The sequence below is a fragment of the Borostomias antarcticus genome (genome assembly GCF_949987555.1).
Source record: "Borostomias antarcticus genome assembly, chromosome: 8".
Classification (NCBI taxonomy): Eukaryota; Metazoa; Chordata; class Actinopteri; order Stomiiformes; family Stomiidae; genus Borostomias; species Borostomias antarcticus.
In genome coordinates, this window is record NC_140241.1 from 10,291,207 (window position 1) to 10,363,295 (window position 72,089).

At 46.3% G+C, this 72,089-nt stretch overlaps 3 protein-coding genes across 3 annotated transcripts in view; 2 read left to right on the top strand and 1 right to left on the bottom strand.

The window, feature by feature from the left end:
- Positions 1-2,269: 2,269 nt before the first annotated feature.
- Positions 2,270-4,690, top strand: has1 (hyaluronan synthase 1; the record flags this gene model as incomplete). The annotated part of the gene is made up of 4 exons (XM_084442371.1): positions 2,270-2,956; positions 3,184-3,409; positions 3,497-3,629; positions 4,015-4,690. The coding sequence occupies 4 exons, from the start codon at positions 2,270-2,272 to the stop codon at positions 4,688-4,690; spliced, it is 1,722 nt and encodes a 573-aa protein (XP_084298497.1).
- An 18,746-nt stretch (positions 4,691-23,436) lies between these two features.
- On the bottom strand, positions 23,437-52,214 carry spaca6 (sperm acrosome associated 6; the record flags this gene model as incomplete). The annotated part of the gene is made up of 17 exons (XM_084442452.1): positions 23,437-23,624; positions 25,634-25,790; positions 25,974-26,077; positions 26,539-26,616; positions 27,842-27,865; positions 28,232-28,303; positions 28,920-29,006; positions 29,194-29,410; positions 31,613-31,675; positions 32,045-32,153; positions 35,045-35,163; positions 43,872-43,937; positions 44,216-44,246; positions 44,418-44,474; positions 45,846-45,924; positions 49,119-49,183; positions 52,102-52,214. 17 exons carry the CDS (start codon positions 52,212-52,214, stop codon positions 23,437-23,439), a joined length of 1,629 nt encoding a protein of 542 aa, XP_084298578.1.
- A 16,369-nt stretch (positions 52,215-68,583) lies between these two features.
- LOC311311936 (uncharacterized protein) overlaps positions 68,584-72,089 on the top strand; it is a 6,550-nt gene continuing 3,044 nt past the window's right edge. Inside the window, exons 1-2 of the mRNA XM_084441755.1 lie at positions 68,584-68,703; positions 71,899-72,076. Of these exons, the coding sequence (XP_084297881.1) occupies positions 71,904-72,076 (173 nt within the window). The 5' untranslated portion in view covers positions 68,584-68,703; positions 71,899-71,903. The remainder of the gene's footprint in view (positions 68,704-71,898; positions 72,077-72,089) is intronic.

Here is a 72,089-nt window from a genome sequence, read left to right on the forward strand (position 1 = left end):
GGCCATTCCGGCTTGGTGGCTTCTATTTGGGTCTGACCGAAGCCTGTGGATCATTCACAACTGTGGCCATGGGTGTGGGCCCTCAATGAGCAGTCAACAGACTTCCAAGTCCCAAGAGATACTATACGTAATCAGGGTCGATTGAGACCTGTTGACAATTTAATAAACTAGGGTGGACAGTTAGGTCTTCTGTAGTCTCGCATAGGCAGACCTGTCTCCAGACTTTGTTTACGCTGTGCCAGTGCTGGAGAAAGGGTCTGCTGCACTCATTACTGTTGGGGGGGGGGGGGCTGTATTTATTTAGCTCTTTTAAACCAATCACTATCGTCTTGGGCGGAGCGGTTGCTAGGTTGTTGTTTCACGTAGTCTGGATTGAATCTGATTGGGCGGGAAAATCTTCAGTTGCCACTAACAGGGCAGTAATAAATGAATGACGAAGCTTGTCCCCAAAACCTACATCCTGTGAGTCAGACTAGTGCTTCTGTGATCAGCCATACTACTGAACCAGACATCATAGGGTGGGTCAGTGGTTTCCAAATGCTTTAGCCCAGTGACCCTCAAAGAGCTTCCTGGTGGTGTAGTATTGTGACTTGGCTCAGGAAGTAGAGTGGGTTGTCCAATGACCACAGGATCAGTGGTTCGATTCCCAGCTTCTCCTGTCCACATGTCGAAGTGTCCTTGAGCAAGACACTGAAGCTCAAATAGCTTCCAATGGCCAGCACCTTGCATGGCAGCTTGTCGCCATTGGTGTGTGAATGTGTGGATGAATGAGAGGCCATTATGAATGATTCCATTGTAAAGCACTTTGTAGAAAGGTGCTATATAAGTGCAGTCCATTTACCATTTGAAATAGGCAAAGTAAATGTTCAGAGAAGGGTCCTCTTAACTTTCTGCACTGTACTTATCGTTACTGTAAATCAGTTTAAGCAATTTAATTTGTTGTGGGGAAAACCCATAGTGTATAATGCGCCATGTCAATGATGATTACTATCAGACTATTAGAGGCTATGCAATTATTCATTGTTGTAGCTGTGCAGTTATTCATCGCCACCAGAGGGCAGCAAACATCTGTTTTGACCATCTACTGTGAAACATGCTTATCAAAGGATGATAGCCTACAGGCAGACTAATGTTTTACGTTAAAAAAAAAAGAAAAAAAAAGGGCCACACAGAGTGACAGCTGTCTGTCTGACGAATAGTTTCTACTTGTCAGATCCGTCGGCTGAGATCGTGTGACATTGTGATTCATAATCCCAGTTCATTTGACAATCAAGTCAACACCAGAACATAGAAATATAACCTCTATAGATTAAATGCAGGATAGCAGAGGATGCTAGTTGCTAGGCACACAACTCTTACCCCTGCCCTACACATTTGATTCTTACTCACTGGGCGGGTAATCGCTGTGTGCTCATGCTTATAAAATGATCAACTTCGAGTTGCCAGACCAGAGAGTGAGTTCACGGAGAGGCGGGTCCCTCGAAAAATTAAAGAGCGAAGAACTTTACCTAAGGTAAGACACGCGCACCATTCAGGCAAAACATTACTTTCACCCAAAACGATTTATTATTTGAATATGATTTATTTTTATTCAGTTAGGCTACTATTTATTAATTGAATCAGATTGTATAATAATAATAATAATAATAATTATTATTATTATTAAAATGTAATATTTGTGAATAATTTAGCCTACGTCATAAAGAGAGCAATCGTGATATCTTTTGAAAATTGATGGCTCAAATAAAAACATGTTTTGGTAGCTACTCTGCTTTTGTGGTAGGATTTATATTTTGTTATCTGAAAGTAACACAACTAGCCACACACATCTAGCTTTCCTAGTGCTGATCTAAATTGGTTGATAACTAAACCTGCTCTAGTTTCATAATTAATAGTATAGCATTAATAGCCTTTACTGTTTAGACATCTGAAATGTTCTTTCTGTTATGTGATTCTGACTGCATCAGTAATATTATTATGTCATTTTGATGGTCTTATTGATCAGATGCCATGTAATTTCAGTAGCCTAGCTATTTTAAAAGTAGCCTAATAGTGCTTGTTGTAGTTGAATAAACCTTGTAGCCTACATTATCCTCATGAAGCACAAGCAGTATATTATGCATATACGATTCTTGTATTATAGCCAACATACTGTACTTCTCACTACATCTTCTCACAATCACAGTCATCCTTTCAAAAAGCCCTGCCAAGACGTCAGAAGATAACACTATCCACTCTTCCTTTGACTGACAGACAAAAGAGAAAAACAATGGAGCTGAAACCATTACTAAGGAAAGTGGGCTGGACGGTCCGTGCCTTCTTCACGTTCCTCTTCGCTCTGGCCGTGCTGGGGGTGATGGTGTGGGCCTACGTCAAGGGCTTCCAGCTGGCCACGTCTCCGTACGGAATCATCTCCTTCGGCTTCTACGGGCTGCTGCTGTCCCTCCACGTGCTGGTCCAGAGCATGTTCGCCTTCGTGGAGCACCGGCGCATGAGAGCCCACAAGAAGCCCTGCACCTTCACCAAGACCATCGGCCTCACCATCTCCGCCTACCAGGAGGACCCGGCCTACCTGCGCGAGTGCCTCAACTCCGTCCGGGCGCTCCAGTACCCCCCGGAGCTGCTGCGGATCATCATGGTGGTGGACGGGAACACAGAGGACGACCTGTACATGCTGGAGATGTTCAGGGAGGTGTTTGCGGACCAGGACCCCGGCTGTTACGTGTGGAAGAACAACTACCACACGTGGGACCCCACCAACGAGGAGGGGATGGCCGGGACGATGGGTCCGGCGGGAGATGCCGGCTACAGGCTGGGAGAGGACCCTCAGAGGCGCGAGGTGGAGGACCTGATCAACGGCAGGAGGTGTGTGTGCATCATGCAGAAGTGGGGCGGGAAGAGGGAGGTCATGTACACGGCGTTCAAGGCACTCGGACCCTCGGTTGACTACGTACAGGTAAGCTTTGGTTTCTGATCATCCTATGTTGTTCTTATAGTTTCCTATGATACTAATCCGATGTGATGTCAAATAGATAAATAAATTAAGTTAAATAGATTAATAAATGTCAGATAAATTATTTCAGAAGAATGAGAGTGATCACAATACAATCTAAACCAAAAATCCATGCAAGCGCAAAGAAGCTTGCCTCAAAGACTTTCCCACATTGCCCCCCTCCCCCCCAGGTGTGCGACTCAGACACCAAGTTGGACCCTCTGGCTACGGTGGAGCTGTGTAAGGTGTTGGAGAGCAACCACAAGTACGGGGCCGTGGGAGGAGACGTGATGATCCTTAACCGGAAGGAGTCTTACATCAGCTTCATGAGCAGCCTGAGGTACTGGATGGCCTTCAACATCGAGAGGTCCTGCCAGTCCTTCTTCGACTGTGTCTCCTGCATCAGCGGCCCTCTCGGTAAGGAAGAGATGATGACAGTAATACACATTAGTTATTGAGCCGTGTTGTATAACTCATAGATGATTTCCGGGTTTCCGGCCTCAGGCCTGTACAAGAACGACCTTCTCCAGCAGTTCCTGGAGTCGTGGTACAACCAGAAGTTTTTGGGGACTCACTGCACTTTTGGGGATGACAGGCATCTCACCAACCGTATGTTGAGCATGGGCTACGCCACAAAGTGAGTACTTGTCGTCCTGTACACTCCATCCTTGTATCCTCTTTGTGCAGTTATGTTTTTTTTTTTCACCAGATAGCTTTCAAACTTTAAAGAAAGAATGTGAGTTGAAGATTGACACTGTGGCTATTATCTTTGTACTTTGCACTGTTCATTTGCACTGTCCTGTTATTGAACTGTCCCGACTTGTCCTTGCCGACTGTCTAATGTGGTCTGCCCATCTGTGTTGTGCACCAACTGACCAAAGCAAATTCCTAGTATGTGTAAAAATGTGGCTAAATGAAGACAAAGTCATAGATGACGATAGAGTTCTTGTGTCATATCATTATCATCGGTGCGAAGTGAGGATTCAACGCTGATTGGTTATTCCTCCACGCCCCCCCATCAGGTACACTGCTCGCTCCAAGTGCTACACGGAGACACCTGGCCAGTTCTTACGTTGGCTCAACCAGCAGACGCGCTGGACCAAGTCCTACTTCCGCGAGTGGCTCTTCAATGCCATGTGGTGGCACAAGCACCACCTCTGGATGACCTACGAGTCCATCGTCTCCGGCATCTTCCCTTTCTTCGTCACCGCCACCATCATCCAGGTATTCTGGACAGGCAGCCTGTGGGACATCCTCTGGGTCCTGTGCTGCATCCAGCTGATCGGCCTGGTGAAGGCGGCCTACGCCTGCATCCTGCGCCAGGACCTGGTCATGGTGTTCATGTCCCTCTACTCCGCCCTCTATATGACCAGTCTGCTACCTGCCAAGTACTTTGCCATTATCACCATGAACAAGAGCAGCTGGGGGACATCAGGTAGGCGCAAGATGGTGGGGAACTACATCCCCTTGCTCCCCCTGTCGGTGTGGGCGGCCATCTTGTTGGGCGGGCTGGGCTATACAATCTTCAAGGAGAGCAAGTCGGACTGGTACAGTGAAGCTAAGGAACTAGAGACCAGGTTTTTGATATATGGCTGTGTGGCCTACGTGTGCTACTGGCTCCTGATGATCTTCCTCTACTGGGCGTGGTTTCGCAGGGCCTGTAGGAAACGCTCCCAAAGTTACAATGTGAGTGTATAGTTATAGAGTTCTCTGGAAGGGAAAATCAGACTGGACATGATTAATTTATTTCTTTGATGTCAAGGACTGCGTTTATTTATTTTGTCTTTTGGAACAGTAACTTATTGGACAAAAGAAGAGCTTCTGTACTAGATAAGCTTTTTTACAGCTGCTAGATCATTGTAACCACATGTTGATACCACCAACAGGACTCACAGGACAACATCTACCTACTAGACTCTTAGATAATGATACTGTCTCTTTGTGTGATGTATCTATAGTTGTTATGAGTGCTACTGAACCTGTAGAAATATAGAACACTGTTAAGGCTTCTTAACATTGTAGCACATGTAAATGAAATGTACAGGAGACATCATAGCTTATGCACCTCTCAGGAGACCATTGAGCATAACGGTGTTCGCACAGTTTTTAAAATAAACAAAGTTAGATTAACGTTACCACAGACTCTGATGGAGATAGTGCTCTCTAAGCATACCACGTATGTCTGGGAAATGCTGGATGGAAACATGCTTGATACGTTATAAATATTGTGTTACAAGTACAGCATAATCTATGCACTGAAGTGTTGCACATGCATTAAGTGTCCTTGTGTCTAAACCTACTTCTCACCAAATTGCACTGGAAACTGGACTTCCAGTTTTTTTTCTGAACCTTAAAAACTCCCATGGAGACAAATGGAATGGTAACAGTTTCCCTGTGTGGTTCACAACATGACTAAGGATACGTGGATCTGATGACTAAGGATATGTGGTGAAATGAAGTGTAGAGAATAGAAGATCTAGATAGATAGATAGATAGATAGATAGATACTGTAAATATATATCAACTTTATTGATCCCAGAGGAGAAATAATGGCATGGTCCTCAGTTTAGCTGAATATTCACTGCTGTTTGTCAATCAACAACCTCAGAAATAAGACAATTAGACGATACAGTGCGTTCAGAAAGTATTCAGACCCCTTCACATTTTGTTATTCTAAAATTGATTCAATTCATTTTTTTCTCATCGATATCCCAAAGCAAAAACATTTTTGAAGCAGATTTATAAAAATAAAAAGTCACATTGTCATTATGGGATATTGTGTGTAGATTGATGAGAAAAATGAATTTAATCAATTTTAGAATAAGGCTGTAATGTAACAAAATGTGTAAAAGGTGAAGGGGTCTTTAATACTTTCTGAATGCACTGTGTACAGCATATTAAGTTTAGACTTAGTAATATGAAGCACTGTGTTTGAAAAGCAAACATTCTCTTGATATGTGAATTATGGACACAAAAGATGCTCTCCATAGCAGATTATGAAAGTTCATATCTATCACTGAGTAGTTTTTAAGTCAAATGAAATAGTCGAATTGTTTATGCACATAATTTATATGTAATCTTCTTATCTCAAGAATATAATTTAGAAAATGTGAATTAATTAATGTTTTGCAACTTGTATCAAATGATGAAAAAATAAAATATTTTCTGAAGTTTATAAATAACAGAATCTTTGATTTTATTCACTGTATGCATTTACAGTGTCAGTTGATTTTGACCTAGGGTACTTCTGTAGACACTGTGTTAGCTTTCTGTGATGAGGCTTACTGATACCCCACACAGAAAAGGTCCAAACAGGAGCAGTATCCTCATCCTCCACTCTCCCATGCACCTTTACACATCTGTTCTCATAATTGGTGGGAGGGGCTTGCAATTAACTGAGTCTACCCTTAACAGACAAACAAAACACTCAACGACTGAACACAACTACACTGGGTGTAAATTACTGAAATACATGTTTGTTATGGTACAATTACTGGAGGTAGAAATTATAAAACAGGCCCTTACACACACACATTCATAAAAAAACAAACAAACAATAAACAAATACACACAATTTGATAAAAAAGGGATCCAAGACGTTCTCTTATACTGTACCAATCAAATTGGCTGCCCGTGATGTGGTGATAAGCAACACTGGCACCCCCCAAGGAACCATACTGTCACCTTTCCTGTCCACCCACTATTACACCTCCAACTTCAGCCACAACTATGCAGCGGCCACCTCCAGAGGTTCTCTGATGACTCGGATTGTGGGCGGCCTCAGTGACAACGTGGAGGAGGACAGGGATGTGGTCGGGGGATTCGTTAGATGGTCTGAAGAGAGCTAGCTCCAACTCAACATCAGCAAGACCAAGGAGCTGGTGGTGGACTTCAGAGGAAACAAGAGGCCCCCAGCCCCCATCACCATCCAGGAAGAGGAAATTGAGATGTGGGACTTTTACAGGTTCCTGGCAATGCACTTGAACAGCAAAACTGGACTGGACGGACTACACTGAGGTCCTCTATATGAAAGGACAGAGCAGAGTGTTCTTTCTCAGGTTCAGGTCCTTTGATGTGTGTCGCAGGCTGCAGAGGCCCATAACCACAGCCACTAGAGGTGACTGCTGGGGAAAGTTTTCTTTTCAAAAGCGCCACAATTCGTTTAAGTTAAGTAAACAGTCTTGAACCATCAGTTTGTGAGCATAAGCTATTTTGCATGCACTTGATCTGAGTGATGAAGGGACTGACTGTGTTTGGTCCTGTACAGTATCACGCACATGCCTTTATGACAGCTCTGTGGGCGGGTTGTTGGTTTACAGTACCTTTAGGCGGAATGCTGCAAAATGCGATTAATTATATGACAACACCCATCCTGTTATATAACTCTAGAACACTACTAGAGTTCCAAACACTATCTTAGCCCCTGTGCTACTCTATGACAAGAATAGGACTAGCTATAGGTAGCTACAATAATATTAATTAATTATTGATTAGTGTGCTTGCTGTAAGCAAGATCTTGCATACTTAAATTATGCATTCCTCTTTCTCTCCCTTAAGAGAACTCTCCCATGAACGAATTTGGATTTTTACCAGCTGCCCAGGACGAAGTCCGAGGGAGGAGGTTGTGTTTTCTGTGGCGTGTATCTGTCTGCCCATTAGTCATGGGCATGGCCATATCTATGAACGAAGATTGAGAACAGCACTCCAAGTTGATATTTTTAATGCCATGAAAGCAAACGTTTTGGGACTACGCCCTTCTTCAGTATATGGCAAACAATGATTGCTTGTTGACCACACACCCAGCGCATGGACTGTTCGAGAGCTTACAGTCAGGCAGGCGGTTCCGCAGCCTCGCGACCACGAAACAGACCAGATTCCACGACAGCTACTTTCCCCAAGCTGTTAGAATACTGAATGGACATTAAACACGGACATAAACACTACCTCCAGCCCTGCGCCGTGGGCTGAACTGCCTCCCCCCCAGATTAATGCACCTTATAGTTTTTATTGCATACCTGCACTTTATAATGTTACCTCAATGTGACCTAAATGTTGTCGTAAATGTTGCACTGTCCTAACTGTCGTATAATTGTTGTGTTAGATGTTGCACTGTTAGAATCGAAGTGCAATCTCGTTCCTCTATGTACCTGTATGTGGTTGAATGACGATAAAAGCAAATCAACTCAACTCAAGGGCGTAGTCCCGAAACGTTTGCTTTCATGCCATTAAAAATATCAACTTGGAGTGCTGTTCTCAATCTTCATTCATATACCATTTAGAAATTAGCACCCAGTTGTTTTCAGTAATAGTCAATGAGTTGAGCGCATTCTTTTTCTTTTCAATTCCATGGTCATATCTAGCCAGCTAGCTAGGTAGCTGAGATCAGAGAGCAGAGCTGGAGACGACCTGTTCAGCTGACCCCAGCTCTGTCCAACCCAGCTGCTCATCAACTGCAATGGCACCAGCAGTATATTTTTTGATATTTGTCTCAGTACCCTAATGTCACTGCACATGCTGACGATGTGCATTCATGGGTGGAGGTCTGTGCTCTTGGAGTGCCCTTCTAGTACTAGTACTGTATGTGTATCTCTCAAGGTCAAACTATCAGGTCAAACGATATTTACTCAAAAGTCTCTTTTGTCAGTCTCTCATGTTTCAGAGCTAAGGCGTGATGAATCCAGCTCCCCATCTAATCAAAACCACTCACTCATATTGTGTAATGATTAACGGTGTCCTTCCCTCCGAGTCCCACACCTTCAATCAGAATGCCAGGAGAGGTCTTGATATATACATTGAAGGTGGAGGAGACTGGGAGCAAAAGACAGGTGAATGAAACTCAATGTTAATCATTACATGCGTGTTGTTTGTAGTACTTCAACTCAAACACGTGAAATTATATACTGTACATGAAAATGGAAACACCAAATATGACCCTTTGGTGATCTGTTGTATATGAATGCAGCTGCCCATTCCCTGCACACACGTTAGATGCATATCACAGTGCACGGAGATTTGTGACAAAATTGTAAAGCACTAACCCATCACTGTGCACTGTAGCCTACTCCAGGCCTGGTGGGCCATCGCTGACCTTGCGGAGGCTCAGTCACTGGTACCAGTTAATTTATAAAGCTTTAAACTTCCGGCCCACATCTGCTCTCTGATTGCACAGAGACCTGTCGGTAGTTAGAGTCTGAGACCACACGATGTGATCCTGTTGTCTGTGCCCAGTGCGACCTGACCTACTGTACCTGGACCAGGCGTTGCACTATGGCCACCAGCAGCACAGTTTGTCTGAGTTTCTAAAAAATAAAAAAAGACACGAAAAAAAAAGGCTCCTATAGATGATTTGAATAGTGTTTGTGATTTTATGGGTCTATATGTGTTTTTAATGTGTGTTGTAAATTGCCTCCTTGAGGACATTAAGTCCAAGTCTGGAATAGCCTTGAGAAAGACTTGAAACTACGGCCTGGAAATCGCTAACTCAGAGCGGGGAGAGCCATCTGTTCGTGGACTACAAGAACGCGTCATTGATACCTTTGACTGCGCATGTCAAAGGTATCAGTTTTTTTCAAAGATGGCCCGGTTCAATTCGCCTTATTCACCTGGCAGCCATATTGGTCAGTCTGGGGTGCAGATGCGGAAGTGCCTGTTGACTTCAATGTTAAAAGTTCGCTGTAAAAACACCACTTCAAGAACCGAAATAGTCAAAATAACGCGTCATTGATACCTTTGACTGCGCATGTCAAAGGTATCAGTTTTTTTCAAAGATGGCCCGGTTCAATTCGCCTTATTCACCTGGCAGCCATATTGGTCAGTCTGGGGTGCAGATGCGGAAGTGCCCGTTGACTTCAATGTTAAAAGTTCGCTGTAAAAACACCACTTCAAGAACCGAAATAGTCAAAATAACAGGCTGAACACTGATTGTTTTTCACTGCCGTTGTTTTCGCGTTTGGAAATACATCGGAGTGAATGCAGCTGACGGCTAACTATGGCTCATTCACCTCCATGTATTTCCAAATGCGAAAACAACGGCAGTGAAAAACAATCAGAGTCTGGTAATGATGAGTTTGTAACCCAGATAGTGTATTCAGCCTGTTATTTTGACTATTTCGGTTCTTGAAGTGGTGTTTTTACAGCCAATTTTTAACATTGAAGTCAACGGGCACTTCCGCATCCCCACCCCAGACTGACCAATATGGCTGCCAGGTGAATAAGGCGAATAGGACTTCACTTTAGATTTCGAATGCTGGGGGCCTGGTCCAGACACCCTATTGTACTTCCGGTCCAGTGGAGCTCTAAGGGGGGGGGAAGTTAGAATGATTCCAGGGGCCCCAAAAATATTTTAACATTCTCTAAATTATTCACATCATAAATTGATATAATCTTCAGTATAATAACAAATCAATAATACTAAGAGTTCCTTTTATTTTCTTGTTTTGGGCAAAAAGTAAACATCCAAAAAGCCCCCCACCCCCTCTATTTACATGAAATGGATGGTCCTGACTCCAGCTTCTAAAGACGCAGGGCGCGTGAGGTGAGAACGATCACCCGGCGTTATGTCTCAGCGCAAATATAAATCAGGTTCTCAGAAAAGGAAGGAGCAGAAAAGTAAACATGATCTACAAAAACAAGGTCAACAGTATATGACAACGTTTTTCACCAAAGAAGGTGGGTATAGTCTCTAAGTGGTGGTCTAGAAATGAAGCTGTTTAGCTAAGCTACTCCAAGCTAGCAATGACGGCTAATAGAAGTGCGCATGGCGCAGTGCAGAGCTCACTTCACAGAAAAAAGTGTTTAGCAACATTTTGCTCCTTCTTAAGCCAACATTCATCAATGCAGGCAACCCTTTAGCAAGCTATTTATACTAAATAAGTTGTTGTCCCTGCCCCTGCCTGTCAGGCCAAAGAACAGCCCTCTCTCACCCCCCCTACTCCCTGATGAACCAGCCCTACTCCCAACTGAAGGTGAGGCGTGTTGACATTATTGTCAAAAGTTAATTTAAGTCAACAAAATGTTAGGAACAGACATTTTGGTTATGATGGCTATTACTAATTATATTATAGGATATTATCATATGAAGCCTACACTCTACAGAGCCAGGGCCCTCTGTTAGGAACAGTCCAAACAGACATTTTGGTTATGATGTCTATTACAAATTGTATTATAGTAGCATATATTATCATATGTCATGTACACTACAGTGCCAGGGCCCTCTTCAAGTGCAACTGTTTTGGCAGGGAGCAGTGAAGTAGAGGAGATAGGCAGTGCTGGCAGTAGGCTACAGATGATGAGGATGGAGCAATAAAATATTTTTTAAAAGATGGCCTTTAGCGTGTTTCTTAGAGGGTATCAAGTCTTGCATCAATAGTGAATTCCAATACTGTATGCAGAAATATAAGCAGTGTTTCAACTTCCTGGAAAAAAGTGCATGTGTGCTTCATAGGGGCCCCTGGTGATATCTTTTCATGGGGCCCAGAATTCCTGGGAGCGCCCCTGTTCCAGTCATCGATGCACAGATGGGGCTTGGCATCCCGTGCGGCATGCGAGTGTGGTGCCGAAGAACAAACCACAGACCACATCATCCAGGACTGTCCGATATATCGGACACCCAATGGAATGCGTGGCCTGACGGCCGTGGATGACGAGACGGTGACGTGGCTTCTGGAGGTGTGCCCGGATATATAGCCCGAGTGACCCCTCACCCAGGCTTGGGGTGGTAAAAGGATAGCCCCTCGACCCCAAGCCTGGGGTAGAGGACCGCACCAACTTACAGGTGTAAGTTTGTTTGTTTGGCGACTCCATAGCCCGGGAATATAATCTAAATCTAAATCCCGTCCTTTCTCTCCGCGGAGTCAGAAATTCTTATCACTGTACGGATTAATATTTCACTGCTCGTTGATCCACTCTCCTCCTCCTCGCTGCCTGGGATTACCGTCCTACCCGTTTGCCTCCCTGCCTGCTGCCCTGCTCCTCCCGCCTGCTGCCCAGCTCCTCCCTGCCTGCTGCCCTGCTCCTCCCTGCCTGCTGCCCTGCTCCTCCCTGCCTGCTGCCCTGCTCCTCCCTGCCTGCTGCTCCTCCCTGCCTGCTGCCCTGCTCCTCCCTGCCTGCTGCCCTGCTCCTCCCTGCCTGCTGCCATGCTCCTCCCTGCCTGCTGCCTTGCTCCTCCCGCCTGCCTGATGTCAGCACACCTCAGTCAGGTTCCTCTTTCCCCCTGGCCTCTCGCTCTCCATAAAGCTGAGGATACACTACAAGATATTATACCCGATTTTATACACGATTCACAATCCTACCGAGTCTGTCCTAGTCGGCAGCACTCTGCACTAGTTGTAGTGGCAATTTGGCCCAGAAATTTGTACTGTAAGTGTATGAGGGGTACAGCAGAAGCCAGTTGTCTAGTGTATACTCCCAGTCATTTCATAATTTGTTAAGATTGTTAAAGTCTTCTAGTGTATCCGAGGCTTAACTGACACCCACGCACACACACACACTCGCACAAACAAGCTACCCTATAAACTGAATCGATCTATCACATTTCAAACTGCATTCTGACTATGATTCTCGCGTTCGTGCTGCTTGTTGCGTTCTCGCTCGGGGACTATGAGCAGGCCGACCTTCGTTGCGGGTCTGAGCCGGGGAAGGTGTACTTCTCCCCGGTCTCGTCCATTGCGTTTGCCGGCACTCTATCTGAACTGCATGAGCGCGTTGGCAATGTCGACTGCGGAACAAACTTGATTTGCGTCCACCTGCATAATGATGCTGAGTCCCTTTTTACTACAAGGGTTTTCGGTGTGAACCAAAACTCTCTCTCGCCACCGCTATTATCATGTTACATCTTGAGGCTGTTGTTCAACATGATTGAATTACCATCTGCTCTAAAATCTGTTGTTAAAAAACGCCATTATGGCGCTCTCACTATTATCAGTCGAGCATTGATTGTTTTAATGCTTATTATCTCAGGTAATGTACATGTCCACCCTGGCCCTCCTGCAAATGCTGTTTACCTTAATACTGGTTTGACTGCAAATTATCTTTGTTTTGACGATTTCTGTTCCCGAAAACTCTGGGTTTCCTGCAAGGAGTTTAGCACCTAAAATTGATTAGCTGACAGTCTGGGTTAAAGGCTCTAATCCTGAGGTTTTAGTCATCACTGATTCATGGTTAAAGAAGTCCATCTCCTACCCTGACGCCCACCTGCCAGGTTACAACCTGTTCAGGCAGGATAGGTCCTTTAAGGCTGGTGGGGTGGCAATCTTTACCAAAGAACATCTTCAGTGCTCTATTGCCCTTGCAAAATCCATCCCCAAACAGTTTGATTTATTAGTTCTTAACATCAAGCTATCAAATAGCTACTCACTGTCAGTAGCTCGCTGTTATCGTCCCCCATCAGCACCAGCCTGTACCCTAGAAGCCTTAAGCAGCGCCCTGGCCCCTCTCACCAGATCTGAGTTGGTTCTACTAGGCGACCTCAACTGGGACATGCTTAAGCCACATGACAAAGTAGTACAGGAACTCGACTCCTTAAACCTTCATCAAATCATATCCCGTCCTACCAGGTATGACTCCAAAAACCCTGAAAAGGCCACATTGATTGATGTTATTCTCACAAACTCGCCACATATGTATCAGTCTGGTATCTTTTGTAATGATATTAGCGACCACTGTTTCATTGCTTGTGTCCAGGCTAACTGTTCTGTCAAACAACCTGTTCTGATTAGTTGCAAGAGAATGCTAAAAAAATTTAAAATTGTAGAATGCGTTTCTACATGACCTGGCCAGTGTGAAATGGTTTAGAGTCAGCCTGATCCCCTCTGTAAATGACGCATGGACTTTGTTTTACGATCTTTTCAGTGCTATTGTTAACCGGCATGCCCGTATCAAGAAAATAAGAACAAAAAATTGACATAGTCCCTGGTTCGACCGCGAGCTCACTACGCTCCTTCAACAAAAAAACGCTGCCTGGTGCAAGGCACGGCTAACTAAATCCCCTATAGACTGGCTGGCATTTGGGAATAAGAAAATTAAAATAAAATTAGGAATAAGGCCTGTCCGACAAACCAAAGTCAGCTATTTTAAAGAAAAATTCTCACTCTGTGGTTCTGATATCGCCTGCTCTGCTATAGACTCATCTATCCATCTCTACGCTGATGACACAGTACTCTATGCCGTTGGCCCCTCCCCAGATCTGGTACTCGCATCACTTCAAGATAGTTTCAGTAAGATCCAGCAGGCTTTTTCCTCCTTAAACCTCCTGCTTAACACTGGCAAGACCAAGGTCATGTGGTTTGGGAGGAAGGGCTCTGCTACACCCCCCCTAGGCCAAAATATCACCACTCTCGATGGGGCTGTTCTAGACCAGGTCACTGAATATAAATACCCGGGTATCTGGCTAGATAACACCCTATCCTTCTCACTCCACATTAACAGACTACAATCTAAGATAAAATCAAAACTTGGTTTCTTGTACAGATTGCGCTCTACCCTTACACCCTCTGCCAAATTAACCATTGTCCAAATAACAATACTACCCATGCTAGACTATGGTGACGTCATTTACAGGTCAGCATGCAAGGCGCACTTCAAAAGCTTGATGTCCTCTACCACTCCGCCATTCGGTTTGCCACAAATGCCGCTTTCAAAACACCACTGCACACTTTACTCCTCTGTCAACTGGCCCTCCTTGCACACCCGTCGTAATACCCACTGGCTCATGCTCATTTATAAAACCCTCATTGGTCTGTCCCCTCTCTACCTATGTCACTTGCTACAAATCTCATCAGCTGCCTACAACACCCGGTCAGCTCACCACGATCTCCTGAAAGCCCCCAAAACAAACACTAATAGGTAAGTCATCATTCAGGGCTGCTGCAGCCAATGACTGGAACAATTTACAAAAAACACTTAAACTGGACACTTTCATTTCCAAATCAGCCTTTAGGGTCTCCGTCACGGACATCCTCATGTAACTGTTTCTCGTCTCACTAATTTCTCACTGCTAGCTGTTACTGTCTTGCCTATGTCTATATTTTTCCTGTGTCAGTCTCTGTTTTGGTTGTGGTTGTTGTTGCTGTTGTTGTAAATAATCATTGTATCCTGTGCGTTTAACATGCTTGACCCCTCTGACCCCCCCCATGCTGCTGCTGCTGCACTGCTTGTTTTACCTGCCTGTCATAATGTTTGTTTTACTACTCCTGTTCTATGTTGTGCCTGATGTGTGATGTATGGAACCTGCCTGTCTGTGTTGTGCTTGATATGTGTGCTGCAAGTAGTGCATATGGTTTTATGTTTGGATGTCTGCTGTTGTCTTTCTATGCTGCCTGTCTGTACTGTTGTGGTTGTGGCCGTTGTCCTTTAACTTGATTTTTTCTTTCACAGCCACCCCCCCCTCCCTCAAGAAGCTTGTGCTTTTTGCTAGGCCATCACTGTAAATAGAATTTGTTCTTAATGATTTTGCCTGGTTAAATAAAGGTTAAATAAAAATAAATAAAATACAGTACCCAAAAGACGAAGAATAAGAAGTGTAATCCAGGCCTAAGGGAAATGGCCTCTCTGCCTGGCTTTAAAGGACAGGTTCTGAATTTAGTATTATAAGCCATTTTCTATGGTTATTTCCAAACATATACAACGGCCCATATCAAAGTTTTTCTCAAACAGTGCACTCAGATATAGCCCGTCGCCGCTAACACACTCAATCCATAGGTGCATAAACAAAATCCCTCAAAAACACCATAGACTGATGTTCTGACAAAACAATCGCCCTAAAGTATGCTTCCATTCGATTTTTATTTATAATTTAGCATAGAACTATTTTCACTCGGGGGTCTTGACTGAGTTTGGAGGTTGCCAATAGAAGAAGAAGAGCCACTTCCGGGTCACAGGTCTACGTAACAACAAGTTGAGAAGCCTAGGATTGCTTTGCAGCTGGTATTTCATTGACAGTGTTAGGTAGAAGTGTTTGTTGATCAAAACAAATATGGGACACAGATGATCTCTGGCTTTGTTGTCAATACAAATCAATGGATATAATATGATCAATAAAACCCGATCGGAAGCATACTTTGTACAGATTTTTTTCCAGAACATCAACGGACACCAGTGACCACTCTGTCTTTGAAAACAAATGTTTGGGGTGTTTTTGAGGGATTTTGTCTATGCACCTATGGATCCATTGAGTATGTTAGTGGCGATGGGCTATATCTTAAGAGTGCACCGTTTGATGAATCTTTGATAACGGCTGTTGTATACGATCGTAAATAACCTTATAACAAGGCTTATGATGTTACATTTCGAACCTGTCCTTTAAAGCTCGTATGAGTACAATGATTATGATTCGGTTGGTACTTCTCAATGTTTATAGGTATTTTAATTGTACCGTCTGACATTTCAAATGCATTTCCTTGTTGTCTCCTGTCCTGTCACAGAATCTCTGAAGCTGAAATTAGCTATTTTCAATGTCAGATCGTTATCTAACAAATCCTTTTTGATTAATAATCTGATAACTGATTTTTTTTTACATTGCATGTTTTTAGTCGAGACCTGGCTAAACAACTCTACTGGTGTAGCAACACTGTTAGAGGCTTGTCCTCCAAACTATAATCTTTATCAGTCGTCGTTGCTCTTGAGCTCAAAGCAGAATTATCAGTGCTCATCATTACATGATATAGGCCACCAAGATATTATTATTATTATTATTATTAATTATAACAATAATAATTTGGGACCTCAGGGATCTTTTATTTGCCACACAGTGATCGACACACAAATACACATCTGGGGTCGCTGATGGAAATTGTTCCCTGCATTTAACCCATCCCAGCCATCCTCTTCCAGGGGCAGCCAGGAGCAATGGGCAGCCAGGGGCACCTGGGGACCAAGTCCAAGTGCTCAGTCCTGGTCTTGGTCAAGGACCGGACTGAAGAGCCTCTGTTCTTCTGCATGTTTTTCATATTGCACTCTTTGGGAGGAAACCCTTGCGAACACGGGGAAAACATGCAAACTCCGCACAGAAAGGCCCAAAGAAGGCCCTTCTTGCTGTGCGGCGACAGTACTAGGTACTGCGCCACCGTGCTGTACGTGAGCAATTTTGGGGTTCAGCGTCTTGCTCAAGGACACTTCGGCACACTTGAGGAGCTGGGATCGAACCGGGGACTTTGCGATCCCCAGCCAGCCGCTCTACTTCCTAAGGTACGCGCCGCCCCCCATCAATATTCCTACAGGAATTCTCTGAGCTGATTTCAATTGGTATCACTAGATATGATAGATTAATATTGAATGGAGAACTGCATGTTCATAATAAGAAGAAGGATGAGTCCAAAGCTATGGAGCTTATGAATCTACTGGACAGCTTTGAACTTACCCAACATATAAATGAAGCCACTCATCAGAATGGTAACACTCCGGACTTAGTTATAACAAGAGGGCTAACATTGATAATGTATCAGTGCTCGAATTACCTGTTTCTGACCATCACTGTGTGTTTTTTGATACCAGCCTAATCTTAACAAAGACCAAAGAGAAACCTTGGTTCAAAAGAGATTCCTAGACGGCAAGGAATGAAAGCAAGAAAATTGAGGAAAACTAGGCTCATAGTTCACGGTAAAATATAAGAAGCCATGACTGCCAACAACAAAGCAACACGCCTTGCAAGGAACGATTACTTTTCCAAGATTATTACAGAGAATGCTGGAAACTCTAGAGTATTATTCTCCGTTATTGACCAGTTAATCAACTCTTCTACCCTCCTCCGCAACTCTCAGCACCAACATGTGAAAAACTTGCACCGTTCTTCGATAATACAATAGCATAAATTAGAGCCAGATATAAACATAGACGACCTTGGCAAACCCTGTAAAAAAGATGTAACCATGGGGAGATTCACATGTATCGCACTACCAGTGCTTTGTAAGATTGTCACTGTGTAACTCCTCTACCTCATGTCTTGACCCTGTATCTACAGAATTCTTTAAGCTGGTGTTCAAGTCATGTCCTGAAGACCATAAACATGTCTCTTCAAACAGGCATCTTCCCAGATGCCTTCAAAACAGCTGTTGTAAAACCGCTACTAAAGAAACTCAACCTAGATGCTAATACACTGAACAACTACAGGTTGATATCCAACCTTAAATTTAATAGTAAGATACTTGAAAAGATAGTTTCAGTACAAATAAACTCCTTTCTCAAAGAAAATAACATCCTGGAGGAACTTCAATCAGGCTTTAGGACACACCACAGCACTGAAACTGCTCTTACTAAAATAATCAGCGACCTTAGACTAAACTGATGTAAATAAGGTCTCAATTCTTGTACTATTAGATCTAAGTGCAGCGTTTGATATGATCGACCATGATATCCTAATCAATCGTCTTGAAAGGCTGGTTGGTGCCTCTGGCTGTGTGTTAAACTGGTTCAGAACATACATCAAAGGGAGAAAGTTCTGCATCAGGTTTGGAAATCATGTGTCTGAGAAACATGACACCTGCTTTGGGGTTGCACAAGGGAGCTGCCTTGGTCCATTACTATTCTCACTATACATGCTGCCACTCAGGGATATCATTAGAGAGCACAATGTATGTTTCCATAGTTATGTGGATTACAAGCAACTGTACATATCTGCTGAACCAAATGATGCTGCAGCTATAAACTCCATTACTACCTGTCTTCTAGTAATAAATAAATGGATGAGCAATAACTTCTTAAAGCTAAATGAGGACAAAACTGAAATCATACTGATCGTCCCTAAAACAAAAAATGAAATGCTGTTTAAAAATCTGGGGAAAATGACATCCTGGATTAAATCTGAAGTTACAAGTCTTGGTGTTGTCCTAGATTGAGATCTAAGCTTCAAGTCCCATATTAAGGTGACGAAAACCAACATTTTCCACCTTAGAAACATAGCTAAAGATGACCATTTCTAAATCAAACAGATGCAGAAAAATTGATTCACGCTTTTATTTCAAGCCGACTCGACTTCTGTAATAGACTCTTCACTGGCCTCCCCCCAAAAATCCACTGAGAGACTTCAGCTCATTAAAAACTTTGCAGCTCAACTATTAACCAGAATCAAGAAGAGGAAGCACATTAGTCCAGTCTTAGCTGCTCTGCAATGGCTTCTGGTAACAATTAGAGTTGATTTTAAGGTCCTCCTCCATATATACAAAGACCTTAATGGGTGAGGACCAAGCTACATTGCTGAGTCCCTTTTCAACTACGTGCCTTCAAGAACACTGTGATCATCCACTGCTGGTTTACTAGAAGTTCCCAGCAACAGTCAGAGGAAGATCGGGAGTGCAGCCTTAGTGAATTATGGCCCAAAGCTATGGAACACAACACCTATAGATATGAGGGAAGCCAGCTTGCTACATACTTTTAAAAGAAAGCTAAAAACATATATCTTCACCTTAGCTTTGAACTAGCTCCTTTTGCACTTGCGTGCTACTGCACTTTTTTGCATTCATCAAATAATTAATTATCAAACAATTCATTGGAATAGGTTAAATATTCTTATTACAATACCGATGGGAAGGTGCAGACTGGGTCACACCTAACCAAGGCTTTACCAAGTTTTAGAAGAAATCTGGACACATATCAACAAGTAGGCTATTGTGTTAAATGTTCTAGAAGTCCAGGACGAATTCTACTTTTTATTAAGGTTTGGAACCATTGACAATTGTATTATTGCGTAACCTGTGGGAACACACGATGAGACTACAAATGTGTGGGATTTTGGTGCTTTGAGATATTGAATTGGTAAGATGTTTTACTTGATTTCTTATCTTTATCTTATTTTATGTCTATTTTTATGTGAAGCACTCACATACATGTACATAGATGTACATGCTCTGTTGTAAAGCACCTTGAGCTGCATTTATTTGTATGAAAGGTGCTATACAAATTAAGTTGTATTATTATTATTATTATTATTAAAATGGTCATTACATCCACAAGCGTACTTGTGTACGTAGACCATACTGTATGTATTTGATAGCAACTATGTAGTTCAATTATATAATTACTTTGTAATTAACTTGTAAGTACACTTGAGCATGTATTATATCCGAACTGTATGAACATATCACTAATCATAAGAGGAATTCCTTATATACATTAGAAAAGACACCCAGTCTTCAAAGTATCAGAGGCTGGATAACCCCAGGTTCTTAACCCTAACCTCCAGCCCAATCCCAAACCTTACTTCCTAAGAAGAAGGCTGTTCCTCCCTTGCTGGCAGCCAGCACCAATACAAATTGCCCATGTAACTACTCCCACGACTCCAGCCTGTCAGACGAAGCTCTGCTTTCTCACATTCATGAGTTCATGAGATTGGATGGTTGGGAGATGGCGTCACTGTTACTCAGCAGGTCTGGGAAGTGTACGCTGCTGGCCAATAGACCCCAGGTGGCTCAGCCACATCTGACGTACTTTCGGGGAACGTACAGCTACGTTCAAACGGGGAGGAGATGAACTCTTTCTGATGTGGTGACGTGAGGTATTTTACTGTGCAGCGTGGATCTATTTATCGTAATCTTCACTCGACTTTTTTCCACAAAAACTGTTCTATTCTACTTTTTTGTTGTTCTTCCATGTTTCCCACAATTTAGTCTATGCCAAAACACTGGAATCCATGAGTTCCTCCATCAGTGATGTGATAGGGTTTGGAAAGTAGTATCACCAGACGGCTCTGTGACGAAGCCAGAGATCATTTCCTCCCCCATCTGTTTCCTGTTAGGCCAGTGGGCTCCCCCGCCCAGTCTGCACCACCCGAGCCTGCGTTAAGACCTGGGAGGAACTCTTTAAGATGGCAGACTGGGAGTCATGCTGCTTCAATTAAATAAAGGAAGCAGAATAATGTGACTAAATAGTAGATCATAAATTAGAAGGGTAGATCCCATCCCCACTCCCACCTACTGTAGCACACAGTGGTCTCATACTCACGCTCACCCCATCTCTGATCTCTAAATCACTGGATGGGCTGAATTTTTAAGGTATTTGAGGCCTTGTTGGCAACATGCAACGATGATTAAGATATCTGTAATTTCAGCCACAACAACATCATAATCTGATGGGATTCCATGAAGCTTACAGATGATCCATCATATGACGAAAGACAAATTAAGGAAGAGATCCAGCATATGAAGAAAGACAAATTAAGGAAGAATGGAAAGAGCACACTCGAATGCATCTTACAGTAGCCTGTCTGTACAGGTATCTGCTGAAATCAAACAATACAAAATCAAAACAATAACTTGGAACAATCACCCCAATGGAATGTTATACATCTTCCCTAATTAAAGGGTGTTGTACGCGCAAAGGTTTCTCAGGGCTGAGAAACATGGCAGAATGGAATATCCAATTAGATCACTGATTTTTCTTTTATTAATTATTGTGATTTTTGGTGTACAACTACAGTACAATGCCTTAGCCTTGACCTTGAATACAACCACTCCATCAAGTGAAACAGATCGTTCTGTGTCCTACATCTTGCAGTACAATACCGGAGACATTGAAATATCAAAAGACCAGGTTACAGACTAACCTGTATTACATAACACACATTACACATGTTCTTTTGAGAGGTAAAGAGAGGGTGGTGTTCTGACCTCACCAGCAGGTTGACGGATGGCCCTGTGGATGTCCAGACACCTTAGAAGTGGCCAGCTCTGACGCACATCAGATTCCTGTGTTGTTCTTGCTGTGTTTGTTGCAGTGTTTACCACTCATACATAATAGATCAAGCCCTCTCCTCTCATCTGCTCAGTGATGGAATGCGTCACAGCAACACACTATGCAAATTGTAATGGTTCATGTAAGTTTAAATGTAAAAAGAAAATCACCATTAAAAAACATATTGTTTCATTTCCACAACTGTAACTTGAATTCAATAGAAATGGATGTGACAACAACACAGATTACATGAACAGTTACATGTTTTGAGAAATAATTATATCGCCTCTCTTTTACACCACAAGAAGGCTACACCTAAACTCTAGGTTATTAGTTTACCACACACTTCCGTGTTTCATAGTGGAAACTCTCATTTCTTGCAGGGTAAAACAATGGTACCATATGAGGCCACCTCATGAATGATCAGTTGCCTGGACAACCAAATAAACCATTGGAAAAAGTACCCCATTTCAGCATGGGTTAGGTGATGAGTCATGTCTGAATATATTTAGATACTCCACGAGGGCTTTATAGCTCCAGAGGAACTCCGCCTGTCCTCAGAGCTCTCCTCACTCCGGCTCGCTCACCAAGCCAGTACTGTACATGAGTTTTCATCCATCTTATTCAATGGAATATTCCCTGATGATGATAATAATAATAATAATAATAATAATAATAAAACAACAGGTGACAGAGCACAATGACGCAATCCTCATTCTAATGTTACTACTCCCATCACAATAAATGAGGGGGTTAACATGAAGATATCAGTGATATAATTAATCTAGATAATCAGTGTAGAAAGAAAGTAGCCAAGTAAATAATTTTCAATTCATCAGATTCTACAATGAGAAAATAAAATAATAATAACTAAATACTATCAGATACAAGAGGTTCCCTGACAAATGCACCTTTACGGTGTCAAAAAGAGTGCACTGGTCTCTTGTCTATGGGGTGATATAGAGCAAGCCCATAGGCAATGTATTCAGAACATCTTGATTTTATGACAAGTATTCTGTCTATCCCTGTCTGTCTGTCCTTTTACCGTTCATCACACTCACACAACACAAAAGAAAAACAACAGTAACAAACAACAAGCAAAGTGTGTGTGCTGTGTGTGTGTGCTGTGTGTGTTGCCTCGTGAAGTACCTACTACTGTGGTCCATCCAGATTTCTGTTAGTGTTTCAGAATGTACCTACTGCCCCCCGGTGGTGGACGTAGACAAGTACTCCCTGCTCTGTCGGTAGAGAGCCAACATGCTAGAATGGTTTTATTGCAGGATATATATCTCTCTCACTAGGCACCTTGAATCTGGCTCGCCATCAGTCCTGTCCCTCTGCATCGACCACCAGTACAGACCCCTGCAGCACACAGAAACACACACAGAAACACACACACAGAAACACACACAGCAAGGGAAGAATCAGTGTGCAGCTCCTTTCTGATGTATGCAATGCTTCATCTACCGTCTATGAATGCACAGGGACGTATTGTGTTGCTGGGAAAATATGCATAATCTCTTTCCTGCAGTAGAAACGTTGTGCAAAATTACATAAATAAAAAGATGAGTGCTAAGGTAAATTTCGAGACTCAAGCTTCTCGTAACTACGGGACTCGATTTTGAACTACGGGGACTGGCGGTGCGAAAACAGCCGTTGAGAACGCCGAGGCGAGCCGCAGCTACGGCGAGTGAGGGCTGCGTGAAGGTTATGCAGTATCTCCGGATCTCTGCGGCCCGAGCGAGGAGACAGACGTGGTGTTATCTCTCCGGTGTGGTCCGGCCCGGTTACCCCAGGGAGATGAAGAGCAGCAGCAGCAGGGCGGTCAGACAGGCGGCCAGCAGCTCCGGAGGGGGGAGGAGCAGGAGGGTGAGGGGGGGGCCGCCGGGCGCGGGGACGATCCGGCCCCCCGGGAGCAGAGACAGGTCAAAGGTCTCCTGCAGCTCGGTGTGGCCCACCACAGCCTGGGGACTCACTGGGGGAGAGGGAGGTGGGGGGAGAGAGGGAGAGAGAGAGAGAAGGAGGGAGAGAGAGAGGGAGGGGGAGAGGGAGGGAGAGAGAGAGAGAGAGGGGAGAGAGAAAGAGAGGGAGAGAGAGAGAGGGAAGGAGAGGGAGGGAGGGAGAGAGAGAGGGGGGGACAGAGAGAGAGAGAAACAAGGATGAGATGGGGGAAATACTGTGACAGACAAAGAGTACATACACTATAATTTGCCTCAATTGTTGTAAAAAGTCTGGCCTGGCTTCAACTGGGTCACAGAGTTATATGGAACATATGGAACATATATGGAATATCCAGTTGCTAATCTTGGTCTAGAGACTGAAGTCACCAGCTCAGTGGCCCTGAGATTGGGAGGTTGGGGGTTCGATCCCCAGCTGAGTCATACCAAATACTTTTTCTTTTTTTTTTCTTTTTTTTTTATAGCAAAGCATAATCATAATTTAAAAAACAAAACAATTAAAAATGGCAAATCATAATAAAGCATACAATAACTGAACTGCTTACAGAGTGAGATGGACATGAGACAAAAGGCACAGTAAAGGCAGGAGAAATAGAGGAGATCAAGGGGGATAGACAATCACTCAGACATTACTATAAAAAGCCTTCCTGTAAAGGTACGCTTTAACGCGTGATATAAAAGAAGGCACTGAGTCTGCTAACCCAAGCTCCTCAGGTAGGGAGTTCCACAGCAGTGGGGCTCGAACGGAAAAGGCTCCTTTTGTGACGAGGCGAGCAGAGGGAACAGTAAGGAGAGTCCTACCTGAGGAACGTAGGCAGCGAATAGGCTCATAGGGTGTAAGTAGGTCTGTGATATAGGTGGGAGCAAGGCCATGTAGGGCCTTAAAAATAGTGAGTAGGAGTATAAAATCAATTCTAATTCTAACTGGTAGCCAGTGAAGTGATACAAGAATGGGGGGGTGATATGGTCTTGTCTCCTGGCATTTGTTAGGAGTCTGGTGGCTGAGTTTTGGACGAGCTGGAGGCGAGAGATGGATTTTTGACTGAGCCTTGAATAGTTAAGAGCCGTATCCTTTATGCCCACATGGTTTTCCAGGCGATTTAAAAGGATGCTATGGTCGACTGTATCGAAAGCGGAAGTCTAGCAGGATTAAAATGGAGCATGCACCAGAGTCAGCGGAATCCTGGTGCAGAATCCTGATTGATATTGTTCAAGGATACTAAAATGGTTCAAGGTTCAAGGCTTTTATTGTCATGTGTATTATAAAAAACAATGAAATGCACTGTGCCCGGCACTCTCAGACATCAAGACATAACTTAAGACATAAGACAGTAAGACATTACAACAATATGACAGCAAATAAGGAGACGTTTACAAAATAGGACATTAACACTGTAGACATTACAAAATACGACAATAAGACATTAAGACATTACAAAGAGACATTAAAGTGCATAGAGCAAAAAGTAGGAGCATCGGTGATTCATCAGCCTAACTGCCTGTGGAAAAACACTGTTACTGAGACGGGTGGTACGTGACTTGATGCTCCGGTAACGTTTTTTGGATGGAAGGAGAGAGAACAGTGCATGGGCAGGGTGACTGGGGTCCCTAATGATGATACAGGCTTTCCTCTTACAGCGAGTGGTGTAGATGTCATGGAGTTTAGGCAGATTGGTGCCAATGATCCTAGCTGCTGTCTTTACAACCCTCTGTAGTTTCCTACAGTCCTGGGAGGTCATGTTCTCATACCACACCGTGATGCAGAACGTAAGAATGCTCTCAATGGTGCACCGGTTCATATGTGCGGTTAGTTGTAGAGCAACACATTTTTCTACAATTTTAGATAAAAATGGTAGATTGGAAATTGGTCTAAAATTACTTAAAACAAGTAGGTCGAGAGCAGGCTTTTTCAGGAGAGGTCTGACCGTGGCATGATTCTAAGGAATCAGGAGAGAGAATCCTGCCCTAAGGGCCACTAGGCTCAAGAACAAATGCTTCTCAAAGGCTACTTACTCACTGTACTTACCTGAGAGGTAGTAGTAGAGTCTCACTATCGAGCGCTTCTGGAAGTAGATCTCACACTGGTAGGTTCCCTGGTGATGTGGGCTGGCGGAGGGGATGGAGAAGAGCCGGTCCCTGCCCACCGTCACCTCCTCAAACTGCTCCACCTGCTGGGTCCTCACCTGCAGCACAAGCAGCTGTCTGTCGCCTCTGACACCCCTTCACACCCTCTGCACCAGGATCCATTTTAAAGACAGCAAGAGTGCTGAAAAGGTTATGTATAAGGAATGACTTAGGGGTGACCCTAGGGATGTGACCCAAAATGAAACCCCGGTTTAAATCAGATGAAAACAGCTGAGGAGTACCTCCGCTGCAAACCTCCAGATCACCACCAGGTCGTGAGGTAAGGGGAACGGAACGTCACACCAAATCCGAGTCCGGTTGTTCTCCAAGACTTTGATTTCCTTCACTGCACCCACACACACCAACACACACACGAACACACACACACACAAGGTCAAAATGTGTCTTCAGGGGGCAGCACTTGCAGTCTGAGCTCTCCTAATGATCCCACTTAAGCCCAGTCACTGGGGAGTGCAGTAGAAAGGATGAGATGCTGAACAGTAATTGGGCCATGCAGTGTAGGAGGTAACTGTCACCTTACATGAAGAAGCCAAGGACTTAAATTGTGCCTCGGCGGCTTTCTGTGTAAAAGATATTATGTGTGAAAATAAACTCCGGGCCACGGTCTCATTTTAAAATCCTGACTGTCTGCAAAGAGCATTTCAAGGATGAAAAGCACAGCTTGGATGTTTACCAGGAGAAATACTTATTTAACAGATAGTAGGCTACAGTACATAGATAGTGTGAAGTGTGAATTAGTACTCCCCAGGGAAATGGAGGGAATGGGGTGCGGGTGTCTGAACTAACCTGGGCAGTCCAGAGGGAACTCGCAGGAGTCATACTGGCAGGTGACACAGTTGTACACAGCACCGGATGCCTGGAAACCTGAGAGAACATCGACAGAAGTTGATACGGTTGTGTAAAGCACCGCACGCCTGAATACCTGACACTACGAACACCAAGACAGGCTACAAAGACGGGACTTCCACTGAGTAGAAAAAAAAGATGTAGAGTAGCTACTTTTTAACCAGGATTAACCAGGACATTCCTAAGGTTCATATACATACTGTATTGACATATATTTAACTAGGCCTATAATATTAAGGTGTCTGCACACGGTCCCAACCAACGTCAACCGACTCGTTCTACAGTTGGCAGTTGCTGTTAGAATGTTGAAAGTTTAAAATTCAGCAGCAAAATCCATCCAGCCAACGCCAACAGTACTGTAGCACCCAATAATGTAATAATTTCCTGAAAATGTAATAATGCCAGAAAAATTTATAAAATGTTCATTAAAATTGATTTTAAAAATGTAATAACCCCAACCATGTAATAACTTGACCAATAATGTAATAAAATGCCCTGACTGATAATGTAATACCTTATTACATTATTGGGAATTTATTACATTTTCAGGTGGGTCTTTTGTCAAAATTGACAATGTAATACTTGGATAATGTAATACTATATTTATTTTCAGTCCAGAGTTCTACATTTTGTGTCAATTGTCATAAGGTACTATGTTATTTTGATGCTGAAAGTGTCATAACATACTGTATCAGTATGACAGTATACTGCATATCAACTGACCACTATGTCACTTGACATAGAGGATGTCAATTTGACATTGGAGGTGACCATTCTGTGTATAACATTTTAAAATTCTTAAAACACAAAATGTAGACTGAAAATAAACATAGTATTACATTATACAACAAGTAGTACATTGTCAATTTAGAAAAAAAAGACCCACCTGAACATGTAATACATTCCCAATACTGTTATAAGTTATTACATTATCTGAAAAAATGTATTACAATATCAGTCAGTCTCAGGATATTTTATTTTATATATATTACATTATTGGGTTTTATTACATTTTCGATCAAGTGCAAAAGTTATTACATTTTCAGGCGTTTTCAGGGTATATTGGGTGCTACAGTCACCAATAAACATGGCACACCAATCCAACGTTGGTGTTGGTTGGCATTGGTTGGGGCAGTGTGCGTCGATGCCTTTACACTAACTAACTTGACGTCAATAATTGTCATGTGTCATGTTAATGAATTCCTTAACATGTTGCTCAGGGGAGGAATAGCAGGTCACACACCACATGGAGGGAAGCATCCAGAGGCTGTAAGGCAGAATCAAACACAGCCAATCAGAAGCAAACACCGACATACTGTAGATAACTAGCTTGTTTGAACATTTGGTAGGTGTTACATCGAACAAGTTGGGAAATTAGACGCCGCTTTTCATAGATGTGATAGATAAAAGAGACAGAGAAAGAGAGAGGGAGAGATAGAGGGAGAGAGAAAGAGACAGAGAGGGAGAGAGAGAGAGGGAGAGAGAGAGAGAGAGGGGGAGAGAGAGAGAGGGAGAGATAGAGAGAGACAGAGAGAGGGAGATAGAGAGGGGAGAGATAGAGAGAGAGGGAGAGATAGATAGATAGAGAGGTGCTGTAGTACAAGCTGGGATAAAGGAGGAGGTCAGGTCTTACCTCTGGGCAGTTTGGAGGCAGCCGTGATAAAGTTGTCTGCTGCCGCCTGTAACCTTTTTTCATACACGGTGTCTGATGGACAGAGGAGGAGGAGGAGGAGAGATAAATGTATCTCCATGGTTGTTCTGAGCATGTGTGTGTGCTCCGGGCTCAGGGCGTCCTCTCCGGACCCCTCATCTCCAACTCTATTTCTGCCCGTTCCCTGACATTTCTGGGGGAAACTAATGCTCTAGTAGTACGACATCCATCTGTTTTCGGCGGTGAAAGAATGGGCTCGTGAGGCATAATTTTTACTAGCGAAAGAAGAAGTGAGCCTGAGAGTTGAGTGCTGGGAGAAGATGAGCAGTTGAAGGTTAACCACTCGAGCACGTCTCTCTCTTTTCTCTCTCTCTCCCTCCTGTCTAATGATGACCCGTCGTAAAGGTACACGTTAATGCTCCCCAGATCACTAGGCTGTGGGAGGGGGCGGTCTGGCCTGCTGGGTGGCTGTGGGAGGGGGCGGTCTGGCCTGCTGGGTGGCTGTGGGAGGGGGCGGTCTGGCCTGCTGGGTGGCTGTGGGAGGGGGCGGTCTGGCCTGCTGGGTGGCTGTGGGAGGGGGCGGTCTGGCCTGCTGGGTGGTTGTGGGAGGGGGCGGTCTGGCCTGCTGGGTGGCTGTGGGAGGGGGCGGTCTGGCCTGCTGGGTGGGTACCGTTGTTGCGCTTCTTGTCAAACTCCTCCACCATGGGCATGATGTCAGCATGGAGGATGTCCCTCAGCTGCTGGTCATAGCCTCGGCCTAGACACATGAACAGATAAGACACGTCGCGCTCTCACAAGCTGATCCCTGAAATAATTCAGAGTCAGCAATATTTCCACTGATTGAAATATGATAGGGCCTAATCCCCCCCCCCCCCCCCTCCTCACCCTCCCCTTATCGTGAAACACGAGTCGCCCTCTCTCCATGGTGCGATGAGTTCTCTCACCTACTCTTCCAGCGTCAATCACTCCCTGCTGAAAATTGAATATCCTGTCCAGTTTCCTAAAGCATTCGTCCACGTTACGGATGTTGTATTTGGTGAGAATGTGACCCCAACACAGGCGAAGACTGTCCCCGTAGTCCACCAAGCACTGATAACAGGGCAGGGAGGGCTCCGGCAACAAGCTGGCGTGTAGTAGCCAGAGCAGAACCCACCTCCACATCTCCAGAGGATCACGAGAGGGAAAGCAAGTCGTGGCTTCGAAACATCATCGGAATGTTTCATTAACGTGTGATGTCATAAAAGAGAATGATCTGATTCATCGACTCGAATCCTGCACTGAGGATTCCATCGTGGTCAACTTAAGCAATTGACCACTAGAGGCAGTGGGTTACACAGGATTATACAACGGTTAGTTCTGGTTCTTCTGATTGTCTGGAACCCGTGTTAAAATACTTTGTAACACACACCTGGGACCGGATATCATTCCATTTTCAGTATTAATGCGCCTCCCATTTGATCCAATGCATTGTTATGATGCTTCGTTTTGAATAAATGTTAATATTTTACATTGGTGTGTGTTTATTTTACACTAATAGCTGTAGTAACCGTTGTATGATTAAGCAATAAACCACTCGAGGCCGTGTGTTATAGTGATTTTATAACAGCTAGGGGGGTCCCGTGTAACCCACTGCCTTGAGTGGTCAATTGCTTTTCTACAATGATTACTACATATATATATATATTCACAAAAAACTAAGTAAAAAAGTAGTAACATTCAATAATTTATTTACCGATCATTCTTATGATTTTAGTATTTACTAAATCTTACGCGATATGCTATAGTTCTGAATTAAATGGTTGCCAGGCATAGGCTATCTTGCCTATTTGGATTGGCCTTGTTCACATAAGCCATAAGGCAGAATTCGGGTGGTTCACGTTTATTTGAATATTTCCAGCTATGGAGCAGTTATTAAAACATTTCTCTAGAGCACTCGTTTTTGCTGGTAGGGGTGTGGAAGTGTTGGAGTCGGACTGATGAGTGCGTTTTTGTAATAGGATACAAAAAAGGTGAGGTTTATGGACGTTTTTTGGTGTCTTTATTCAAATGGCAATGCATTTTTCAATTGGCAATTCAATATTCTATTTCGTCATGCAATTTGAAAATGCATTTTCAACTTCTGCGTGCATTATTTCACTCAATATTAAAATTAAAAATTAAAATGCAATCCATTTTTGCAATTCCATTTTCATGTACCAGTTATGTATGGAAGTTTGAAATGCAATAAGGACAAAAAACCTTCCATCATAATGATAATGCAATCCCTTATTGCATTTCAAACTTCAATACATGCAGGTACATGAAAATGTAAATGCAAATCACACAATTGCATTTTAATTTTAATATTGAGTTAAAGAATGCATGCAAAAGTTGAAAATGGAAATGCAATCCCATTTGCATTGCCACTTTGAATAAAGAGGCCAAAATCCTTTTATGAGAATGAAAATGCAATCCCTTATTGCTTTTCAAACTTCCATACATAACTGGTACATGAAAATGGAATTGCACATCACACGAGTGCATTTTAATTTTAATATTTAGTGAAATAATGCATGCAGAAGTTAAAAATGAAAATGCAATCCCAATTTGCATTTTCAAATTGCAGGACGACATAGAATATTGAATTGCCAATTGAAAAATGCATTGCCATTTGAATAAAGACACCAAAAAACTTCCATAGAGGTTGCTGCGAGTGGTTGCTACGCAAAGCATAGCCTACCGCTTGATCTTAATAAAGGAGTAGTAAAGGGAAAATGCATGTTTAGCCCTGTTTTAAGGTTACTTATGATCATATACAATGGTTCAGATCAAAACGTTGACAAAACTAGCATTTTCGAGAAAGTTGATAATTGCTCTACCACCGTTTTGGTCATACAATGGATGTGGGTGGGCACCTTGAAAAATCATTTAAAAACATGTTAAACTCGATTTCAAAGACAAGAAACTCACCTAGGTGTTAGTTGGCGTTCTGGCATATAATTCACCATAAAGTAAGATTCTAGTTAATCTGGAAAGGCTTTTCAAAAATATTTAGCATCAAACTATTTAGTCGCAGCACATACGTGTGTAAACATCTGCTTTAACTGATTCCGATCTTGTGCAATGCCTTGATCTCGCGGTAGGCGACGTCCGTGGATTCCGGCTCAGCTTCCTTATTTGAAAAGCTAGCCGCAACAACAAGACAGGTTCGTGTGAAGCATTTGTTTGGGATCTCAACAATGACACGCTATTGTGCCGTTTAATGGCCTCATCAATGAGATTGACGGCACATTAATACTAATTGCTATGCGGTCGCAGGTTACTGTGCACTCACACAGCGAGAGACTTTGGCAATGAGAGCGGCCGGCTGCCATTCATTCTCACTGGAAGCTGGCGACATAGGGCGACAAACGCCTCGGCGGCAGCGAGCGACGCGATGCCAGCGATCTGAGCGTAGATTTGAAGTTGGGCAGAGTTCAACTTAATGCAAATTAGCAGCGACATCGCCGAAGCAGCAACCGATAGCCGATCAGATTAGCTCAGAATGGCAGTAGAATACATCTTCAATAATGTGAGTGACACATGAATGACCCGCCCCCCCGGCGTCTGCAGCTCTTGGCTGCCGGGGAGCTGGCGACGCGATGCACGCAACCAGAGCGACCACTGTCGCCCTAGTCACTCGCTGTCTGAGTCTAGAGTCACAGAGTATTTTACCACGGCTGCTAGCCAATCAGAATCAAGTATCCAACCTCTCCGTTGTAGAAAATAGCCATTCACCACACACGATATAATGCACATTATAACTAATGATGCTACAGGCCCAAACTCCTCCTTAGGTGAGGAGGCGAGGCAGGGAGCAACCAAGCCTTCCTCCTCCTCCTCTTCCTCACAGTTCCCTTCTATTGTCTCTGGTCCCCGTTCCCCGCTGCCTCAATGCACCAGTTTTACTGCAGAGCAGAGACATGGAGGGAAAGAGGGAGGCAGGGAGGGAGGGAGGGAGGGAGGGAGGGAGAGAGGAAAACGCTCGCGTCTGGGAAGGGATAAAGTGAGAGCGCCGTCTGCAAGAGAAGCCGGGAGCAGACAAAAGGACGAAGCTGGGTCGGTGGTCCAGGGATGGAGGCACGGGGGGAGAGAAGGAGAGCGCGGTGGAAAGGACAGATAAGACCCGGAGCAGCAGAGGACACTAAAATCATGAATAATGAGTAATGGAGAAAGTGCCAATCCCTAATTACAGAGCTGAAGAGGCATGGGAAGGATGGAGAAAGAGAGAGAGAGAGGGGGGGGGTGGTGCACAGGAGAGAAAAAAGAAACTGTAGATACACACACAGCCAAAACAAGAGAAAGAGTGTGATTGTTTGTGTGTTTGTGTGAGAGAGAGAAGAGCACGGGGGAAATGAGAGGACGGAGAGAGAGAGAGAGGGGGGGAGAGAGAGGGACAGAGAGAGAGAGGGAGAGAGAGGGGGAGGGGAGAGAGGGAGAGAGAGATAGACGGAGAGAGAGAGAGAGGGGAGAGGGAGAGAGAGAGAGGGTAGAGAGTGGGAGAGGGATAGAGAGAGGGAGAGGGGAGAGAGAGAGAGAGAGGGTAGAGAGAGAGGGAGAGGGATAGAGAGAGGGAGAGAGATAGAGGGAGAGAGAGGGTAGAGAGAGGGAAAGGGATAGAGGGAGAGAGAGGGTAGAGAGAGAGATAGAGGGAGAGGGTAGAGAGAGAGGGAGAGGGATAGAGACAGAGGGAGAGGGGAGAGAGGGAGAGAGAGAGAGAGGGGGGGGGGAGACAGGATGACGACGACTACCAATCAAGACCCACTGCCTCGTCGCAGCCCGTATCCCCACAGCCTCTGGTCCCCCCCCCCCCCTCTCTCCCTCTCTCTCGCTCCCGGTGCGTCTCCATGGTAACCAGACAGGGTGCCTAATATGCCAAGTTAATATATTTCCAGTGGCAGGGTGAGCTGGGTACTAATGCATTCATCTGTCTCCTCGCAGACAAGCTAATCAATACCGGGCAAGAGTCTAGCTATAAGACTGCCAAAGTCAGACAGCTAGTCAGTCAACCTTCCCAGCTGGGGGCCACAGCCACTAATGTGTGTGTCTTTGTGTGTGCGCCGCCAACAAGGGCACTTTGTGCTAAAGCCCCCTCATGCAGTAGTACAGATGTGCCCAGTGCACCTCTAGATACCTAGGGGTCCACAGTATAACCTGATATATAGCAGTGTGTGAATGGAAGGTAACACAGGTCATGTTTTTGGACACAGCCACACATTTGGCCTTAATGAACATGATCGTGTGTGGTGGTCTACGTAAAACAACAAGCTACAACAGCTCTGTTCTGGATGACAGAGGTGGCGTTTGCTGCTTTAGCTGCTACCATTCTTGAGCGCTGTGCGGCATCCATTGCGACACTGTTGAAATGGAGGGTGACGGTGCTGCATCAGATCACTAGAGTGCTTAAGACCTCCAGGCTTCTCACGTGACTAGCAGACATAGCTGACTTCCTTCACACATTCACACAGGGTATCAAACCACGTTTATTACGCATCTTTCTTTAATAAGCATGAAACATACGACATAGAACTGATAAACATACAGCTAATACAAACACTTATACAATGTGCCCGCAATGTGTCTTGAATTTCCCGCTGTTTGTGAAGGTGATGACTATGGCGGGGTCACAACCCTTGGCTGTCTTCCTATTGGCCCCCCACTGGAGGTCATGACACAAAGCCAGCCAATAGGGTCGGCCCCCTGAGATCTCTTCTTCCAACAGGAAGGTAAAAATATCATCTCGTCCAAGAATCCACTCCAGATATGTAATAGAGGATGAGTTTGATTATGATGTTGTGACAAGAAAGGCTGTTTGTACAGTAGCTGACAAGGGAACTGAGATCAGCCAACACAGAATCGAGAGGCTGCTGTATGCGTTTTGCTTTTGTTGAAACTATGATACCATTTGAAGAAAATGGATATAGTTCATAACATCATATATACTTCGACAGAACCGTGAAGTCAGCTGCTGGTTGATGATACGTCTGTTTATTGTTCCTGTCCGTGACGATGAAACTGAATGCAGCCCTGTTCCCGAGGACCTCACCTGTGACCTGCTATGACCTCACAGGTTAAGGGTCTCAGGGACAGAGGGGCATACTGGGAAATTAAGTTCAACAGCCGTTTTGGCTATCGAAAATAGCGTAACTTTTTACGGCGGCGAAAAAAAAAGATCCAGACGCGTCGCACCATTGAGACAAAGACATGACCTCATCTGAAGTTTGGACTCTGCGGGACCAAGCGGTTCCTTCAGAGGTCTGCTGCAGAACCGCAGCACAGTTCTTCAGTCTGGTACTGTACACACACACAATATCATTATATACCTAACGCTAGTCTATCTGCTCATATGTTCTTTATTCACACACGTGATCAACGATGCAGTATTATAGGAATCACAAGCATAAAATCATCTGTTACATTCTCTACGAGCCACCTGTTTTTTTTACACATTCACTTTACATGGTTTATAACCCCACGGATATTGCTGTGCCAATCGTCGAGCATTCTGAATCTGTAGCCTTTGGGCATTTATAAAGATTGTTACCTGGAATCTCTTAATATCCTTCATGGCAGTTTAGCATAAGCACCAGTTGGATTGTGCTGGTCAGTAATTATCACCTCTTTGCTGCATGCGGACAAATAATAATCTCACTTGGCAACAATGACATACTAGCCTTTAAAATGTTGTACTGGTCAAAACTCAAGACTTTGTTCATCTGCGGATTCGTTGCGTTTGTTTCAGGCAGATGATGGCGCAGGATCGGTGGTGTCACTCACCAGGTTAACGGTTCGACGGCGTGCCCCAGAGGAAGGGGGAAGAAGCAGAAGCCCTGGATCCATTTTGTCAAGTCATCTGATCCGTATAGCTCGTCTCCAAAACGTCCACCGGTCTCGACCTGTGAGAGAAAATAAACAAGAATACACACACTCATACCCTATGTGAAACATACCTGTTACTGAGGTAGTTATTTCTTATATTCATTTGTTTGAATTACTATTAATCAAAAAGTTCTGCAAAGGAAAATACTGCAGGACAGCGCCACCTGCTGGCAGACAGAGCACAGGACTCTGATTCTAACAAAGAATAGTCTAGGATATTGGAGACAAACTTAAATCTCTTCCTCACGCTACAGAATATAATATGGAGACGAGCGCTCTTTAAAGTAAGACGCGGTCTCTGAGGTAGGCAGCTTTCTGACACGTCTCTCCAGGTTCGCCACAACTGGCATGTTACTGTAGTACATCGTGCACGATCATACATCATGTATGCTAGAAATCATGAATGATTTCTGGTTATTTGAATAATTGATCTGCCTCTGTGTAAAACTGTATATGAGTCTTTAGTATGAGGCCAGACTGACAAGACAGGGCAGAGGGAAACGATCAGAACGTAAATCAGAGACACATTCATCACAACTTCACACAGCCATGAATTATATATTTGTCTGCGGAATTTCTGTGGAATTAATACGAATAATTAAATACAGCGTATATATATATATATATATATACACACATACACACACATATGTATATACCAGCATTGCTTTCCAGTCTCTATCAATTCCAGAAACCTCAAGATGAATTGGACGAGCCCCGGCCATTACTCCCTCCAGGATCCTTATGGAGCAGTTTCATAGACCAGGAAGAAGATGGATCTTTGCGGACCCACACAGGAGGGGATGAATGGAACCTGGAACGCACAGTGAGGACTGAGAACAGCCACAGTGAGCCACGGTGAACACACACACACACACACACCATCTAAAAACGAGACACGTCTTTCATAAGACCCTCAACATGTGTGCTTTGATTAAATGGCTCAATAAAATACGTGCACGCATACACAGACGAGCGCGCTCAAGAACACACACACACACACACATACACGAATGCATGCACATGCACCGAGCTGGCGCGCACAAAGTCGGGGTTACATGCTACGCAGACCGGCAAAATGATGAGCTGCACGCGAAATGAAATGGTGCCGATGTAAAAGAGGATGAAACTTAGCTCGACTCATTCCCCCTCGTCTTCATCTGCCATTACTCTGAGCCTGCAAATACAAAGAAGCTGCATTCTGCTCTCTCTCTCTCCTCTCTCTCTCTCTCTCTCTCTCTCTCTCTCTCTCTCTCTCTCTCTCAGTACCAGCGTCTGTCTCTGTGCTCCAGGTTGGCTGCCTACCCCAGCATCTCTCTCTGATGGCTGGCTAACGGGACCAGACAGCCCATCGGCAGGTAGGTTACAGACAATAGTATTGATTCCATTACTCTGCTCTACCTACCTACCCCCCCCCCCCCCCCCCCCCGAACTGCCACCAGCGTAGATACCTCCCTCTCCGCCGTCTGAGTCTGTCATATGGAACACGCGCACACACACACGCATGCACACACAGGAATTTACAGCACACAAACTGGAATGCACAATGCATATATACGGATGCACAAGCGCACAAAACCCTTCAACACACACACACACCATCACACACACACATGCACTATTCACGCACATGCACATTTTCACCTTCCTTTTTGCTTTACTGATCTCTCTCGCGTCTTCTTTCTGCCCAGAGCGCCCCTCTGACTGCGCCGTGCCCCGACTCCCATCTCCAACACTCTTCTCTCTGTCTTTTTTCTTTGTCTACCTCTTTTTCTCTCTCTCTCTCTCCTTCCCTCCATCTCCTCAATTTTCTTTCTCACGTTTTTTTCCCCCCAAGCATCACGTCTCCTCAAGCCCCCGCCACCCCCCTCTTTGCAGTCTGCGCTCTACGTGTGTGTTTGTCTGTGTGTGTGTGCGTACGTGCGTGTAAGTGTGCAATTGTGTGTGACTACGGTTGCGCGTGTGATGGTGTGTGCATACGTGCGTCTGGGAGACTGTGTGTGTGTGTGACTACGGTTGTGTGTGTGTGTGCCTCTGGGAGACTGTGTGTGTGACTACGGTTGTGTGTGTGTGTATCTGGGAGACTGTGTGTGTGTATGTGTGTGACTACGGTTGTGTGTGTGTGTGTGTCTGTGCATCTGGGAGACTGTGTGTGTGTGTGCGCGTCTGTGAGACTGTGTGAGAGATGTCGCGCGGGGGGGGTTAGGAGGGAGAGGGAACGTTGGGGGGGGGGGGGTCGTTTAGGAAGCGGAGGGAACGTGTCGGGGGGAGGGGGGTTAGAGGGGGGGAGGGTCCGTTTCTCTCAGCGGATCAGAAGCGGAGCTCATGAAGCCCGGGAGTCTGCTGAACCTGAGAGGCCGACATTAGCGGCGCTTCCCACTGCATGTTTACCGCGATCAGACCCGTCATTAAAACCACCGCAAGATTCACTGTGCTGCCTCTCCCGTAATAACATCACAGCACGGCGGCTCGGATGATGGGGAAAACAACGAATAACCCTGCGAGAAGGGAGGTCAAATTGATAGCGAAATAAGAAATGCAAACCGCAGAGGATTGGCTGTAGTAGCCTACGCTACTTTGATGTCACTATAGCCACAGAACTGTCACTAACGCCGGGAGTGTATTCAAAGCTGGACGCGTGGCTTTGTCATGTGCTGTGTGTTCAGCGCTGCTTCCGACTCACCACAGAGAGAGAGGACACGGTGTTACCCCATGGGTACACGCTGTATGTGTTTATTGCATAACAGAATCACCAACCCCCCGGGGGGAATTTAAGACCCGCGACCGAATCTAATTTAGACTCTGGTCGTCTGTTCTGCGAGATGAGAGCGTAAACGCTTTGATGTGTGCGAGCTTCACGATTGGCCCATGAAGTATTCTAACCATGTTACACAGTACAGAATGGAGCGTCTCTCCGATGGAGTGTGGAAGAAATTAATAAAACTTCAACGGGAACGATGGGCATCTTCTGAGAGGGGAGAACTCAATTTTCCTCGGCCGTTGTGACCGAGTCGTTCTGCCGCCTGCTGTACGCTCTCGTCCAGAGAGACGATGACCGCGCCGCAGCTGATCTGACGCGGCAGTTACAAGGCGGCCATCGCCCTGACGAGGGACACATCGCCCTGACGAGGGACACGGCGGCTATCACAAGACAAAGTAGACGAGATGCGTCAACTAAGAGAGAAGGAGAGAGAAGGAGAGAGGAGAGAAGGAGAGAGGAGAGAGAAAAGGAGAGAGGAGAGAGAAAAGGAGAGAGAGAGAGAGAGAGAGGAGAGAGAAGGAGAGAGAAGGAGAGAGAAGGAGAGAGGGAAGGAGAGAAGAGAGAGAAGGAGAGAGAATTCATTTAATTGATCCTCTTAACTAAACGTCTCTGGTCAAAGACGGTCAGACAGTCAGAGGAGAGTCTTAAGACAGAAAACACAGTGACCATGATCACATTTCAGACGGCGGCTCGCCTAAAACACGACAGATCGAGCGTATTCACCGTGTTAGGAGACGGGCCGACCTAGGTTCGGTATTTTCATAAATAGGTTCGAACCAATGCAAAGAGAGCACACAGCACAGCTTTGTGCTCTGGTGTACCAGCAGGACGCCTGCCTGCCTGCCGGAACGCCATGTTCCTCCTCCAAACCGCTCTCCCCCGTCCGCCGGCTATCCGGCAGCCATTTGCACTTTACGGTGGCGGGCGGCGCCGTCCCAGACAGGTGCGTGCGCCAGCGGTCCGCAGTGGCCGCTGTCAGACAAAGCGCCGAGCGCATTCCAGAGGAATGACATCATCGTCAGTCTGGGGAGCGTCTCTCGCTCGCCCGTCTGCCGGAGGACGAGGCTACCTCGCCTCTCGCTCTCTCTCTCCCCGGCGCCGGGATAAATGACCTACATGCACATGGGGAGCCGCACGGCCGGCCTGCCTACGCGCTCTCCTTCTTTTAAAGGCTGGTTCTGCGCTCTATATATAGACGGCAGCGCAGGGGCTGTGTGTGGATCGGCGTCGCTGGTTGTAAAGGGGTCGGATGTCCTATACGTGGATCCGCTGTGTGTGTGTGTGTGTGTGTGTGTGTGTGTGGGCGCTGGCTGTAGATGAGCTTACATCAGTCATGTGAGCTAGTAACCTGGCCCTGATCCTATCAGCAGCATCCATGAACGACCAGATCTGCTCTCAGAAGAGGAAGATCTATATCCCCCCCCCCCCCCACACACACAACACAACTGACAGAGAGACAGGGACATTGACAGAGACAGGGACATTGACAGAGACGGGGACAGAGGTTCTGGCAGGAGAGCCGTGTCGTGTGTGTGTGTGTGTGTGTGTGTGTGTGCTGGGATGATAAAGAGCTGTGCCGAGGCGCCGAATCAGCAGAATTCTGGTGTGTGTGTCCCTTTTTTCTCCCTACGAGGAAGAGGAGGCGAGCCAGCTCCAACGCACTGCGGATCCCTGCTGTCTCAGCCACCACTTGCCAGACGAAACACACACTACGGGTTAAAACGGGCGGGTGGGTGGCTGGGTAGACGCCGTAGACGGGTTAGCATGCGCGCGTGCGTGTGTGTTGGTGTCTCAAAAATATCCCAATGTGGACCCTCAAGAAATAAAAGCACATCACTGAACCATTTATCGGTCACATAATGTATTTGTCTGGCTACTTTTGCACAGCTAGGGTTGACGGCTTAACAACTTAATCTGTGCTGTCTGCTGCTAGAGTAGCTCCTCCCTGACAGACGGACGTGGTACTTACCGCGGTGCAGGGGTGGCGATGGCCGTGGGCAAGGGTGACACCGCGGGGAAAGCTAGAAGGTTGTACAGTTATCTCCGTGCTGTTTATTATGCGAAACCATACAACCAACTACCTCACACCGCAGAGCACTGTCTAGTAGTCCTGCTCCCCGATGCCGTCTTCAACAGCAGGTCAGCTGTCTGTCTGTCTGCTTGCCTGTCTGTGTCTGTCTGTCTGTCTGTCTGCCTGCCTGTCTGTCTGTCTGTCTGTCTGTCTGCCTGTCTGCCTGTCTGTCTGTCTGCTTGTCTGTCTGACTATCTGTCTCTGTCCGTCTGTCAGCTGTTTTTTCTTTCTGTCTGTCCATCTCTCTGTCTGTCCATCTCTCTGTCTGTCTGTCTCTTTGTCTCAGTGATTGTATTTAGGGATGTACATACACGAGGGGGTAAATCCTTACAGAACAGACCCACACCCCCCTGAAAACACACACACACACACTCGTAAACTACACATATGCAGACCTCGACGGCAAACGTTAAAATGAGACTGGGCAAAATGAAACTGGGCACCGGCTCCAACATTTCAGGCCTTCATTTCTAAGGCGTTGTTGCCCTCTAGTGGCGGTTGACCTTGCATTCTCCCTTCTCTCCTTATCTCTCTCCTCTCATCTCTCCTCCTCTCATCTCACTCCTCTCATCTCTCTCCTCTCATCTCTCCTCATCTCTCCTCCTCTCCTCATCTCACTCCTCTCATCTCTCCTCATTTCACTCCTCTCATCTCTCTCCTCATCTCTCCTCCTCTCTTCTCTCATCTCTCTCCTCTCATCTCTCTCCTCTCACCTCTCCTCTCACTCCTGCTCCTCATCTCTCTCCTCTCATCTCATTCCTGCTCCTCATCTCTCTCCTCATCTCCATTCCGTCAGCATCACTGTCAGTAGCAGCCGTCAGGGTGGCGTCCCTCCAACCTCACACACGGCCAGACATGCTCTCTTCATATTCACATTCACAAAACTTTATTATCTGCCGTGACAGAAAATCGTCTTAGACGTGGCTCAACAACAATCAACACAACTCAGGCTAAAAACATACATTACATATTCCTAAACACCAGCTCGATAAAATAAAATAAAATAAAAAATGCTACTGTGAGCAAAGTGTCAGTGTCTCTGTGAGTTATTCCTCATTGTTTGTTTAAAATGTTTATGGCGGTGGGAATAGTTTGGGTAGATGTTTTTCTTGGCTGGAGGGATTTAATAGTGGCGGTCTGATGGTAGTATAGATGGAAAGACTTATGCAGGGGGGTGAGTGGGAGGCTCAGTAATGAGGTTGGCTTTCCTTCCACTGCTTGGAACTCAGTGTGCCGGTAAAGCATCACATAATACATTTCATTACAGTCATTTAGCAGACGCTTTTATCCACAGCGACTTAGTACATGCTCCTTACCAGAACGTACAGGTGCATCTTCTTTCTAAACTGAAAGTGACCAAGAGAATAATCTAGTGTTAAAAAAAAGCCAAATATATAAATACAATAGGTGCTTCAGAGAAAGGATCGTGGTAGTAACGGTACTTCTTGATAAGGTGAGTTTTGAGCCTTTGGTGAAAGATGGGCAGCGATAATACTAGTAGTGCTGCACGCTGCTCAAAAAAAAACAATTATGACGACGCTACTGTAGGTTCACGGGCAGCTGCTTTGTATTGCTGTAGTCATCAGCCAACAAGCCAGAAGTAACAAGACCAGGGAGCACACAGCCACTGCAGCAACCACTGATCTCACTACATAATACGCGCGCCGACTGTAGGTGCCGAGCCCCAAAAGAGGACGGGAGGGGACAGGGACGGGGCACGTCTTTGGGCGAACTCCGAGGCTTTGTCCTGTCTGTCTGCGTGTCGCGTCACTGTGTGCGTGCCCTGAAGGGTTTTTAAACCGAATTAGTTCTCTTATCTGGCTAAATGGATTCACGCTGCAGAGGTTGACTGGGGGATCAGGGCCACCTGATCTAAAGTGTCTGGGCCTGCTGCAGTGACATGGCGGTATCAGCAGAACTGTCTGTGGAGCTCTTCTCCCACTAGGACACTAACGAAGTCAGACGGGATGCGTCTAGCCAGCCAGCCGGGTCAGAACACTGACACACACACACACACACACACACACACACACACACACACACACACACACACACACAGACAGACAGACAGACAGGCAGGCAGACAGACAGACAGGCAGGCAGGCAGGCAGGCAGGCCGGCCGACCGACCGACCGACCGACAGACAGGCAGGCAGGCAGACAGACAGACAGACAGACAGACAGACAGGCAGGAAGGCAGACAGACAGACAGACAGACAGACAGACAGACAGACAGACAGACAGGCAGGCAGATAGACAGACAGACAGACAGACAGACAGACAGACAGACAGACAGACAGACAGACAGACAGACAGACAGACAGACAGACAGGCAGACAGGCAGACAGACAGACAGACACAGGACGAGAAAGGAGCCATCTTTGATGGGAGAGATTAGAGAAGCTGTGATCGTGTGGTACGGTCGGGGGTTTTTTCGGTATTGTATGCCTCAGAAATGTAAAACGGTATGAGAGAGGAGAGGAGAGAGAGAAGGAGGGAGAGAGAGAGGGAGAGAGAGAGAGGGAAAGAGAGAGAGGGAGAGAGAGAGGGAGGGAGAGAGGGGGGGGGAGGGAGAGAGAGAGAAGGAGAGGGAGAGAGGGAGGGAGAGAGGGAGGAAGAAAGAGGGAGGGAGAGAAAGACACATAGATAGAAAGCCAGCCTCAGATCTCTCCTTACACCAATCAGATTTGCCAGTTCTGACTATGCCAGAGGAACCATTAAAACTGCTGCCAGGTGAATTTCTTTTTTTCTTCTTCTGTCGTCCCCTCCCCCTCTCTTTTTGGATGGTGCTCAAATTCCTAATCCCCCCTGTCTGCCTCTCTCTCCCTCCCTCCCTCCCTCCCTCCACCGACCTTTTCTCTGCTCCCTCCCTCCTCAGCACTCGTTTCCCGCCTCCTACCCTTTTACCACCCTCTCCTACAAACCCTATTCTGTCTCCTGTCTCTGCACCCCCCCCCCCCTTTCATCCCCTCACCCCCCTCCCCATGGCTCCCCGCCTGCAATATTTTTCACAGTCAAATCACGCAGAAATGCAGTGTGATTGTGCCAATGTCAGCTATCCTTCTCTCCCTCCCTCCCTCTCTCCCTCCCTCCCTCCGCCCCTTCCTCCCTCCGCCCCTCCCTCCCTCCCTCCGCCCCTTCCTCCCTCCGCCCCTCCCTCCCTCCCTCCCTCCCTCCGCCCCTCCTCGGCAGGTCTGTCTGGAAGCCCGGGGCAGTTCCACGGTGAGCGCCGCCCGGCTCAAGGTGTCTTGGGGGTGGGGGGGGGCTCTCTCGAAAGGTTGCATGGTCCTCCGCCGCGCTCATTAAACTCCCCCGAAACTCCGCCAAAGAACTCCGGAACGCGAGTGCGCGCAAGCGCACGCCTCCGCCGCCCGAAACGCGGCCGCTCCGGTGACGGACGAGCCCCTGCGGCGGACCAGGAAGTGTGCGTAAAGAGAGGCCCGGGGGTGAGCGCATGAGACAGCCGTCTGTCAGCAGCTGGGAGAGTATCCGTCACTCAGACCTGCGCCGTGACGATACCGTACGTGTGTGTGGTTGGCCGGTAATGGAAAATCAGGGCACTGTATCGAGGGTGTGTCGTCAGACCAGGGCTGAAACTCAAAACAAACCTGATTGAATATCAATCAAGTAAGTAACCAAAAACCATTTTTTTAAGCCACTTAACGGTGCTGATATGAAATGACTTCAGGCTGCCTCTGTGGTGTAGCTGCAGCGTAGCAGTAGCAGTACTTCCACGTAGGAGAGCAGAATATGTGTGTGGTTTTCCAGCTGGGAGCCGTGTCGTATCCTACACTAATTCACTTCAGCCCCCAACCTCATACCAAGGTGGCAAGTTGAACGTTGCCATGGGAACCTTTTGCCTGGCAACCTCCACGGCTTGGCGACAAGCCAAACCGTTGCTAGGGCACGGCTGTCAATCTCTGCCAGGCCGGTGTGTGCCAGGCGCGTCTGTAGTCCCTCCTAGGGCACAGAGCGGCGACGGGAACGCTGTGATCTCCATGTTCTGAAGACGACGTTCGAGGATGACGGTTAGTAGGGTTTTAGGTGGACGACGGTGGGTAGGAGGATTCATCCGCGTGTGTATCGACCTGGCACTCTAACAATATGACTGATTCTGTCAGACTGAGCAGATTCATGTATGCCGTGCATATAACTGCCGGATGAAGTTGATTCTGATTCTCAGAGACAATGTGTTCACGAGCGGCTCGAGTTCCTCTCAACACACGACTCAAACACACTTTGATCCCCACCACAGGAAAAGCTGGGCAGCTAAAAGACACAAAGAGACAGAGAGCAGAAATATTCACCGACCGATCAGAAGCGACGCAGAATCAAATCTGTGTAATAGAGATGGAGCGCCAGCACTCGAGGAGAGAGAGGTGAATGGACAGATGATCGGGCGGCAGAAAGTGTGGATGGAGGTTCGGAGGAGAGGCTTACCTTGTCTCCTGAAGAAGCCTACGAGGCAGTTGTACCTCCACGAATAATGCTCTGCGTCTGGAACACACAGAGGGGCAGTGTGGAGGTTTGCTTTAGTAAAGATCCAGTTTAATGAAAATGTAGGCTAAGTCAGCAACATGCTTGATTAAAATCAATACATCATCAACTAGAACGGCACTCAAGAGAGAGTAGATCTCCATCCATTACGCATGTCGTCAGCATGTAGGCTACATTTGTTGAATGTGTACTGTAGGTAAGTGGGCTGTTCTAGTTTAGAGAAGGGACGTCTCTCGATCCGATCTCGATGTTAACGAAAAGTGGAAAAAAATTAGTGGATCCGCCCCGTGATGTAATGGGTCTTCCTTGGCCCGTGCTACACCCCTCCACCAAGTTTCATGAACCGGTCTGGTAGTTTTTGCGTAATCCTGCTGACTAACAGACAAACTACACTGCACCGAAAACATAACCTCCTCCCTCGGACTTTGTCCTGGGCAGAGGTAACAATACATCTAACAATACACATCTGAATGAAAAAAAGACACTAAACAATATCTAATTTCTCAAAAGAAAAATCATGCTTTTTGCCCCTATTTGAGAGTGCATTCAGTGTCAACTTCAGTTTCGTCCACAGCGGAGGTAAGAATACACTATCTGAACGAAATGGAAGAAAAATAAAATTTAAAAATTAAAAATAAAATTTAAAAAAGACAATAAAATGTGCATTCGTGTCAGTTTCAGCCTTACTTGAGAAGGCTGTAAGCTCTGTATTCTCCGGGTCATGCAGAGGCTGCCTGCTAATGAGCTGAACTAAAGCAAGCGAACTCAGCTTCTAATTTTAAATGATTTGATTACACAATCAATTAACAACACATAAACAAACATGGGAAAGAATTCAATATCTGATGTTTCCAGATGACGGCGTGGATGATAGACTGCTGCTGAGAAAGGGCTGAATAAAACAAGCAACTCCGTGCTGATATTGATTATTTTGATTGAATAACAAAAATAATATTGATATGTACAGTATATGAATCTAAAAGCTTCAAACCTTTTTTCTTCAGCCTCTCATTTTTTCTGAGAGTGAAGGAAAGGCTTCCTGGTAAACATGCGTTCTCTTCCTGCTTCATCTGCTCTCTGGAATCACTGGAAAACATGTGGATCTATACATCTGAACCCCATTAAACCCTCATCTAAAAGCCATCTAATCTATTCTAATCTAAATGGCATCTAAATAAACACACGGCTTCTCTGCTGCAATCTCGGAGAGAGAGAGATGCACCATCTTCTCGGAGGACTGAAAGCCTCGCCGCTCCGGGTTTTGATAAATGTTACTTCAAAAGAAGCAGCCCAAACGGCTTCAGCTGGCCGACTGCACAATGAGCATAATAACTGCCCCCCCCCCCGGGAGCTCCAGCCCCATTCATTTACCCCAGCCGAGCCGCGCTGCCATGTTTGCCTGCACATGTGTCTTTGTTCCACTGTGCCTCCAGAGCTCCCACCTCCTGCTCTGTACACAACGGATGTATAGAGGAACCTTTTGGACCTCGTTTTTACAGAGGAAATGCCCCCCCCCAACCCCTCCTTCGCCTCCTCGTCTCATCCCCCCCTCCACTCACCCCTCGCATGTAATGCCTGATTGACCACAGCACCCCTCAGAGAGGTCAAAGGGCAGACAAAACAGTCTGGTGTCATGGTAACCTGACTGCCACCAACCAGAATGGTAGGGGGGGAAACGATGGGGTTCAAATTAGCTGTCACTCAAAAGCTTTTTCAATCTTACCTCTTTGGTTTACAAAGACTGAGGCAAAAACATGCACGCACGCACACACTCATGCATACACACACACAGACCAAGATAGCACCTGTAAATGGACTAGGATCCAGGTTCATTTATAAGATAGTTAAGATTAAGACTTTTTTTTTTATGCAACTTCCTCAAAAGCTTTTAGGACTGTTATTCTTAATTGCTCATAATTTTGTGTTTTTATAAAAGGTAACATACTGTATGTCTTGACAACTAATCTGTGTGTACCCAACCTAACTGTAACTGTGTAAAATATGTTATATAGTATGATTCTAATTCCTATAAACAGCAGTATTGTGCATGTGTGTGTGTGTGTGTGTCTGTGTATGTGCGTGTGTGATTCTTGTAGGAGACTGTCCTGTGTGAGAGGGTCTTTGTGCCTGCTCTATGCAGTGGTAGTGTGTGTGTGAGAGAGAGAGCGAGAGAGAGAAAGAGAGAGAGAGAGAGAGAGAGAGAGAGAGAGAGAGAGAGAGAGGGAGAGGGTGGGGGAGGGGGTAGTTTAACAGATAAATGGGAGGCAAATGCATTCAGATCAATACTGAGCTGAGAGAGGGTTAGGGGAAGGTTGAGGGGAGAGATGGAGAGAGTGGAAGGGAGGGGGGGTGAAAGAGGGGCTGATTAATCATTCCTGTATTGTTATTGACTTTCTGTTAAAGGGGTGAGTCAGACCCAGAATTATGTGCCTGTGTGTGTGTGCTCACTCTACAACTATCGCTGAGTACAAACCCATCAATTACAGGCCTGCATAGCTCTGGCCTTCCCTCAGCTTTGTCACTATGCAGACTACAGCAGGGCACGGAGGGGTTGGGCGGCCCTATTTATATACGCTACTTGAATCTGAGGAGATTTCTCACTACTAATCCGCTGCTACGGACAATATAGTAAATATAGACCTGTCGGCACACTGATTCTGAAGGATAAAGGTGCCTGAACACTGCTGCCCCAACCAACACCAACCAACACCCGGCGTTGGATCAGCGTGGCATGTTTGCTGGTGACTGTTGGCGTCGGTTGGATGGATTCTGCAGCTGAATTTTAAACTTCCAACATTCTAACAGCAACTGCCGACTTTAGAATGTTGGGTGTTGGGAGTCGGTTGGCTGGTGTCGTTTGGGGCCGTGCGCAGCCATCTTTATCCTCCAGAACCACAAGCCAGTGTGCCGACAGGTCTGTGTTGAATTCGTGTTCGTTCGTACTGCTCAAGTGCACTGTCCCATCTTTGCGCTGTCCCGTCTTGTCCATCTGCATCCTGTCCAATGGTGTCAGTGTTATGCACAACTGACTGAAGCAAATTCCTAGTATGTTGTAAACTACCTCACAATAAACAGATTCTGATTCTGACCATAAAGGTGCCAGCACACTGCCTCAATCAATTCCAACCAACCAATTCCAAACGTCTAGCGTTCTAAAGTTGGCAGTCAGGGTGCGTGTCCACCGGCAAGCTGTATTTTAGAGGTGGTGTTTTCTCATTGTTTATGGGTAATGAGCTCTAAGGCACTATAGAGACGAGAGCTGTGCTCCAAGCTCTTTTTAGCGTTATAGCGCCATGAGCTCTAGGCTTTTTTTGCAGTTGAAAAAAGTTTAGCTTTTTGTGCTAAAGCGCCGTTGTGCGCTGTGTAAAAGGCTGTTCTGACGACAATGGTCGGAGACAGCAAATTAGCACTAGCTAACATTACAGTAGCTGGCTATCTTAACTTGGCTAATTAATCTGTAGTCGGCAAAAACACGATACTCGTTGCTAACGTAGGTGTAAAACATTCGTAGCCTAGCCAGCTCTAAACTCTAGCTTTTAGTGTGCTCTACGCAGCTGTAAGCTTGGTTCAGCTACATACAGCTCACCAGTGGACACACTCCCTTAGAATGTTGAATTCAACATGTTCACCATCAAACAAATCCATCCAACCAACGCCAACAGTCACCAACAAACATGGCACACCAATCCAACGTTGGGCAGTGAGCAGACACCCTGAGAGGCATGTTCAGTCAGGGGCCGGAATGGGGGGTGGCAGACAAGGTGAACAGGAAGTCCCCTGTGAGGAGTTAATGAGGACCTGGCTGCCCGACAGACACAACAGAGAGAGTGGTGAGGAGTAGGGGGGTGGGAGGAGAGGGGAGGAGGAGCTGGGGGGTGGGAGGAGGAGCTGGGGGGTGGGAGGAGAGGAGAGGAGGGGGGAGGAGCTGGGGGGTGGGAGTAGAGGGGAGGAGGAGCTGGGGGGTGGGAGGAGAGGGGAGGAGGAGCTGGGGGGTGGGAGGAGAGGGGAGGAGCTGGGAGGTGGGAGGAGAGGGGAGGAGAGGGGAGGAGGGGGGAGGAGCTGGGGGGTGGGAGGAGGGGGGAGGAGCAGGGGGATGGGAGGATAGGGGAGGAGCTGGGGGGTGGGAGGAGAGGGGAGGAGCTGGGGGGTGGGAGGAGAGGGGAGGAGGAGGGAGGAGCTGGGGGGTGGGAGGAGAGGGGAGGAAGAGGGCAGAGAGGAGCATTGCCCTGACATCTGAACCCCTACCCGGCAGTGACCTTGGCTATTGTCTGAGCTGAGCACAGGGCTGCTCTACACACGCACACCCGCAAGCATACACACACACACACACACGCTCACACAACTATCTGGCTAACACCTATTTGCTAACTTTTCCAGCCAAAGCAACATAAAAAAAAACTTGCTCTCAATGCTATAGCAATGCTGCTCTCAATGCTATTGCTTTGCGATTATACACCCATAACACAAACATCAGACATTGCCAACAGCAATGTCCCCCCCCACCCCCCCCAATTATGACCCTTTTAAAAAACAGCCACCAGCCAGAGGACAGAGGGCCCAGCTAGCCTGAATGAAAAGTGCCATTCAACTTTACCTTGAACTTGAACAATGAGTCTGGTGTTTGCACCGGGGCCGTTTCCTGACCTCTGTGTCTCTCTGCGGAGCTGACCAACCACAGCCTCTCTCCTTTCATCTCCCAGATGTGACCCCTGCAGCCCACACAGACCAAAGCACAGCCTGCTTCAGAGGCCCACGCTTCCGCACTACCTCACACTTCTTTCTCGCTCCAAACCAATAGTAGGGGTGGTTTGCTGTTCTGATAGTGAAAATAAAGTGTATATAATATACTGTAAGTTAGGCCAGGAGGTTAGCGCTCTGGGCCGTGGGAGTCAAGACGCCGGCCGTACCCGAGATCTCCCTGACGGACAGAGCAGCCGTACGGCCGTCTGTCTGAAGAGGCCCTTTATTCTCCCCAACAGAGGGCTTAGTGTGGCGCTGCCAGAGCCAGGGGCACATCTCTCTGCGCTGTGAGTAAACTGACAACAACCGCACAACAACACAACCCTTTCCCTGTCCGTGTGCCCTCTCCTTCTCCTCTCCAACAGCCCCCCCACTCCTCACCCTGACTTTTCCTCCCCTCTCTCTCCCTCCATTATCCTGACTTCCCTTCCTCACTTCACCCCTTCTCTCCCCTCTCTGCTCTCTGAGAGACGGGCGCTGTGAGGGGCGAGGCCGGAGAGAGAGGCCTGTGTCCGCCCTCGTCAAATATGGCCGCCAGACAGAAGGCCGGCAGGCCAGACGCGACACCAGTGATACGCCGTGAGCACGATCCAGCGTTAGCAGGCAGGCAGGCAGACAGACAGACAGACAGACAGACAGACAGACAGGCAGGCAGACAGGCAGGCAGACAGGCAGGCAGACAGACAGACAGACAGACAGACAGACAGACAGACAGACAGACAGACAGACAGACAGAGCAGGCTATCTTTTGGCAGTTGAAGCCCCAAGTGTGTTCTGAGCACTGTTGAGTTATGCAGTGTGACAAGTTAAGAATCTCAGCCCGCCAAATGTCGTACACGAAATGCTACGTTTAACTCTCTGGGTACACAAGTAAGCGTGCCAAAGAGCCCTGACTGAAGCGCATCTCAACTAGTCGGTGGTATTTCACCGGTCGTCTGCACACGCTCTCATCCGTCAACGTGAGAAAGTATGCTGACGCGTGAAAATCAGCGATATTCCTATCAGGCTGAGTAGTGTCTGTTGAGCTGCTGGAACCTGTCCCAGGCTGAGGTAAACGTCTACGCAGGAGGTACCAGGACAAGGATAGGTAACGGCTGATGACATCAACAATGACTTCCTCAGGAACCCGGCTCAATAAATCATACGTGACTAAGAAGCACAGACAACAAGAGTGAGCACTGTCTAACACACACACACACACACACACACACACACACACACAGACACGCACGGTCTCCCTACGTCTCTTCCCTTATACCCAACCCCCACCCGACACCTCGGGCCTTCAGATGTCTGCAGGAGGTGCGCGGGGGGGCGGGGCTTTGGATCAGAACTATAGAAGTCAAACGGAGATAGAAAAAAAAGTCTGTAAGAAAGAGAGCTCAAATCAAGAATGAGAGAGAGAGAGAGAGAGAGAGAGAGAGAGAGATGAAGGACAGAAGAGAGTGACAGACATGAGTAGAGGATAGGAAAGGAGGGGAGAGGATAGGAAAGGAGGGGAGAGGAGAGGAGAGGAGAGGAGAGGAGAGGAGAGGAGAGGGAGGAGAGGAGAGGAGAGGAGAGGAGAGGAGAGGAGAGGAGAGGAGAGGAGAGGAGAGGAGAGGAGAGGAGAGGAGAGGAGAGGAGAGGAGAGGAGAGGAGAGGAGAGGAGAGGAGAGGAGAGGAGGGGAGGGGAGAGGAGGGGAGGGGAGAGGAGAGATCGGGAGAGTTTGCCGAGGTAGAGAGGCGAGGCGGTGACCTACTAATGCAGAACTGAGGAATTCTCAGTGCTGACTCCAAACACATTCCGACGGCCTGCAGTTATTAACCCCCGCACTGCCAACGCCTCCTCCGCCTGCACGCACGCACACACACACACACACACACACACACAAGCACACACACACGCACACAACGACAACGCTGCTCACTCTCACTAGGGGACGAGGCCAGGGGAACATACCGTCGTTCGGAAAGAAAAGGCTGAAACTTCGGTGCCACCCGGGTGTACTGTGAGGCAGAACAGCAGAATAGCACCACTAAAGGGGCCTAGAGGAGGGGACTGTGCTCTCTAGTGCTTCATCCTGGGGACATGCAGTACTATGAGAGCTCAGTTCAATCCTGGATCAAACTAATAGATTTTATGTTCACAAACACTGAAATGGCCGACGCCTGGCCCAATGAATTCCTGGGTTGAATACGAGAGAGAGAGTTAAAGATAAAAAAAATGACCAAATCAAATATGTACCCAAGCTATGAACTACTACTCCAGAGACCATGACCATGACCATGACCATGAAGAGATCTCAACCTAAGACTGGTTCTTAGCTAGGCTGCCTCTTACTGGGGACCTCAGATAAACTGGTTCTTAGCTAGGCTGCCTCTTACTGGGGACCTCAGATAGACTGGTTCTTAGCTAGGCTAACTCTTACTGGGAACCTCAGATAAACAGGTTCTTTACTAGGCTATCTCTTACTGGGGACCTCAGATAGACTGGTTCTTAGCTAGGCTGTCTCTTACTGGGGACCTCAGATAGACTGGTGATGATGTCACGCTGATGTCCATCAGTGAATAATCCCATGGGACTGAGGAGTGGCTCTAGGGCAAATTGAGTTCAAGGGAAATAGCGGACGCTTGGTATTATTGTATGCCGTCGCTCATGGTACTGGTATGGAAACAGGATGTGCTGAGTGTTGGAATTACTACGAGGGTGTAGGACTCAGGAGAGAGCATATAAGTGTAAACAGCCACAGACCTAACCGGGAAACATGTAGCCGATGAAACATACACACACGCCGACAGCGGCGTGTCTGCGAGAGAAAACGAGGCCAGGAGGTCCGAATGTAAGCTCGAAGCCCAGGTCTTGTTTTTTCACGAAACGTCCTGATGAAGGCAGACAAACACTGACGCAACTGGAACACTGACTCCGGGGGGAATAGCTCTCGTCCGGGCCGTGAAGGCCTCGGTGGTCACATGATGCCTGCGTACGCCAGCCCCCTCCTCCCCACACCAGCGCTCCATAATTGATAGGGGCTCGCTGAGTTATGCTTCATCAAGTGAAACACATTAATGGCCTCGTCCGCTCCGGAGTTGACCATGAGAGCCCCGACAACGGAGTAAAGAACGATGACAGCAGGACGAGAGGGACGCCAGGCCTCCAATACCAGATGGGTTCTATGCCTGTGTGCATACCAGCGATGTCATCCCTTCATATTAATACCAGCGGTCATCCCTTCATATTAATACCAGCGATGTCATCCCTTCATATTAATACCAGCGATCTCATCCCTTCATATTAATACCAGCGATGTCATCCCTTCATATTAATACTAGTGATGTCATCCCTTCATATTAATACTAGTGATGTCATCCCTTCATATTAATACCAGCGATGTGATCCCTTCATATTAATACCAGCGATGTCATCCCTTCATATTAATACTAGTGATGTCATCCCTTCATATCAATACCAGCGATGTGATCCCTTCATATTAATACCAGCGATGTCATCCCTTCATATTAATACTAGTGATGTCATCCCTTCATATCAATACCAGCGATGTGATCCCTTCATATTAATACCAGCGATGTCATCCCTTCATATTAATACTAGTGATGTCATCCCTTCATATTAATACTAGTGATGTCATCCCTTCATATTAACACCAGAGATATCATCCCTTCATATTAATACCAGCGATGTCATCCCTTCATATTAATACCAGCAATGTCTTCCCTTCATATTAATACCAGCGATGTGATCCCTTCATATGAATACCAGTAATGTCTTCCCTTCATATAAATACCAGCGATGTCATCCTTTCATGTTAATACCAGCTCTGTAATCCCTTCATATTAATACCAGCGATGTCATCACTTTATAGTAATACCAGCAATGTCATCCCTTCATATTAATACCAGCTCTGTCATCCCTTCATATTAATACCAGCAATGTCATCCCTTCATCAACATCAATCGTCTCCTCAGATCTGAAACGTTTTGTCTATGGTGCTGCCAGCCATGCCCTAACAGCAAAACAGGCTGCAACATTTTTCTATGAGGTGAAATATTTCTTTTACCCCCTGATATCCTGATATGACAAACAAGGAAATTAGTCTTATAGGCTTCTAACAGTTGAAACAGTTGAAGATGCTGATACATACTCAAAACGTTTGGGTTAAAAAGCAAACAAAACGGGATTGTTGAATCGCGGGAGAGCACGAATCCAGCCATAAGTCCACCTGACACTACGATAGAAAATAGCAGCAGGGCGCTCCGGCCAGGCGGGCGTTCGCCTGCAGCCCTTCTAGAGGCTCCAGGACCGGGGCTCCGTCATCATGGCTGCCGTCTGGGCTTCAGCTCCGCCAGGAGGTCCCGGGCTGAAGCTCCATTCAGACACAAAGACCCTCCAGACACGGCGATCAAGACCACCGCCGTCCCCGCGGTCACCCTCCGATGACTCACTATTAGGGCGCCCCCCCCCTTTCCACCCTCCACCGATTCCACGGCGTGGCGGGGGCGTCTTTGTGAACTGGCACACGAGGTCCGGGGTGGGTGGGGGGCCGGGGGGGTGGGTGGGGGGGTGGCAAGAGCACATAGCTGGTCTCCATGGAGATGGACAGACAGGCTAGGAGTGGGGACGGAATGAGGATATATAACACATGTCCATGTGCGCACACGCACACACACACACACACACGCACACACACACACACACACACGCTGGGCAACGGGGCTACTCTCAGATCTGTGCAGGTCTAACAATGGGAGGCAGGGCTGAGAACAAGCGGACAGACGTGATGCCAAAAAGATATACTCACAGAGCAGCGGTAGGTCAAACAGCGTCGCGGCAAATAAAAGTGTCAGAACACCGTCAGATGCGTCTCGATGTCGTACGATCCGGCGGATACGGAGCACGCAGGCGGCCTGAGCGCCAGGGGAAGTGGAGGGATGATGGGAGGAGTCAGGCCCGGAGAACGGCGAGGGGGGATACCCCAAAAAAACTGAGCTATACACAATGTCGCCCTTTTCCCAGTTTAAACATTTGCTCAAACTTTTCAAAACGGCTCACAGCCGTCCGGTAAACAGTAATTTAATGAGTGAGCGGAGAATACGAAGGTGATACGTAAATACGAGCCGTTATAGATCGAACAAACAACAAAACGGTTAAAATTTGGTTGTCCCCCCCCCACCGCCGACCCCCCCAAAACCTCTTCCCTCCCTTTCAGACTCAGAACTGGGCCCCAAAATCAAGTTGAGCCTTTGGCTCAGAGCCTGGGTTACACACAGGGAACCGTCAGTTAGAAGAAATACAAATAAATGCTGCGTAAAACAAAAGCAATCATTGCATTTCAGTCCACTGAGCGGGACGAGAAGCGCATGGACAGAGGAAAAGCCTTCCAGTGGGAGAGAGAGGAAGGGAAAAGCACTTTAAGTACACAAACGGGCAGAGGCACTTTTTAACCAGGAGGACAGACAAGCCAAGCTGAGAGCCCTAGAGGTACAGACAGATAAGTATCCCCAGATATATAAAGAAAAAATCAGCGTAGGAAGTAGTTGGGGTTTTTTTTTAAAGAAGAAAAATGTGAATAATAAGAAATGAGAAAATACCAGCTCAGGGTCAGACGAGTCTCGCCATTTTTTCCTGCTCCCGCGATTTCGTCCCGATTTCAACTCGGATCATCCTTCGTTCCTCCACTCCTGTCTTTATCAGCTTCCCCCCGGGTCTCTCAGCCCAGCAGCAGCCTGGCGCCCGTCCTCTCCGCTCCTCTCTCCTCTCCGCTCCTCTCTCCTCTCCGCTCCTCTCCGCTCCTCTCTCCCGCTCACCTTCTCTGCCTCATCTCTCCTCCAGCAAGCACCTTTCTTTTCCATCCGTTTTCCCTCCCCTGCTTGTTGACGGGACTTCAGAGGGAGAGAGAGAGAGAGAGAGAGAGCAGAGGGGTAAAGAGAGAAAAAAAAGAGGGGGAAATATCGACTAGAAAAGAACATAAACGCAGTGAAAATCAGAGCGGCGGACGTGGCGGAAGGCTGTTTGTGGCGAGGCGGGCAGGCATGTCTGGTCTGCTGCTGGGCTGGTGACTGGGAGAGCATGAGCCAGAGCTGCACAGAACCGGTTCCTCCGTACGCTGCTAAAAGAACAAACACACGGAAGGGGGGGGGGGGGGAAAGTCCCGTCTTGTGGAGCGGAGCTTGGAGAAAGGGAGAACGAGAGAGAGGGAGGGAGGGAGGGAGAGAGAAGGCATCAGTCATCGTGTGTGTGTGCAGGCAGGGCAGGAATGAGGGAGAGAGAGAGAGAGAGAGAGAGGGGGGGGTGGTTCAGAGAGGACTATCTTAGGGGGAGGGAAAGAGGAGGAGTGTGTAAGTGGAGAGGATAGGGGAGGGGACGGACATTTTTCTCTCTTTCCCCGTTCACAATTTTTTTTTCTTTTTCTTTCAAATTTCCCCCCTTTTTCTGAAACGATCCCCGTGCCATTACCCCGTACTCTGCTGCGTACTTCAGCCTTGTGCCTTTTCCACTCCCCTTTCCTTTCTCTCTCCGTTTGTCAAACAAACCCAGGAACGTCTTTGAGCCTGGCTGCACACTTGAACTCCTCGCTGTACCTCCCCTCCCCTCCTCGGGCTTCCAGACATGTGAGAGAGAGAGAGAGAGAGAGAGAGAGAGAGAGAGAGAGACGGAGGGGAGAGAAGAGATGAGGGGGAGGGGAAACGTTTGTCAACGTTAGTTCAAGTAAATCAAGTAACTTTCACCTCCCTAAGACCCGTCTGATATATGAAGCCTACAGATGAATAGCCATAATGTGTCATTTACATTTACAGGAGTGTGACTGTTTTGTAATCTCAGTGATTTATGACTCTTACATCAAAAGAGGATTAAATGCATACAGTAGCACTACATAGATTACTTGCAAGTGATGTATCATTCACACAAAATATTATTAGGATGGTCTGTATTCTGTTAATGATCAAGCTCTCCCCAAAACATCCAAATGCACTTGTATGGTTATTCGTCTATAGGCCTCATATGTCTAATGAAGATATAGAACACTAGAAACGTAAAATAAAGATTTTAGGCAGCGGAAACTGAAGAAGTGTATTTTCTCTTCATGATTTGTGTCTGAATCATGTTTGGAGCCATAAGTCCACTTTCAAAATGTGTGTCCAGTCCCTATACAGTACAGTATGAGCTGTATTAGTAATTATCCAGCAGCATCTCACCATAAGAGCAGAGGGTGCCTTTCACACTGGTTTGTGAAGCTACACTGGAAGGGAACTCTGAACAATAGGGGTCACACACAACAGCTTGCGTGGGACTCTCAGACAGCCGTGGTTAGCAGCACCAGCCTGTCTGACCTCCCTCTGGGCCCAGCGCTGTGGGTTAGGTGAGGTCACTCAGAACAGGGGGTGTGAGCGTCACAAACCAGTATGCATGACCGTCAGAAAGGTCACAGTAGGGCCGGCAGTATTCACAATGGAGTACACATACTATTCACAACAAATGTCTACCAACTGAAAAGACACAACACCACACAATGCAGGCAAGTGCAAGGTGAAGGTCTCCAACCTTATTTCATCTGGCCAAGAGCTACTCCTATCTTATATTAGCCTACTGTATTCACATATGTATCAAAACACTCAAATTAACCAGCTGAATTAAACTACTTTTTGTATTAGCCTGTTTTATTCACATAATTAAAACACTCAAATTAACCAGCTGAATTAAACTCATCGGGTCGTCCACAGAAGGGCCTAGCATCTTCTCCAGTTATCCCGGTCCTCCATAACAAAATAACGTTATTTGCACAAGAGGGCATTCAAGAGTATTAGTATAGAAGTATTAAATATGTTGGAGAAGTAGGGTGTTGACAATGTTCTCTTCTTGCGAGCCACACAAGGACCACTCCCCGTATAATTGAGTAGTTAACTTAGCTAACGTTATAGCTTTCATAAGGTGACGTTAGCTGCTTTCATAAGGACTTTATAGTTGTGCTTTTATCTTGACTTATTGACTTTTATCTTGACACATTATTGGCACATTCTATTCTTACGGGACCCTAACCTTAACCCTAACTCTAACCCTAACTCAACCTTAACCCTAAATATATTGATGGTTAAAAGACGGTGGCCGTAAGAATAGAGGTGCCTAATCTCCCGTCTCCAGGCTCTCCTCGGGGGACAGGTTTCTATTCTGATCAGTGCTTGGTTTTCGGACTCGAACTCGACAGTCGCTATAGAATAAAACATGGACATGTAACCAGGTATTACATAAAACCTTTAATTTCCTGCTGAAACAAGTCTACAGGGTCTAGGATCACTACAGCAAGAGTCCTGGGTTGGAGTATGAAGAAGGATGATAATTGTGAAGACATACAACTATTTCCTCACTTACGGGCTGTGGGAATACTTAGTTTGAATCAAACACCGGAAACACAGGTTTTAGAAAAATATTATTATTATTTTGAAAAATGAAGTCAACGACGCAAATTCAGCCGAGGCACGTACGTCACGGCCGGGGGGTCAGCAGAGGTTAATCAGTCACGCATGACGCAGCACCAGCTGACTGTAGCTGTCATAGCATTGGTCAGCTCACTAGAGCGCATGTATTTAAGCTGTCAAAACATGTCATTGTTCGCGCTTGCCTTTACTGCTGTTGTGCATTGCATGCTCGCTGCTTCCGCGTTCTCTGCTCTGGCGTCCGCTGCCATTCCTGCTATTGCTCGCTGCTCCGCGTCTTGCTCGCGTTCCGTGCTCATATTGTGATTTGGTGCGTTTGCTATCTGCTGCCCGCGGTGTCCTCGCTGCTTCCGCGTTCTCTGCTCTTGCGTTCCTCTCTGCCCGCGTCGTCTCTCCGGTCCGTGGTTTGGGTGTCCGTTTAGTGGCGTCGTGGAGCGCCGGCTTCCGAGGCCGAGGTGCCCGTCTCCCTGTAGCACCGTAGTGCCATACTTGCGTATGGTTCAGTTGCTCGCATAGCTTGCGTTGGAAGTCCGTTTGAAAATTGCTACGCGCCGGTCACTGGGTTTCATTCATGAGCCGCTATGTCGGAGGTTCTCCATGCCTCGTCTGCCGCATTACTCAACTGTCGATGTGCGCCGGGTGCATTCACCATTGAAATGTTTGCAGTTTCGGGCGTGGACGTGCTATGTGGATTCTCTATGTATTTGGTTCATCTCATGGTGCATTCGTTTATAAATGGGAGGTGGCAAATTGCGACTTGCTACTAGGAATTATTAAAATACAACACCGCATGAACTCGCACTTCCTCGTCGCAAATTTGGATATGTTTCTCAGCCCCCAGTTGCTCGAATGCACTAGATATAACTAGGTGGCTGTGATATAATGTTATATAGCTCGAATGCACACAGGTCAGAGGTAGGTATTTTGCCACTTGCGACTTGCCACCTCCGACCGCAAACGAACGCACCATAAGTCCTCCCCTCGCGGCTCGTTCGTGGATTCGCTGGCCGCATGACAGGCTATACTGCTCGTTGCTAGCTAGCTGGCGTTCGTCAAGGTTCCCGTATTGCACGTCGGGGCATCATTATGTTGGATTGCTAATACTAGCTCATGATTCTATTACTGGCTCATGATTCTGATACTAGCTCATGATTCTAATACTAGCTCATGATTCTAATACTAGCTCATGATTCTGATACTAGCTCATGATTCTGATACTAGCTCATGATTCTGATACTAGCTCATGATTCTAATAGCTCATGATTCTAATACTAGCTCATGATTCTAATACTAGCTCATGATTCTAATACTAGCTCATTATTCTGATACTAGCTCATGATTCTGATACTAGCTCATGATTCTAATACTAGCTCATTATTCTGATACTAGCTCATTATTCTGATACTAGCTCATTATTCTGATACTGGCTCATGATTCTAATACTAGCTCATTATTCTAATACTAGCTCGTGTTTCTCGCGTTCAATCGTTGCAGCCCGAGGGTTCCGGCCGATCTGCTCTCTACTCGCTAGCACCCATGATTGCGAGTGCCTCCACGCAGCTAGCGTTAGCCGTTCGGTGTGGCTAATGCTAGCTGTGTCCCCATCAATCAATCTAAGCTTGTTTGATAGCGCATTTCATGCCCTGAGGCGGCTCAGTGCGCTTTCCTAAGGACATGGTGGGTATACGTCCCACCCCTACATATTTTGGTAGGGACTTGACGTTCATGATCGCATCGGAATTGCTTCCGGGGATGCAAACCATGTAAAGATAAATAAGGAATAAATTGATGACTGTAAGTCATGAGATAAGGAACGATAAATATTATAATAATATTAAGGCTGTCTCGCCTGTCTGGTAGGCCTGGCTTGTATGGCCGATTGCTTCGGCGTGTCCAAACCTCGTTCGGGGACAACGACGGCGATGATGCCTTACCAATTATTGCAGTTTATTGGCTTTATAATTAGTTCGGGTCAGTAGCATCGGGCTACTGCATGGTTCTTAGGGCAACGTACTGTAACCTGTGCATTGTCATCAATTGTTTCAAGCCATTATGCTCTGCAATCTGCTGCGTGTGCGCGACTATCCTGGCTGTTCGGTTTAACGCGGTGCTTATTCTTCCACCATTTACGTTCGTCGCCTGCTCCTCCGCGGTGTTGGGGCAGGGTTTACGGGCTTTTATTTCTAAATGTAAAAGGGATGTATGCTGCGCTGGTCACGCTTCAATGTCGGATGTGTCGTTTTACGCTGCGTTGGGATCCTGCATTGCTCTTCGCATTTAGCCCTCTGCGTTATTTCAAAGACTAATCACCTGATTATAATGCTGCGTGCATGACATGATCGGTTTGTCGACTGGACGATGGATAGGGTGTTATGCGCGACGTGCAGTTTCTCTATCGTCGCTAATATTTTGCGGGGCCCCTCAGTGGTCTAGGAAACGCTTCTCTTCTGCATAACGGTGCACCGTGTATTTATCAACTATGTTCGTTCGTACATTCCGTTCGTCAATAATTCGTGCGCTGTCGCATGGCTGTCCGGGCAGGGGGAAATTCTTTTCCACGCATCCTCGTCCCCGGCTCAACGATCGAATCGCAGACTCGCTTCCCTTTTTGAATTACAGAGTTCTGCAGACTGTGCCCGGCTGCGGGCGGCCCTGTCCGGCCTGGTCTGCCTCTTCAGCGGATGGTTCTGGACCAAGCGATGCCTCGTGCCCTACTGTATCCGCTGCCCGATGCATGAGAGCTGGTCTGGCCCGGACCGCATTGACCAATGCGACTGCATGGTCTCTTTTCGCTGCGTTCTGCTCCACATTTGATGAACCTCGTGCCCGCTAGCGTTTCGGTTTCTCAGCATTTATTTTCCATCGTGTTGGATCCTGACGGCTGCGGCCTCGATCGGTCGAACGTGTCGTAGCAGGCGTACAAATTCGCATGCGCTGCCTGGACCCCTTCATCGGCATACGAACGCTACCTGGGGCCCGGCGTCCACTACGCTCTGCTCCATATTCAATGTAAACGTCATGCCTGTGAATATTCAATACTATCAGCATTCATAGTTCATTGTGTCGTGTCTAGGCGGCTGCGGCCTCAGTCGGTTAAGAGTTTTGTTGCAGGTGTTCATTCCACATGCGATGCCTGGACCCCTCCACCGTTTCTCTGCTGGGGAACCGATCCGTCCAGCTCCTCCTTAATGGCATCACGAAGAGCATCCCCAAGGCATGGATATACGTCTTCCCTTCACTCCTTCGCTCGTTCATCGGTTAATCGCACGGTTGAGGCAGGGGTGTTTTGGTGGTCACTCGTATTTAATGTTGGAAACAGTCATTCTCACAGCTTTCTATGGGTCTCTTAAAGGAAAATGCTCGTTTTTGACAACCTGGACCTTATTTACGACATATTATAAGAAGTTTGACTCACCGAGATCACTTTGGTGTAGTTCGGAGGCCTGTAGAAGAAATTTAAAATCCAGCGCGAGCCAGTATATCCATGTAATGGCGTCGGACGGGGCAAAGGGAATGCAGTTTCTCAAAATCCATTTTCGGCCGCTAAACGGTTGTTTTCATCAATCAGATTGGAAGAATCTACAGTTGAGATTCCTCAACGCTAGGCATTGTAGTGGTTTTCAAATACGAGGTCTTTAGCCTCTGTAATATGATCTTTACACGCCTCTCCCCCACTTGCTCCAGCACGCATGCGCACAGGCCAGCGCGCAGACTGGCTATTCTCCGGCTCACATTCTCTGCGCTACGATCGGATTGTTGCTGACGAATGACGACGACAATATTCTCGACACCAACAACGATCGTAGCGCAGAGAATGTGAGGGAGAATAGCCAGTCTGCGCGCTGTCCTGTGCGCATGCGTGCTGGAGCAAGTGGGGGAGAGGCGTGTAAAGATCATATTACAGAGGCTAAAGACCTCGTATTTGAAAACCACTACAATGCCTAGCGTTGAGGAATCTCAACTGTAGATTCTTCCAATCTGATTGATGAAAACAACCGTTTAGCGGCCGAAAATGGATTTTGAGAAACTGCATTCCCGTTGCCCCGTCCGACGCGATTACATGGATATACTGGCTCGCGCTGGATTTTAAATTTCTTCTACAGGCCTCCGAACAACACAAAAGTGATCTCGGTGAGTCAAACTTCTTATAATATGTCGTAAATAAGGTCCAGGTTGTCAAAAACGAGCATTTTCCTTTAAGGTCGGTGAATATTCTACACGCACATTGTCATTCAACCCCGCGCACGACCTCACTCGGGCAGATGTCACGTTGCACGCGCGCTATTTCGTCCTGCACCTGAAGCATTCAAAGGCGGACAGAGCTGGTGCCGGCGTGACCGTTTATTTATCTGGCAATAACACCTTGTTTTGTCCTCTGTCCTCCATGAGCTCCTACCTGACGAGCAGACCCCAGGCCGGTGAGGGGGAGCCCCTCTTCATAAGAGAGGCAAAGCCCATGACCGGAGCCTGGTTTGCCGCCAGACTCCGCGCCCTCTGCCAGGCGTGCGGGCTCCCACCGGTCCGGTACACTGCACACTCCCTCCGTATAGGAGCGGCAACCACCGCCGCCGCCATCGCCCCGGTGTCTACCCTGAAGTCCATGGGCCGATGGTCCTCGTCTGCTTATGGACGCTACCTACGGCCCGGAGTCCAGGACATTCTGGATGCCCAGAGAACTATGAGTGGACTGTGACATTGGGTTGGGGGGGTACTGCGTATTCAGGCGGTCATGTGGCTGGTGCACTATTAAATGTTGTCTGGCTCATCAGTCAGAGCGCTCTCCGTCAACCCTTCTGCGCATGCGGGCCGCGGAGTTGCTGGTGTGTTCTTGGGGGGTAGTTTGCAGGTATTCCACCAGCGTCGGCCGGTGGATGCCAGAGTAGCCGCTAGCTGGTCTCTGTGGCTTTCCATGGCGGGCGCCATGGACGCAGAGACACGAGGCTGTATCTCCCGCGGAACCCACGAAGCGTCGGCCCGTGGGGACCAGGGACTTTAATGTACAGCAGTCCTCCTGTGGCACTCTTTGACGGTCTTAGTGGGCTGAGTTACCTCCGAGCGTCTTCCCGATCGCGGCCCACTCTGATCGTCATTGAGGCAGGATGCCGTTCCCCCTTCCTGGCTCTCTGGGCCAAGGGCTTGGCCCAGAGGGGGGGAACACCTAGATTGCCTCCCCCTGCTAACGCGCTTTCCACGCCGGTGGAAGGCAGGGGGCCCCCCGGACAGAGCACACCGCCAAAAATTCATATGCATGTATTATGCCGCTTGTATAATAAATGTTCAAATTTGACAAAAGTGATCTCGTCTGAATATTGGATTTGTCAAAATCACTTAGAATCAATTAGAAACCCTTATACAATATTATTGTTCCACATCCAAAATGAGATTGCCACTCAGAAATAACAAAAATGCAAAATAAAATAAAGAGCCTAGCTGCAGCAATATCAAGGTTATTTGTTGTGCACAACCGTGTCCCACAGTGTTCTGAGCCACTGGTGCTCGGAATGGTCTTACTTCTGATTGAAGAGAAATCTTCCTAGTGTCCTTTGTTTTGAAGCAAAGGAGCCAAATGCTGGCGCGATGTCCAGACAGTCCAAGCAGTCCGCATGCACCCGTCACGTGCACCCACAAAGGTCCCGTCTCTCCAGCGCAGATGTCGCAGCAGCAGCAGCACACAGTATGGTCTAATACAGAAGCAGGATTTCAGACACACAATTCTGTGGTAGACACACCAAATACTTGGGAATAATATACTCTTTCAATAATTTCTCTATAGGCTACGCAGCAGAACTTTCCCTCTTGTCACCCATCAATCATTTCTCTAAAACAGCACGTGCACGCAGGCGCAGCTGTATATAGCTAGCTTTGCAGAGAACGTCATGCACGAATCAATGCACACCGTGCAGAATAGTATCAAACCTGTTGCATTGAATTGCATTGCTAAAACATGACAACCTAAAGTGCAAAATGACAAACATCAAAATGATCGTTTGATAACATGCACAACCTTCTAGAACAGTATTGCAATTAAACAGAATGACCAGGAAAACGAATTGTCACTCGCATTGCAAAGAGTAAGACAGCTAGTTACGTTCTGTCGCTAGCTAGTACAATAGACTACATGTGGATTAGTCAAGTTATCAACAAAATACTTATTTTCAATACTCAAACTCAAATGAGCTTACCTAATACAGAAGCAGGATTTCAGACACACAATTCTGTGGTAGACACACCAAATACTTGGGAATAATATACTCTTTCAATAATTTCTCTATAGGCTACGCAGCAGAACTTTCCCTCTTGTCACCCATCAATCATTTCTCTAAAACAGCACGTGCACGCAGGCGCAGCTGTATAAAGCTAGGGGGCGCTGCCGTAAAGAGATGTTCATTATACCAAATATGCAGCAGGCCTATAACTTAGATGAAAAATTAGTATACTTTATGTCAAGTTAGTGTCTGAAATGTATGGTATGAAGATATATAAGCATTGATAACTAAACCACTTTTGTGGGTGGGTTACAGACATACCAGACGATAGCCCATTCCAGAAGAAGTTCTTGAAGAAACTTGCCGCAGCGGGCCCGTCGGGGGATCCGGATCGGCTTAAATCGGAAACCACAGCTGTGGTGGGACCTGCCTGCTATTCTTACAACGCGCGCTATTCTTATGACCCGCGCCAATGCATTTAATCTATACAAATAAAGACGACTTATAATAGTCAATGCCAAATTTATTATTGGATAAGTCAGCGTTCTTACCTTCGTTTTTGATACTAGTTAGCTAGCGAAGTGTCATTGAGATATATGCTAACAAACAGCATGTGTAGAAGGGCACTTTACAGTTCTCATTAGCCTACCACATGCACAACTTTTATAGTGTGAAATGTAACCTTTAGTAAAATACGTTTTAAAATACTACTTGTGAGACATGAATAGTGGAGCATGTCTGTCAGTCGAAGGATAGTCCCGTGCAAAGTTGCCTTGGACTTGAGTGAAGTGGCGGTCAACGAACCGCTGGTAAGTCAGCCCAACATTTGCAAATAATTGAGGCACACAATTTTATCCTTCACGTTCGTGGGGGGGATTCGCTTTACCATACCACATGGAAATATGTTTTCAGATTTTTCTTAGCCTGGCCACTTTCTTTGTTCATCATAAATCCGGCTAGTTTAGCTAAACTTGTTTGAACACCACCAGCTCCTTGCCTCAGTAACTAGCTAGCTAGCTAGACTTGTCAGTGAAGTGTTGACAAACTTGACATTAGTTCGATTGACAGCTGATATAATTTTGTGTTGGAGGGGCGTGAGGGGCACCTGTGCACTGTATGTGTTGCATGACTTGACTTTAAACCATGTTGCTTTTGGAAAATTAAGTTTAAAAAAACAACGTATTAGTGATATTTCCCCCCCAGGAACACAGAAAACTGTTAGTTCAATACATTTGAAATGAGTTTAAAGTCGCACTGAAACGGACATATGTTTAGAGGAATTTCATTAGAACATTGACACGTGGACGGGTTTTAAGAACTTGATAGAAGGATAGCGTTGATTGACAGGTGGATGTCTGAGATTATTGGCCTAAAATCCAAGGTACCTGTTGTCGTCATTGCACGTGACCTACCGTTTTCCAGGAAGTAAAAAATGATATACTTTGATATAAGATTACAACAAAAGTAGAACTTTGTAATTTTTTGGGCATACATCGTTGAATAGGTGAACACTATGACCAATTATGTGAACCAAAATGGGACAGAATGCTTTTTTCATTTCAGTGTGACTTTAAGAACAAAAGGTAGAACAAACTCAGTCAAAATGGGTACAGAGCACCAAACATTAAGTCAGGTTAATGTATTGTTGTTAATGTTTTACAGTGATGTGATGAAATTGGAAGAGGTTTCAAGGTTTTTGTACATCAACCTTTTGACGAGCTACAAAATGTGTTGGAGCCCCTAAATAAACCTCTCAGCATAAAAATCACCATGGGAACAGAGGGTATCCATGTTTTGCATATGAAAGACTGGTCCTTTGACATAATATAGGCTAAAAATGGCACCGAATGATATTTCGAACAAATGTTCCAACAGAGTGATGCTTTCACACTTCCTGATGTGTTAGTAAGACAAGCAGGCATGATAAGGCAGCCTAAATGCACAACCAGACCAGAAATAACTTTGTGTATAACTATAACTAGGCATAAACCAAATCTAACCAAAATACAAAATCTGATCATTGAGAGCATAGTTTGGGGCAAGTGTCCACCCTCGCAACACCTAGAACCTATTGAATCTCGCTCATGTGATTGGACCGCAAGCACCCAAATTGAGCCGAACGGCATTCTCTCCTTTTTCAATCTGGCAGGGAGGCACTGCTCTAATGCATTGCAAATACAAACGGGTATCGACCCAACGAGGAGGAGTGGGGAGCCATGGAGGGAGGGCGGGGGGTGAGGGCAAGTGGATATTAAAGGTCAGAGGAGAGGTGTGCTGCATTCTGTCTCACCTTTGTTAAAGCCACAGCACATACACCTTCTGTAGCCGATGTAACCGCATTACTGGAGACCTGGGAGGCTGGGGTGTGGCTGGGGGACGAGAGAAAGACCCAATTCCATTAGAAACACTTCACTCCTAATGCAGACAAACTATTCTCCTGCCCAAGGACAATCATTACCTGAGGGGAAGGAGGCGGTATGTGTGTGTTAGGGGAAGAGATGCTTATACTGGCGCTGATCTTGAAAGGGCTGAGCCGATCGATCGCATTAAGCTCCCTGCGAAACAGAGAAATCAATATGTTTTTAAAGGCGAAGCAGGTTGTCGTGCGGTGTGTGTGTGTGTGTGTGTGTGTGTGTGTGTGTGTGTGTGCGTGTGTGTGTGGGCGCTTCATTGACAGCAGGCGCCGCAGTCGGAGAACGGCTCACACTGAAACAGCGGGAAAATGATCTGAATTTGAGGTCAGGTTGTCAGATTCTCAGCCATTATCTTCCAGATCAATGATCTTGTGAGGAATGTGTTTGATGCTTCGAAAAGAAATTCCATTCATACAGAAGACACGGGGAGTCATAATGAAATACCAACAAGACAAAAAAAACTAGTGTGAAAATACAATAGTAGCCTAACAGAAACCTCTTCTTACAGTTGCGTGGAGGCTTTGGCTGTAAGGAGTCAGGCCAGACCGATCTTGGGTTCCACAACATCCCTACATCCCTCCTCAGCGGGGCAGGAAGCCCAACGACCCTGGGCTCTTCAGCCAAAGGAACCGCTTGTTTAAAGAACAAACGCCACAGTCAACCCTGCAGTCAATGACTGGAATCTGCCTACTGAGGCAGAGGCTGAGGAAATGGAGCAGGAGTGCCGGCCAAAGGGTGTTAGGATGTGCGTGCCTCTATGCCTTTTTCGGTCACAGAAACACACCACCGCATGTCGGTGACAGCTTTACTTTTTTGCATAAAACTTACATGATGGCAGTCACCTTATAATCCCTCCATCTGTTCTCGTTCGTCCTTTTCCACCCCATCTTCCCCCTTTCGATCTCTCCCTCTCTCTCTCTCTCTCTCTCTCTCTCTCTCTCTCTCTCTCTCTCTCTCTCTCACACACACACATACGCACGCACACTCACACACACACAGCAATAATTTCCCCTTGAGTTGGCATCTGGGGCAGGGACTATGATCCAACTGAGGAATGGGGGTTATAGAGGCAGAGGGAGAGACCAGACAGCTATCTAACAAACTGGATCCTGCCCAGCCACGACCAAACTGACGGCACCTTATAAAAGACAACCATGAAGCCACCTTGGAATGGATGTGTGGACGAGAGTGAGAGTCAGAGAGGGACAGAGAGAGAGAGAGTATGATGGAGAGCTGAAGAGAGGGAGGAAGAGAGAGAAATGGTTCAGATGGATGTGCCCTCTAGTGGCCATTGAGAGGAACAGCACATTCGAACACCTGTCTGGACAGTGGATGACGTCATGAGTGAAACTCCTGGGACTAGTCAGGCAGACGGACTCACCGCTCTGCAGACGCATCCAGACACATAACCTTGGCTGTTCGTTTCAGTAGGTCACACAGACACAAATCTGCTTTAACAGTGTTATAACAGTTGTAGATAATATTGGGAAACGTCGTAAATATCTTACTTGACCAGATGTAGCCTCAGCACTCTCACAGTTGGCTGTAGACCCGTGTCTTAGAGAAGACGGGGACATATTATCCTCAAGTTTTCTCCCTCGTTGACACTGATATACACATGAAACCTGTACAAAAACTGCATTTCCCCCCACATAAGTGCATACAAATAGGCTACAAGATAGATAGACAGACAGATACTTTAATGATCCCCTAGGGGGAATCATTGCATAGTGAAATGGCCACACACACAGGCAGGTCTGCAAGATGCAGTCAAGCGGTCCTGTGTTGGCATCTCTGGGTGCGGTACTGACCAGAGACATCAGAGCTCATTCTGCAAGGGGCCAGTCAAAGGGGGTCTGGATCCTTGCAACACATGGTCCATATAGTATCCACAGACAGGCAAACAGTCTTCAATGTAGGCTACTTCATCAGTTTCTTTATAATAATTTATTAAAATGGGTATAGTCTATCATTTTAATGTTTTATTACTATGCAAACTATAATACCCTTTCAAGCTGACATAAATGGGGCAATGCTAGACATAAAAATGAATAAAAGGGATAGGCGACAAATTAGAGAAGATGGATGACAAAAGATGACTAATCGTGACAAGTCGGCAACCGGGGCTTTCCATATTTGGGCGATACGCGCTGTCTCTAGCGTAGGCTTTAATAGCAGCAGCAGCGTTGCTCACACTCTGAGTAAGGAAGTGAGTCAGATGACGGTAATGTTACGTCTCGCTGATAGCAGCCCAACAGATACAACAGGCCAATGCAAAACCAGTAACGTGGATTGCTTTGACTGCAGGCTACAGGACAAAGAACAAGGAAGCAACATGTGCTGACAATAATCACACAAGTCATTAGCAATACACGGCCAACTGAAGAGGAAATAAAGAACGGACCGTCAATTTAGTGGATATTTATAAACGCCAAATTGGTAAGTATTTAATCATGTTTATAGTATTTAATCGTATATATATTTTAGTTGGTTGTCAATGTTTTATTGTTGAATTCATGTTATTATTATTTTTTACATGCGGAAATAAACCTCGTATTATTGAAATAGGAGCCTATAGTAACTTACATTTCCATAGCTCTGGCTTATTGGCTAGGCGATATTGTAAACAAAAAAAGTAGTCCGCCATAGTTTGCATAGTAATAAAACAATAATAAAGTATCCTATGTATAGCCTATAGTTTGTGTCTATACGAAATAAGAAAGATCGTATCAATGTGCGATATTAGTGGATTCTATCGATTATTGTAGCCTATATAAATATTTCTGATCACTTTGTTTTCGATGGGATAGGCTAGCCTACTTAAACTAATAAGTTAGGTCTACATGCAAACTTGCTACATTTCCCGTATTGCGTAAAACCCATTGGTCATAGAATTTCCATAGGGGCTTTACAGGCGGCTCGTGGCCAGGGTGGTTATAGGGGGTTATGGTTTACGCACCGAGAACAACGAAAAAGACGCAATATAAAATTGGCAGATGTCAACAGTGTCACGTTGACCTCTTGTATGAAAATAGCTTACAGTCTTCGTGGGAACTATTGTTTTCTGAAAAGAAAATTGGCTACCATGTTACATTTTATCGGAAATTCAGTGAACTCTTCCCTTTTCTCCCCCTGTGACCACAAAAACACGTGGTGAAGCCTTACTAGTCGTAGGCAGTGCACGTTTCCCCTCCTTGTGAGCCTGAAGCGTAGAACCAGTTTCTCAGACTCCTGTTTCGCTTTGTCTCCATGCGAGGCCGTGGTGGGTGCATTGACATTCAAAACCTCAGACATCTCTGAAGTTTCCCCTGAGTATTCTGTCTACAGTAGGCTACAAAGTACCCAAATTCAGGTGGCTCACATGTTTTTGTATATTGTTTTTGTATATTGTTCAGCCAACACGTGGAAGCTTCACTGAACAAGCTTCAGCAATAATGCCAGTGGCCTGCTCGAGCAAAATACATCTTCATTGGTTTGAGTGCTTTAAAATGCAAATACCTGGTGTCAATACCCTACACAAAAAGTCCACAGGCTAGTCGTCAGGTCTGAATATTGTAGGTCTATAAGCACGCTGACAGTTTAAAAGTGGGATAACAAGGCTCTGCTAATTGGTTTCTGTGAGTTGTGTGGTTGCTGGTCTGTATGGGGTGAGTTACTGTTTACACACATATCAATAACGGACTCTGCACTGTCAACACCTCAGTGATTATTAAAGCAGTCCACCAGGCAGCAGACAGCTGTCTTAATAGAGGGGTAAATATGTCAATCAGGCGGCTCAGCGCTACACGTCTATAGCTACTGTCTGGTGACGGACTCCTACAGGATGTGCTTGCAGATCCGCTGACTGAATCAGAATAGGCTGCATTCAATATGATGAGTCAATCACAGACTTGTTTGCCCTACCTGACAAGAACAGGGCTGGCTAATTCCAGTGAGATAATGACAACTTATAGCCTGTTTAAGTTCCAACTGTCATGTTTTTGACCTGTAAAACGTGGCCTCATCCTAAATGTATATATATATTTTATTAATTAATTTGATTAAAATTACCAATGGTTAATACACTTTTGTATAGTGGAAGACTTCACTGCCAGACTGCTACTTGTCAGTTTAGGTAGGTAAGAAGTCCTTTGTAGATGGGGTTGTCAGTCTGAAGTAGGGGTAGTCTGTGTCTGTAACTTCACTCATGGCACTCCAACTGGCAGTTTTAACATGTACCATAGTAATCATACTTGATTCCTAGCTCACTCTTCCAAAACACCTGTACCAACAAATGGTACATTCTGTGGTGTAAGACAAAGCTATTGCAAACAGTTATATCAGCTATTTGAAACAGGAAATCCCTCAAACAACACATGTCTGTATTCACCATTCATTCACCAAGTTCAAGCTGATACTCAAATGTTTGTTATATTATAATACTCTGTCACAGCACCCTACAGTAAAGACAAAATGTGAAAACTATATTCTAAAGGTAAATAGTAAATAAAAAAATTATTTTCAACAATACATCAGTATGCCATAACAGAGGCAGTACTACACTGTATAAGCCAGTAGCAAATTTAACCCTTTGTACTTATTTTTTAAAATTTATTATTGGCATCAAATATACATGATTTAAAACTTGTAAATGATATAGAGCTAGGGATGATTGAGCTGTTAGCTGTAAGATAAAGCTCTAAAAATACATTCTAATTATCCCGTCACACAAGCTGATGCAACAGTGGTGTTTCTCGGTTTGACCCTCATTTTTGTCACCAACAATAACAAACAGCTCTAGTGCGCACCTTGAAACGAGGAAGTGAAGGCCAGGGTGTGTCTGCTCTCACACTGCTGCTCTCCCCCGCCAGCCAACCAGCTGCACGGCCACATCTCCAACAACAGTCTGACTATTCTACCCAAACAGACAGACTTATCTAAAGACCTGCCGCTAACCGGATCGGACAGGCTTTGCATGAGCGTCACAAAGTACTCGAATGGAAACAGCAGAGTTGGTTTGCATCTTGTTTGCCTCTGCTGAGACCAGAGTCCTTGGTTCTCTGTGTGTCAACATGACAGAAGGTCTGGTACAAGGCTAGCCTGGCTCCAGCCCCTGAATCAGAATTTTCAAAATGCGATTCATGGTCTGAAAAGACTTGTCTCTGGTTGGAATTCCAATCAGGCCAATCAGCGTCCTCTGAATGCGATTTCAAATGCTGTGATTGGTTAACGGATGAACTAGTCGCTGAGGACTCCCTCTTCGCCAAACGCCCATCTCAGAATACAGCTGCAATGGGAGCTTGTTAAGACTGAATGATGAAGTGAAGCGAAATGCAGTTCAGTCAGAGTGTCAAGATAGTAGGAGGCAGCAATATGAACCAATCTCTCTCCCATGAACCAAACAGATAAACAAGTCTGTACCAAGGTAAGAAAACTAGAAAACACAAGATCTGACTACACAAGGAAGTGCTGTTATCAGCAGAGCTCGAGTTCCTGCTGCCCTACATCAGACTGAAAGAGTCATTTCATGTCTGTTGGCTTTAAATTGCATCATCGTTGTTGACAACACACCACATGATCCAGTCGGAGCGAATCCTTGATGTTAACCGGTGACCACAACATAAAACAGCTTCCCCTGTATCTGTGTTTCCATAGAAACGATGAAGCGAGAGGTGAACGCGGGGGTGAACTTCCTGAGGCGTCTGGCTGTGGAGCGCGGAGGGCTGGTCGGAGACAAAGCCGACGTGTTTGCGGAAAAGCTTCGGGGGCTTCTGTGTGAGAAGTATGACAAGCACTGGTATCCCGACAACCCCAGCAAGGGACAGGCATTCAGGTAAATGACTGAA